At 40.9% G+C, this 71122-nt stretch overlaps 4 protein-coding genes across 8 annotated transcripts in view; 3 read left to right on the top strand and 1 right to left on the bottom strand.

Moving 5' to 3' along the window:
* The window catches only part of cdc14ab (cell division cycle 14Ab), a 28844-nt gene extending 10888 nt beyond the window's left edge, over positions 1 to 17956 (top strand). The window contains exons 9-16 of one of the 4 annotated variants that reach the window (XM_005948419.3): positions 3147 to 3377; positions 3976 to 4114; positions 6889 to 7069; positions 7664 to 7764; positions 9239 to 9286; positions 9386 to 9502; positions 10170 to 10524; positions 15191 to 17956. In XM_005948419.3, coding sequence (XP_005948481.1) covers positions 3147 to 3377; positions 3976 to 4114; positions 6889 to 7069; positions 7664 to 7764; positions 9239 to 9286; positions 9386 to 9502; positions 10170 to 10524; positions 15191 to 15220 — 1202 coding nt within the window. In that variant the 3' untranslated portion in view covers positions 15221 to 17956. Of the gene's footprint in view, positions 1 to 3146; positions 3378 to 3975; positions 4115 to 6888; positions 7070 to 7663; positions 7765 to 9238; positions 9287 to 9385; positions 9503 to 10169; positions 11294 to 15190 lie in introns of those variants that run through there. The other 3 variants (XM_005948421.3, XM_042214667.1, XM_042214668.1) reach the window with 3 other exon arrangements.
* Positions 17957 to 19328: 1372 nt separating this feature from the next.
* On the top strand, positions 19329 to 32003 carry vcam1b (vascular cell adhesion molecule 1b). The gene is made up of 10 exons (XM_005948418.2): positions 19329 to 19580; positions 22095 to 22397; positions 23341 to 23646; positions 23728 to 23985; positions 24072 to 24338; positions 24995 to 25273; positions 28057 to 28359; positions 28446 to 28718; positions 30141 to 30401; positions 30528 to 32003. The coding sequence occupies exons 1-10, from the start codon at positions 19535 to 19537 to the stop codon at positions 30686 to 30688; spliced, it is 2457 nt and encodes an 818-aa protein (XP_005948480.1). The 5' UTR covers positions 19329 to 19534; the 3' UTR covers positions 30689 to 32003.
* Positions 32004 to 44193: 12190 nt separating this feature from the next.
* Positions 44194 to 57537, top strand: slc30a7 (solute carrier family 30 member 7). 2 transcript variants are annotated; one of them, XM_005948416.3, is made up of 11 exons: positions 44194 to 44361; positions 44639 to 44740; positions 47834 to 47947; positions 48033 to 48120; positions 49418 to 49547; positions 50312 to 50530; positions 51018 to 51068; positions 52370 to 52505; positions 56182 to 56272; positions 56715 to 56864; positions 57045 to 57537. In XM_005948416.3, the coding sequence occupies exons 1-11, from the start codon at positions 44282 to 44284 to the stop codon at positions 57090 to 57092; spliced, it is 1209 nt and encodes a 402-aa protein (XP_005948478.1). In that variant the 5' UTR covers positions 44194 to 44281; the 3' UTR covers positions 57093 to 57537. The 2 variants fall into 2 exon arrangements, with proteins under 2 accessions (XP_005948478.1, XP_005948479.1); XM_005948417.2 differs by having other exon boundaries at positions 44203 to 44361; positions 47839 to 47947.
* Positions 57538 to 57632: 95 nt separating this feature from the next.
* Positions 57633 to 69735, bottom strand: dph5 (diphthamide biosynthesis 5). Its single transcript, XM_005948415.3, has 7 exons — positions 69442 to 69735; positions 67395 to 67519; positions 66708 to 66816; positions 61992 to 62112; positions 59958 to 59997; positions 58703 to 58806; positions 57633 to 58411 (listed from the first exon to the last, which is right to left on the bottom strand). Exons 1-7 carry the CDS (start codon positions 69574 to 69576, stop codon positions 58179 to 58181), a joined length of 867 nt encoding a protein of 288 aa, XP_005948477.1. The 5' UTR covers positions 69577 to 69735; the 3' UTR covers positions 57633 to 58178.
* Positions 69736 to 71122: the final 1387 nt, after the last annotated feature.

Raw genomic sequence — 71122 nt, 5'->3', positions numbered from 1 at the left:
CGACAGAAAAGCCGATCAGCTGATCATTAAGCAGTTTCATGATTGAAGTAGCAGCAGGAGAGGGAGGGAGAGAGAGACACTCGCTCCATATATCGGTTGTTAAGCTTAATGTGGGAATGCTTTACAAACATTCAGAGATGAACTTAAGCATTTGCTTTACTTCTCTCGGGGATAACTTCCTCGGAGATGAAATGCTGGTTTGGTAGCGAGACTACAAATACACACAGCCGCTCTATCACGTGATGCATACTGCTCCGACGTGCTATGGTTATGAGCCGAGTTACGCCGTGTTTTTTGAGGTGCTTTTTTTGATATTTAATGGATCGGATTCCATTTTTTTATTTCTCTCCGATATCCGATCCAGTAATTTACGTCAGTATCGGACCGATACGTAATATCGGATCGGTCCATCTCTAGTAAAAACCCTACAATCATCTTCATGCATCCATTAGTAAATTAAAAAAACAGTAGTCTTCTATATAGTTGTGTTGTGATTTGCCACAGACTGCATGCAAACTGCATGAATGTATACTTATGTACTTTAAATCTTAATTTACCATTGACCTCATGTGGGCCAGTCAGCAACAACCAAGGGACTAGATGTGGCCAATGGGCCATACAATGCTCAGTTTGCCCTATTGGCTGGCTCAGCAATGCTCCTGTCAGGAGGAACTAGGGAATCCTATATAATAGGGTGACATGGTGTCAGATGACATTCAAAAAATCTCATCTTTGCTACTCACAGATGTCCACAGTTGAGTGCACAATGCAGTCACTGGGAACTTTGTTATGCTGCAGTTATATACTAGTTCACAAGAAGTAGCAACACTGTCCTGTAGCTAGTGCTTGTATTGAGTGTGTTGAGTAGCAGATGCTACTTCCACAATGCCGGATTTACACAGCTTACTATCCCCGTCTCTGGGTGCCAGGAGACTAGTGTTAAATGGTTGTAGCATAGGTCTGAAGTATGGCGGGGTCACATACTCCTCTCCTGCAAAAGCATCAGTGAAGTGTTGAAGGGGTTTCTGAACTGGCTTCTCTGTATCCTGGCATGTAGGTACAACAGGCCTGGTTTTCATGTTGACAGAGTGGGCTTTAGATGGGGTCTTTCCTATTCCAGGACCCTCTCTCAAGCATTAGCAGTCTTCATTCCCAGTGAGTGGCTGTCATGGTGATGAGCTGGTGGTGAACTGGTAGACATGGCATAGAAATGGCCTAGGCGGTATTGGCGTTGTCGTGTTGTGTCATGTTATGTAACACACAAAATAATAACCAAAAAAAAAAGTAAATCTTTCATTTTTATGTAAAAAGACAAATTAACATCCACCTGCGTTTAGTAGAGATGTATAAGTTTACTGTGTTGCATAATGTGTAAACTACAAATGCCTTTAGCTTGTAAATATTGGTGAAATCACCAGCAAATGAGGGAAATTGATGTTTCGTTGTTGTTGTTGTTGTTTTTTTTAATAGATCTTTTCAGTCTCTAATAATTATATATGTAAACTACATCCCTGTCTCTACTCAGCTGGGGCTCTCATTCACTCTTACAATCTTCAGTCTAACACACATGCACACACTCCAGTAGGGTTAACAGTTTATGTTACGGCGTTTCACTTTTACAAGTTGTAAGCTGTGTACATCTAAACACTTCAAATAGATAAACTGTTGTTCATTAACTCTTTAAATCTTTACAACTTTTACTTTTTCATATTTTTTTTCTCATTTCAGACCAGTTGATTTAGTTTTGCACTCACCAATAGCCAGATGAAATCTGTAATTTTCTGTAAACTTCTAGCCTGCTTGTGCCACTGTGGGATCTTCCCACGTTATCAACTGCCCTGTGCTGTTCCCTGTTTGAAGCCCGGGGACAGATTTGGTCAAAAGGCTGTCTTAAAGAGAGATTGCTGATTGTTAATTGCTTTCATTCAATTCAGTTCAATTAAACTTTATTTATACAGCGCCATATCACAACAACAGTTGCCTCGTGGTGCTTTATATTGTAAGGTAGACCCTACAATAATACATACTTAGTCTTAGTCTTGGTTAAGCGTGTAGCGGAGATCCATGCTCTCCCTCAGCCCTTCCCACTATGGTTTTCCATTTGGTACCTAGTTCATGAATCTATCTGAAAATGTGAAATTATACACTGTATGCCACTGGTTGGCTAGTCACTCAGTGATCATAAGAATGACTCCTTCATGAAAATCAAAACTGCAAATTTTGAAACTCAGCAGCAAGGGAAATGGCCAAACCGAACAGCGTGGTCCCAGAGCCTGAAAACAAAAAAAGCAGGCGTACAATCGCCTCGACATCCGCCCTTGTTGTTGTTTTTGTGTCACATACAAATGATGCCACAACTTTTAAATGCATCGCTATAACGGTCCACACGTTGAGGTGGTATTCAATTTTAATGCAAAACAACAGAAACAGTAGAGTTGAGTCAAGTTGAAGGATGTCATTTACAAAAACATTTAGGAATATTTATGTTTAGTGCTAATAAAGTAAGAAAAAAGTTGGTAAATGATTATTTTCCTGGGATGAGTTGGGCTATTAATTCATATTTGGGGAGGAACTGAATTACATATCTATTCAAAACTGCCCGACACAGAAGTTGATCAGTTGAAATTTCCTGCAAGGGGAATATTCATTAAAATCTTGGGTAGATTGTTTGTCACCCAGTGATATTAAAGTGCTTATGCAAACAGGCCACCACAGCAGATTGGGGATCTGGCGTAAAAGTCTGCTGAGCTTTTTCATGCAACCCCAAGGAGTATTGTCTTTAATGGTCTCATGTTAGTGCAATAGTTTATGCACTCACCTATTTGGATCCGGGCTAGGTTGTACCTTTCTAGGTAAAGGAAGCAATAGAGCAGTGAACTTTTTTTTTTTTTTTTTCTCTTTGTTGCAATACAGACTGTTTTTTCGTCACCTCTGTTCTCCTTAGGAAATGAGAAAAGAGGCAAATACACCAGGATCAAATAAGCAGAAACAATATATAGTGTGTTCCGAGTCAAATGACAATGATGTGGCATCACAGCTTAACCAGGTGTGATTACATTGACCAAAGTCAGGCCAATCTAGTCTCCCAATGAAACAAAAGCATTAAAGGATGTAAGTGACATCTGTTGTCATTCTGCCTACTGCAGGTTACCCTCTGCATGCTCCTGAGGCTTACTTCCCATACTTCAGAAAACACAATGTGACTACTATCATCCGTCTTAACAAGAAGATCTACGACGCCAAACGCTTCACTGATGCAGGCTTCAGCCACTACGACCTTTTCTTCCCAGATGGCACCACACCCAACGACATCATCGCACGGCGCTTTCTGCACATCTGTGAGAATACAGATGGTGCTGTGGCCGTCCACTGCAAGGGTATGTCCTGTCCTCTATCTGGTTCTGATGGTGTAGATGTTAATTAATATTATTAATAATTCAGTGTCCAACCTAAACCCCCCCTGGTCAGTGGCTCACAGTTTTACTGGCTCATGGCTTTTTATTAACTTGTTTAAAACAACAACGACAACAAAAAACCTTTAACACAGTATTTTATATTATTTCACTTTCAATCTGAAAAAGTATTATGAATACCTTGAAATAAATATGATGTAATACACCCCATGCCCCCCTTTAGACTTACCCCTGTTTGCTGCAGGTAAGGCTATATGTAATATAGGATGGCTGGCATCAGCCTTGAGCAGGCAGGATGAATCGTTGCAGCCCTAATATTTACATTTTGGAGCAAGTGAGGGGATTTTTCCAAATCCCTAGACCCTTCAGGCAGGCTTTAGAAGTTTAGGGGAAGTGACCAGTCTATTGTCATTTAGCATGTGGTACTTATCTGCAGTTGGTGCAGTGAGTTAGTGGTGTTCATCCACAGAGTTTGTGATAGAAACAAACAAGAAGGCTGTTTGAAGTCTACTTTAATACTTCTCTGCTGACTCACTGGTTCACTTCTTTGTCTTTCTGTCAGCTGGTCTGGGCAGGACGGGAACTCTAATCGGCTGTTACCTGATGAAACATTACCGCTTCACAGCAGGTGAGGCCATCGCATGGATACGGATCTGCAGACCGGGCTCTGTGATTGGACCCCAGCAGAACTTCTTAGAGGAGTAGGTCTCTCATTATTTGTTTGATTGTATCTCTGCCTTTCATTTTTGTGAGTGTTTTCATCTTTCAGAAAGAACAACAAACAAATTCTTAAGATGTAAAGATAAACAGTATTCAGTTGTATGATGCATCAAACTAACTTGCTTCCAAAATTTACTCATATTTTGTCCACAAACATCTATAGTTTTGGTAAGTTTACATATACTCAATATGGGCATTAATGCTACTGAAATTCTGGGCTTTTAATTGTTTTTTTTTTTGTAGCTGCTCTTTTTGCAGGGTGGAATGATTATATAGTCATACATTGTATTTAAAACAAACAAACAAAAAAGATTGGGGGCACAGGTTTTAACCATCTAGCTGTTGAGTTCGGCTGAAGCTGAATAATTTTGAGGTAGTTGTTGTTCTTCTTCCTCTTCATTATATCCTCTTTATGCAGTGCACCAGTACCACTGGCAGGAAAACAGCCCCAGAGCATGATGCATGAGCAGCACCATGCTTGACAGTTGGTACAGTGTTCTTACGTTTGAAACACTCACCTTTACTCCTCCAAACATATCTCCTGTCATTTTGGCTAAACAGCTCAGGCATTTTCTCATCTGACCATAAAACATTTCTCTAGAAGGCATTTGGCTTGTCCATGTGCGCAGCTGCAAATTGCAGTCAAGCTTAAATGTGTTCATTTTGAAGTAAGTGCCCCGGTCGGCGCCCTCCAAGTCCATCCTGAAGCAATACTCACTTCACTGTGGATAGGGACACTGTGTTTAACTTGGTGTTCCACCAGTTTCCTGTCATCTGAGGGTGAGAGCTTGGCTCGTTGTCCAGACCTTGGCAAAGTGTCGGCCAATCCAAATAAGTTTTACTTTTGTACAATTCTTGGAAGTAATGCTCTTGGGAAGTATGGTTCTTTAGAAAGTGGTCCTGAAAAATATCTTCCCAACTTGTGTAAATCTACAATTCTCCTTCTCAGGTGATCCTGTCCTTGTGATATTTCTTGGTAGTAGCAGGACCTGGTGATCTTGTTCATGTTTCACAAAGATGAAATTAGAATTGAATATCACTCCCAGGTTACTGACAGCTGATTTTGCATAAACTGATAAAGGAAACATGAAGGACTTGATGCTTGGATGCAGTTTATCTAAATGATTTTTTTTTTAATTGCACACATCCATTCCCTAATATAAGATAAGACAGTTTCAGCAGTGTCACCACTTACAATGTCATTTTACCATAACAAGCACAGCCTCAGTGCTGTGAACCTGAATGTTTTTTTTCAGTTGCATGATGCAACTATAAAAGGTAACTTTGAGATTGGTCAGTAATTGTTGTGGTCAGAGGGATCAAGACCATATTTTTTGATGATGGTTGTACAGAGGCTGTCTTTAAGTATTCTGCGACACTGCCAGTGGAGAGAGAACTGTTAATTATTGAAAGTAACCAAAGGCCTGTGACATCTAAAACTTCCTAAAGAAATTTTGGAGGAGCCTCTATGTATTATTTTGATTCTGTGTGCATTAAAGAAAATCCAAAATAAATTCAAACTTGTGCACCAAAATTATAATACAGTAGTAATACAGTCGTAAAAGATGTCTGTATTATTCCACCATCCAAAAATACCTTGCCATCCATGCATGTGATTTGTGAAAGTAAAGCTCTGACCACCACTATATCTACTACAGAAGTGCAGTGTAAAAAAAAAGAAATAAACAAAAAAACTGAACTATCGTTTGGTGTAATGCCAGTTTGTACCACAAGATGGTGCAACAAGTTAATGTCACATTCATTCTGCCCTGTCTACATGAATGATCATGGGTTACGGGTATTCTAGTAAATGTGAGAAGCACATGAAAGTAAATGGAAGGTGTGATACTCATGACCACCAGCACTTACTCCCAGAAAGAAACCAAAAGAAGTGAAACAGAAAATATTGTGATAGTAATATCATTGTTTTTTCAAGAAACCTTCTGATAGGGCAGTCGACTTTTAAATGTAGTTTTTAGAAGATTTAACTGGTGACTTCTATATATTCAGTTTTATGTTTTTGGTGACTGTTGAAAATCAAGTTAATTTTATAGTGCCTCAAAATAGCCTCATCTTGTATTCATCCTGCATCTGAAACAGTGCAGAAACTACTTTAATGTGTGACCATCCAGTTTTGCTCTTAAAACCTGTAATCAGATTACCAAGTTACTGCAGGCTAGTATAGAGCAGCTCGGTTTGTTTTGTCATTAGGCCAGTTTCTGTGAACACATGTTTGAACGTGGTGAAGATTTCAATCAGCACATAGTGGTTTGAGTCTGAGCTTTGCAGCTACTCAACAAACAGCTGAAATTTTTAACTGCTTAAGTTTTTTAATTGGTGATCTATCACTTCAAAAACAATGTTTTATCCAGTGTGACAAATTAATGTTTTGTTGGGATATAGTAGTTTGCAGTTCAGGGTCCTGTTGTCTGTAAGTTAGTTAAAACAAAGCTCAGTTTGTCCTAGTTATATTGATCCTGTTTATTTGGTTCTTCAATCCAATAAGCCTTCAAACCCACAAGAGATTTGAGATTAAACAAATAGGTTTAAGGTTTTGTTGCTATATTAATCAGTCAAACAACAGCTTCAAAGAGCAAAAAGATCCAGGGTCTGGCTGACAACAACTTGATCCGACAAAAACATTAATCCAAATAAGTTTTTTATTTGCATGAGACAAAATTTAAGCAACTGTGAAGCAGGATCTTTAAAGAAAACCAGTTGTAGCATTAACAGTGATGTGTGTTTGCATTAACAGGAAGCAGGCAGCGCTGTGGTCACTCGGAGACAATCAGCATTCCCAAAAAGCCAAGCAGGAGGAGAGGGCTATGCCTCATCTCATCACCAGTATGGAGGAGCTCACATTAAACCCTACACACATCAACACAAACCCTAACGGCAACTTGTCCAGATCGCAGAGCTCCGACCAACTACATGAGGTAGGACACACACACAGAACAGGCACATTGAAGAAGCTTTGTGTATGTGACCTGAAATTGTCCTTACCCTCAAACTTCAGCATTCATAATCATAATCAAAACACATTATGTGATCTTTATCAAAAAAAAGTCTTGTTTCTTCTTTGTGTTTCTTATCACATTACAATATTTCAAAGAAGTGAATTTTCTGTGAGGTAATTCAACAAACTCCCAAAATATTGCACAATTAAACATTGAAAGCTGACCCGCTTTTATTTAAGTGTATTGAGCTTTAAAGATTGAACTGGTTTTTAGTTTTTGCATGACTATTTAGTCTTAGGCTTTTCTTGGTGATAGGATTAAGTTGGAAACAGGAGCTTTGTCTTTGACTAATGATCGGTCAGGATCAGCAATTTGTTGATGGTTCACTTTTAATCGCAGGTATTAGGTACTCATTGATATTCTTTACTTGCCGTTAGTTTTTCTTTTCCATCATTATGATTATTCTGTCATTATTATTGTTAATAGCATCATTTATTTATTTATTGTGAGTTTATTCTTATTGTGAAGTGCAACATGTCAGCTGTCATACGGTATTTTTGTTTTATGTTTCAGGGTGACCAAACAGACGGTGGGCTGGGCCTGACTCAGGGAGACAAACTGAGAGCCTTAAAGAGCCGACGCTTCCCCCGTCCAGCCACTACTAGTGCCCTGAGGTACTAAAAGCTAACCAAATCAGTACCACCCATTACAGCTGAAACTTTTCAGTGGGGAAAAATGTGATCTCTTCAAACTCAGCTGACTGCACATTTCCCCAACTTATAAGCGGTACATTTGCATAATGGTTGAAACTAGCAACACTGACTAACTAATGGGCTGTGAGGTCAGTCTGATGACATGATTTTAAGTCACGAGGAAGGAGGAGAAAGAGAGAGGACTGCTCACTTGTTGTTATTTATGAGAAATATTTTTAGTTCAGTGCCAAGCAATTTTTCAGGATTGGGAGTCCTTCCTGCAATCAGAACACACACTTAGGGCCGTCCGAAAAAAGCCTGCCGTGCAGCGATGATATTTTTGTGAGAGGGTCCCCAAAAGTTGATTCTGTTCATCTAGACGTAGCGTTTTCAGTGGGAGAAACGTTTCGTCACTCATCCAAGTGACTCAGCTGACTGAGGGTTTCCCCAAGCTTATAAACAGTACATTTGCATAATGACTGAGACTAGCACCACTGAGGGAACAATGGGCTGGGAGGTCAGTTCCTTGATCATATGCAAATTCTCAGTAGCATGGGAAGAAGAGCCTTCAGTTGCTCTGCTCCCAGGCAGATTATAACCTTGAAATCTGTTCAAGTGTGCTTATTGAATGTGTACTTATTGTTTATTTTGTCTTGTTTTTAAGTGTTCTTCGTGCTGTCTTTCTTCTGTTATATGTTTTTTACTCTTATCGTGAAGTGTCCTTGGGTGTCTTGTAAGGTGCTTTTAAATAAAATGTATTATTATAATTATGTGTAGATGCAACCCTGGTTCAGCCTTTGAGTTAGGTGTGTTAATTTACGCTTAAACGATTCATAGTTCATCTTTTTCTAGAGCTTGTGACAACTACAACCACTTTGGGTGATATGAAGCAGGAGTGGCCAAAATAATCATTACATACACGAAGTGGGAGGAACCTGAGTTAAACTTTCTCAGCTTTCACACAAGCAATTGAAGTGACTACCAGTGAGATATCAGGGGGTGGTAAATTTATTAAAGGGTTAACTAGTTAACCAAAGTCTGGAATTTCCACTGGCAATCAAGCGTCACCTTCAAGGCTGCGTGCAAATTGCTTTATATGTGGACAGAACATCAGAGCTCCTGGGATTCTAATGCAGTTCCTGAGATATTAAATTGGTTTCACTTAAAGGAATAAGCTACAAGAGACTGTTGCACTGCAGTAACTCTTTTCGGGTGGCCCTAAGTGTGCGTGTTCTGATTGCAGGAAGCGCTCCGAATCCCAAAAAACTGCTTGGCACTGAACTAAAAGTATTTCTTATAAACCAGGACAAGTGAACCCTCCTCTCTTTCTCCTCCTTCTTCTTCCCCTGCTCCCCCTGCTGAAAGGTGGCAGGCTGATTTTTCAGGCACTGGCATGTAGTCTGTCTTGTCTTAAGTTTTGTTCGGAGCCTGCATTGACAAAGATGTCATTTTTCAGAGTGGAGGAGATAAATGTGCACAGTAGATCAGCCTCACAGCCACTCAGGTACAATTCCTCACAGCCAAACATATTACAGATTTCCTCAGTGCACACGAAAACATAGGAATCGTGACTTTTGATCACCGTCTCTGTGTCTGTGTCCAGACTGTCGATGGGCGCCACTTCCCCACTCAAGTCCACCAATTACCCGACATCCTCCAATTCTGCTGCAGCCAAGAGGATCGGGAAGAGTCCATCATCAACAATGTCAAACATCAGGAGGTCAGTGATCCCAAAGACCTCCTTTATCCTTCTCACCTACATCACATCACCTCCTTTATAACCTACTGCTTTTCATCTGAACTCACTACTCGCCTCCTTTCTTGCTCTGTAGTACTAACACACTACCTGTAGTACCTGTCAGAAGTACTAGTGGCTGTAGCTGAAGTGGTAGAGCAGGTCACTTACTAATTGGAGAGTTAGTGGTTCAGTCCCATCTGCTCCAGTCTGCATGCAAGATACTAACCCATGCAACACCAGATTTCTTTAAGGCACTTGATCAACAACTCTTAGGGTTGTCTGATGCAGTGAAGTATGAATGTGTGTGAATGTTAGATAGAAAGTGTGTGTGAATGGGTGATTGAGGGAAGTTGCGAAAAGAGTGCCCTGAGTAGAAATGCGCTATACAAGAACAAGTCCATTTACCATTTAGTAAAAGTACTTGGCTGATTTTCAACTTGTGTTTTAACAATGGCTGATTGAACCTGATCTGTTTCAGGTTTAAACTGGATTTAAATGGATTTAAGCAAAAGTAACAGGAATCCGGTTTAAACCAGTGTAGTCACCTTTACACTGACTTGAATTCAGATGGAGTAGACGTGTTGCATTATATTAGCTGTATTGTTTGTTGTAATAATTTGTTTGTGTGTTGTTTGCCTGCTGACTTTAGCTCAAATCTGAGCTCTCGATTGGCCAGCTCTCTCAGTGATCTGTACGCTGCTGACACCGAGAAGGACAGGAAGACTCTGTACTCCTCTCTTCCTCCCCCGTCCTCGTCTTCTTTCTCTCTAAGCTCCCCGTCATCATCTTTTACTCCACCATCTGTCTCTCGCTATGGTAATGGACCTCGCAGCATACAGCATGAAGTCAACAACAACATCAGTCTATACAGCAGCCCTGCAGTGCCCCCTACAGGAAAAGGTCTGGTTCAACCAGGGCCTCAGGACTTCAGGCCCTACAGGGGCCCTGGGCCCTACAGCGCAACAAAGGGCCCCTCAGGACGCTACCTGAGCCGCTCCATACCTGTAAGTCCTCTGACACAGCAGCAGCTTGGCCCCTCCCTCTGTGTTGCTTGGCTCTCTGTTTTCATGTCACTAACACGCTGGATGCAACAGCAGATTTCTTTAAGCCACTTGAGCAGCAACTCTCAGGGCTGCAAAATGAACAGACTTTGATTGGTGAACTTCAGCCATGACATAACCAGGTTAATGACCTGCTACACAAAATAGTTTTGGTCTTTACTGTTTTTACCCTGCATACCCGCTAAACAGGGTGACTGATTTTTTTATTTTTTTTTTTTTTTTATTTTTTTTGATGAGTCGCTCAGTTCAATCTTGTAAGGCCCTGGTTTATTTGATTGACAGGTGTACAAATTACCTGTAGTCACAGAATAGCTCCTTTCCATAGTTTTTGTGGATTATTTAGTACTGACTACTCAGTATATCTGTGCATAGTGTATGCATGCTGGCTCAAGAAAGGGCCAAACAACTAAATCTGAGGATGAGTGACATCACAGGGATACATACTTTTACATACAGTCTGCAGGTTTACAACAGCAAAATATGAAAACAGAGTTCAATCTTGTATCTGTGACTTCTGTTTTCTCTTTTTTCTCCCCCCAAGTGTGTTAATAATGCACAGTAGTTGCTCTGGAACATTTTGACTCTCAGCCAGTAAAAACACAGCTTGTTTAATAGCTGATGTTTCCAGTGTGTTTCTGATCCATGACCTCTGCTGTTTTCCGTTTCCTTCTCTGGTGTTTCTGATCTGATCTGTGTTCTGACTGGACAGTAACGACAAGAACAAGGGATGAAATGATAAGGTGTCACCACTTCAAAATAGAACCCCATAAAAAGCAACACGGTATAGGATGAGCTGCTGAGACACAGAAGCCTCAAAGCCTGTAAATAACTCAGTAGTCTGTTAACAGATAAGTAATTGACAACCATTCTAATAAATATGTTTATATGCCTTATTGTGTTTTATGTTCTCCTAAAGATTTAATATTTTGTACATATTATTGACAAAGATTTACAATTATTAATACAATATGCAATATTTGCAGGTTGAAAAACACCTTGTCATTAGAACTCTTTTTTTGTTTGTTTGTAATTTTGGGGGTTTATAAGTGGGATGTTAATGATCCTCTCGTTACTTTTAATATCATGATGAACCTGGTGAATCTCTGTTTTCAAAGATGTTGTTTAGTTAATGGAGGTATGAATCAGTGTATTTCTGTGGCGTTTCGCTCCTTATGTTTCTCTCAGTCATGTTAACGTCACTCACACTAACACAAAGCTGCTGCTGAGCTGAGGAACCTGCTCAGATCTCAGTCCCTAAAAGGAGTTAACTTATTGTAACTAAAGTTTGAATATAACACATTTGAGAGGGGGTTGTAGGTGTTACTTGGATATGTACGTGTGTGAACATGTAGTCTTCAGCGCTTGATGACAAATCCAAATTCAATGATCTAATTTTTTTCAGAGGTTTAACAACTGGATACAGCAGGTAAAATGATCATTGAATCATTGAACATGCCACCAGTTTTCTAAGTAGATATATTTCTAAAGGTGTTCTTGAGATGAAACTCTCACCTGATGTCAGTAACAACACATTCACTCCACACATGCAAAGAAATCCAACTACATATGTCTATGTCCGAGTCTGTGGAGCTTGGAAAGAGAAGTGACTGGACTTTAAGTTACTTGAAGACGTTTCACCTCTCATCCAAGTAGCTTCTTCAGTTCTAAAACCAAATGGTAGCGAGTCTCAGGTATTTAAAACCTAGTGGGTGTGTCTCTTAAGAGGGTCATTGACCCACTATTGATCATGTCCGTCATCACATGAGCCAAGGTGTCAAAAAGGATGTGGGTTATTATTAGCAGAGGTTTCGGGGGAAACCATTGTGATAGCTCGTCCTATCGTGTAAACTATTGACACCTGATGCAAGATGTGAGTGGGTGTTAAGGCACCTGGGAAAGGATCTCAAAACTACATTGTTGGTGGCAGACAGTTGGGGTCCTAAACTACCAGCTCTGTTCTAGGATGGTCGTTCACAGTGGGCATAAATGGCCCCTTTCACTCCTCTTTCAAACCGTCTGTCTTCTCTGTCCAAAATATGAACATTGGCATCCTTGAAAGAGTGACCTTTAACCTTTAGATGCAAGTGTACAGCTGAGTCTTGTCCTGTCGAAGTGGCTCTTCTATGTTGTGCCATGACTTTGTGAAGTGGCTTAGTTTGTGTTTGGGAGTTTTGTCCTTGGGATGAACCAGTTTTTGTCTGAGGATGCGGCTGGGTCTGAAGTACATTGGGAGGTCATACTTATGCAAAATTCTCTTGGGTTTCTCTGATAAACCTGCTACATAAGGGATGACCATGTTGTTCTGTTTGTCATTTGACCTTTGTTTTCTGTGCATCTTTCCTGATTTGATGAAAGCCCAGTCGGGATAACCATGTGTTCTAAGAGCTTTCTTTAAAGGGGTGTGTTCCTTTTCTTTCCCTTCTGCTTTAGAGGGAATGTTTTCTGCTCGGTGCTGCAGGGTCCTGATTACTCCCAAGTTTGTGATGAGTGGTGTGAGTCAAAAAGTAGATGCTGGTCTGTGTTTGTTGACTTACAGGGAAACCCACACACACAGAACTGAAGAAGCTTCTCAGATGAGAGGTGAAACTTCTTCAAGAAACTGTAGATATCCATACATTATGTGTAATAATAAGAAAGGATAAAGTATTGAACTAATTAAGAAAGGGAGGTGCAAACAGGCATGGAAAGTCATGACAGCAGCTGAAATCTGTCAGTAATTAGAAAGCAATCCTACCACTTAGTGCAAACTAATATCAGCTGGTTCAGTGCCAACTGATGGCCTATGAAAAGGTGTCTCATACAAAAGAGTCATACAAGAAACATCTCAAGAGGGGTAAAACATACTGATGGCATTGGCTACATTAGAATTTTTACACTGCTCCAGTGAGTTCCACTGAGCACTGCTGAAATAGAAAGAACATCATTACACAATAAACTGACCACGACCGGGTGGCCTCTGCAAGATTTCAGACAGAGGGGGGGAAAGAAATTCTGTTGTCAAAGAGCCCTAATATATTCTGGTGAGATGAGACCAAAACTGAACTCTTTGAATGCCATAACACACACCATGTTTGGAGGCCAAAAGCCGCTGCATATCACCCCAAAGACAACAGTGAAGTTTGAAGGTGGGGACATCATGGTGTGGGGCTTTTAAGTATATGGCAGTGGCAGTTTTCATATAATTTGAAGGAAGAATGAGTGGAAAAATGTACCAAGACATTTTTGATAAAAATCTGCTGCCAGGATGATGAAGATGAAACGATGGTGGACATTTCAGCAAGACAGCGATCCCAAGCGCACAGGCAACAAAACTCTGAGCTGGTTTCAGAGAAGAAAATGAAGCTGCTAGAACGGCGCAGCCAGTCAGCTGACATGAATCTGATTTCTAGAATAGAAATGTGACCTCATGAGTTGTGATCACAAACTCCTAAGGCTCCGCACATAAAACACAAGACCTTTTCCCTCCTGTAAAGTGTTTGTTACCTCAGAGCCTGAGTGAACAAGTCATTTAAAACTGGATCCAGGAATTTTAGGGGAAAATGCCAAGTCAGCAGTTTACAAGCTAATTTCCCTAACATGTCAGCATGTTAGGGAAATTAAGAACAGTTGAACCAGCAAAAATGAATGTTTTGGAGCAGTGGGAGGTCACAGTGCTGACCTCCTACTTATTGAGTCCTACGAAGGCTTACTAATCAAGACATTGCCAAATATTGATGAACTGAAACAGTTGTAGGAAGTAGCAGGAAATGGCCCAGAATTCCTCCTCATGACTGTGCAAGCACTATAATCAGCTACAGGAAGCATCTGATGGAGATTCTAACGGGGTTGTACGAGTTAGTAAATTTAAGGGTTCACTTCGTTTTTTGCAGCATGCACTGTGCGTACAGCTTGGTTTCTGAACGGTTCATAAAATTGCTGCTTAGTCAAGGTATTTGTGAGTGCTTTAGCATACATGTAGGCATACATGGACCATGCAATGCTACTGTGACAGAGACTATATATGTTAGCCACAGCACAGAGGAATGTTGTCGTCATGTATTTCTGATGAAAAACGTTGTCAATTGTGTAAAATGAGCTTTCGGAATAATGAAAAACTGAGCAGCAGTGTCTGCTGTAAAAATGTGGGCCTGTCTGCAGAGGCACAGTGCAAATGGTCTGCAGGGAGCAACACACAAAGACACTGTAGATACAACTCTGTTTAGACACCTGTGTGCTTATTTTAGTTTTACACAATCAGAAAATTCCTGTGTCATTCCCAGCTACATTTATGTTGGTGCTGGTGACATGAACCAGCTCCACAGAGTACTGTAGAGCTTTTCATGTTTTCAGCTATGACTTTAGAAAGAACTCTGAATTTTCTTGTACAGACTTTTAAGGTGGCCATGATGTTTATGATCAATATAGATTGTAAATATCATGATGAACAACCGTGCATAGGACAAAAGTTTTAGATAAGCCCTGGTTGTTATAGTTGATTTCATGGATGTCAGTTCATCTGGAATTTCCTTTTCCCACATCGTCCTCCCACAGCTCTGTTAAAGCCCCCCACAGGAAATGCAGGGATCACATTTGCCCTAAAGTTAATCACACTGTTTGTTTTCTCTTTCAGTCTCTTCAGTCCGAGTACATCCAGTACTAAAAATACCCGACTGACCTGAAGACATTTTTTTTCTTTTATTTTTTCTCTCCACAACCCGGCTCCTAAATTGGATGTTCAGAGGGAACCTTCAGATGTTTTCTCTGCCAGGACTGAATCTCCTGTGAGGTGATGGCTGCTTGCTCGTCAGACTGTGTAAATGAGCTGTCTGTAAATAAATAGTCCGCACACATGAAGATATATTTACATGGAAAAGATATATTTTATATTTGTGACAGAAAGTTGTATTTTTGTTTTAATGATCAGTGTAACTTTTTGGTAAAGTGAGGGATCAGCTGATGACAATTTGCTCTGTCATCATGGTTACAGTATTTCCGTCCGGCTTCTGATAGGTTAACCAGCATATTGTTTGGTTGATGTGACGATCAGCCCTCTTTTTTTGTGTTTTTGTGTCTAATTTAATCTAAAGGAATACCATTATTAATAGCAGAAGAATAAGGGACCCAAAAACAGAATGTCATTAACTAAGCTCAGGGTGTTAAAGTGAGAATGGGTGTGAATGTGTGTGTTGTCTTAAAGAACCAGTTTAGTTTTTTAGCGTCGTGATTGTAAAATGAAACCTCACCTCTCTGAATGAATTTGTCAGACTGAATTAAAAGTTTGGTAACAAGGAACCGTTTCCACTTCAGTACAGTTTAGAACAACAAGAAGTTAATTCAAGGCCAGATTTCTGATATTTTGGCTGCCATCTTTTATATACAGTCTAACCAGTAGAGCTGGAAGGGAAACAATTTGAAGGAGATGAACAGTAAATGGAAAATGATTAGCAGGCAGTGAAGCATGTGGTTGTATAGTAATGAGTTTAAGCTGTGGGATCAGGGTTAGTTTTAGCCATGTGGACAGCAGACCTCAGCAGGCTCTTTACACTAGAAGCACTTGTTGCTGTGAGTAGCATCAGGAAGCACTTTGTGTTTAGCTAACGGTGTCAGTCTGAAAAGGGATTCGTGTGTTTATGTGGCCGTAGAGTCCTCTTTTTAGGAATGACTGTGATCTTCTGTGTTGTTTTATGTGGAAAATAAGTGTTCTGTATTATTCTAAAGGTTATCGCCACAGGAACTTTCTCTAGGAAACAGGAAGTTAAACTTACTTTCTCTGCTGGTACGTCCTCCGAGAATGAGCCTCTAGATTAGAACACCTTTTACCTCCGGAAGCCCCCGTGACTTTTTAAAGGTTTATGAAACATAGAACCTTTTCTAGCACCTCAGGATTTTATTTTAATTTAAACCTGCAAAAACCCAAAAGTTGGACTCCTGTGTAAAATGTAAATAAATACAATACAAGGATTTGCAAATGTGGTAAACATTCTTTATTCTCATTATAACACAGAAAACATGTCTGAGAACATGAGCTGAGAAAATGTGCCATTTAAGAAAAATATGAGCAGTGTCAGAAAGAGTGGGACACTTTCACATTTCCCACAGTGCAGCATTCCCTCTGCTTCCAACAGCACTCCTCTCTCCTCTGGGAGAGGAATGTTGTGTCTTTCTTGTCTGACAGAGGGTTGTAGCTGCGCAGCACTGCAAATCATTGCATTGAGTCTTTATTTACATTTCCAGAGTCCTAACAGTGTCTTTGTAATTTGGATTGTGCATAGATTCACAACTTAAGCCACAGACAGGAGTGAGAAGGTGTCATTGCACCATGTTATTTCTATCTGTGTGCAGAGGACTGAACGTGAGACCACATCAGCTGACTAATGTGCTTCACCTTACTGCTGCTTTTAGCCTGCTGTAAAATACAGGTCACGCTGTGCTGGATAAAACAATGCCCTGTGTAACTTTCCTGAAGCTCTAAACGCTTGATGACGACATCAGCACAGTGTTGTCTTCCTTTGCACTCATGGTGTGTGTAAGAAATGAGTTTATATGTCATTTGCGGCAGATTCCTGGGTCTTTAACATTATCGTGGGCAAATAAAATCAAATCTCCAGCTACCAACCCAGAGAGATCACTCGTTCTGAAATCTTTATTCGATGGTGATGTCCCTCAGTCACATGATGGTTTAACTAAACTGACGTGAAGTGCCTTAAATATCTCATGGATGAAAGTCACATACAGTTCTGAACAAATTTATGAGACCACCGGTTTTACACGAGAACAAATATTTCAGAAGTTTTTCACAAACTTGTTTAAAACTGAAAATTACTGAATTCCCTGAAGTTTTTATACCCAAACTTGATCCAGGACAGTGGACTGTGAATCGAACGTAACGTCCAACCACTGAAACGAAACCAATTTTTCTGTTTGCAAATGCATATAAATAAGTGTAATTTGGCATCTGGATCAAAAGGTAATTTTATTAATCTCATTTCTAAGAGAGACGTGGGAATAATTATGTGCTTTGTCTTCTGCTTTTTTTTTTTTTGTAAATCAGAAAACGTGAAAAGTCATGGATAACAACAATAATGATATTTTACAACATTAAAAATAAGATTTTCTTTATAGAGCTTGGTCAGAGTTAGGTCGACTGTGACAAAACGTGCACTAGATGGTGGTCTGATACATTTGTTAAGCACTGCAAATATAAGCAATGCACAGAAGGTTTTTATTTTTGCACAACTTGTTGCTGTTATGAAGAAGTGGAAATGGATGTCTGATGTGTATTTAATGTCTTACTCAAGTGTTTTACTGAGGGAACGTTTAAAAAACATTGTAGTTTTTTTGTCTTTTAGCAGAATTTCTGTCTGAGCAATAACAGGAAATAAAACAATTCCTCCGACTCTGAGTTTGTTCTTGATCTGTTGATGCTACCAGAGTGTGGTTTGGAAAAGTCTGGAACAGGACAAGTCCAGGTCAGACCCAAAATCGAACCAGTCTTAAAGCTTCGTTTAACCCTTAAGTTTTGTGGCTCTCTCCCAGTGGAGGTGCATGTCAGATGTTAAGACTCTGAGGTGCCACCTCCTGAGTGCAAAGATGTTTTTCAAGTTCAGGGACAAAAACGTCCTGCAGTGCTCGCACGTGTGCTCCCCCTCTTCTGCACTCCGTCCAAGCAGCGCTTTCACCTGAGCCGTGCCACTGTGTCTGCAGCTCACCGTGTCCTGTTGTGTGCTGCATTTGAGAATAAACTTTTCTGGACATGACCAACCTGATTCTCTACAACATTAGTCCAAGTGTAAAACACACATGTATACAAACAAAAGCCAAATCCAGCATAGAAGAAGCTGTCCCAAGTCCAAGACTAGCGTGGGATGAACGACCAAAGAAAGGAAAAGTGCAACACAAATAACAGAAGTGATGATTCAGTAAATCAGAGGTCAGATATCTCAGAGCCTGGGGTGGGGGGCTGTCCAGACCTCTGACTTCATCAGGAAAAGGACTGATTAGTCTGAATCCTCATCAAACTAATCAATACTAAATCACAGAGGCTGTAAATCACTCAGGCTGTTATCAGTCAGTCTCCAGATCATTCAATCAGTCAGGCAGAGGCCCCACAGTGACAGCTTCACTGTATTCAGCTCATTTACTCCTTAATGTGATTCAGCATGTCTGCTGCTGCTTCATCAGCTCACTGACAGCAAAAGGAAATATTTGACTTTAAATGTATCTAAGTGAGAAGGCAGCATTGAAGTGAATTCATGTTCACGTTTTGTTAAAAGGTGTTAATTCCCAGCTTTTAGTCAGCCCAATAATACCAGAAAACATACGGCATGTTTTCTTCTTTTTGGGATTCAGCCCTAGGAATTTCCCTCACAAAGTTCCTGCTGGGAGTCCAAGAAAAATGCTGATTTGTCCTTCTTACTATAACCACTGCCTGTGACGCTTCTGTCTTGTGGGTGATTTAATGTCACTGAAAAAGATCGTTGAAAAAACATCAGATTCGCATAAATAGAGAAACCAAAAGTGAGAGGAAAATAACCCAGGTGTGAAACGAGGAATATCACATGTAGAGAATAATTAAATTTAACAGGAGCATGACAGGGAAAAAGCTGGAAACGTGTAGTGCACAGACACGAGGAGAAAGAAAAGGCGACAGGATGTTGAAAAGAGAACGTGAGGAAAGGCCGAGGAGCAGTGAACACAGCACAAAGCGACGGTGAAGTTTTCCCGCTCACCGCGTGTCCCGCAGAGGGCGCTGTTGCCCGCGCGTGCACACACAGGCGCTTGGAGCTGGATGACGGGAGGGGGCGTTTGCTTCATCAGCCCTGTTTAGGGCTTCAGAGACCCTCTGTGATTCATCATCGCCGGATTTTCTGCTTCAGATCCCGAAACTCCGAGAAACGAGACGCTGCTCTGTTTGTTCACGAACCCATCCATCCGCCCATCATCCATCAGCGTGTTTGTGGGCTCAGCAGAGAAGATGGATCTTCTGTGTGTCCGCAGGCTCTTTGTTCAGCTCATCTCAGGTAAATGTCCTTCCTTCTGATAAATCTGGCTGTTATATGATGTCTTTTAAACGTAGAGAGATTTTTTGGGGTGGGGGGTTATTGTAATCTCTGGATTTTCATTTGAGATTTCGTTCGTCGTTTTCTCGTTTTTTCATCAGCTTTTGTGCATGTGGTTAGTATAGCGCAAATAAAGAATAAAAAGTAGAAACATGCGTAATATATGAGGAAAATTCGAAAACTCACATTAAAAGCCACATTCAACTTCATGAAAATATGAAATGTTTCATTTCCTTTGCAATTTACAGTAAACTCTTATGTTTTGGTGTAACTCAATCAAAACAAACAAACCTACTAATAAAACAAAAACCAAAAAACCCCAACATTTGGAAACCGGAGTGACAACACAAAAATGCCAGAAACTCCAATTCCTCTAATGGCCACTCGTGGATGGTTCTAAAAGTGGGTCAGTCTCAGGTTAAAACGCGCAGCTTCACAGAATTAAAAAGTGTCTTTCCAGTATGGTACAAATTAAGCTGTTCCCCTTCATAACAACTGCACTGATAGTGGGGGCAGGCCGTGGCTGCTTAGACTGACACCTGGCCACCTCAGTTCTTTTATTTCTAGGTACTGAATTTGGGCTCTTCTTTTTATTGACTATTTTGTCATTTTTTTTATCTCACAATCCATTAAATATTCCAAAATGTACCACAGAAACGATGGAGAGGTCCAGCACAGTTTACAAGGCGAGGCTGCAATCAAAGCAACCACACCCGTAATTTAAGTCTCGCCAGTATCCAAATGAATGAGTTCTAAAAACATGAGCTATCATAAAGTTTTTATGAAGGTGGAAGCTCAACAGAAACCAAAACTGTTTATTTGTACCAAACTGTAAATGTGCTTTTAATGTTGTAAACGTGGACATTTGAACATGGAAGCACAGATGAACTATAGTTTTTGTCTCTTCTACACTGGCTAAATTGTTTAGTCCCACAGGTTATTGCTTGGTAGACACACAAGAACATCAGGTGCTGATACATTTCCATCCACGTGGATAACCTTCCTTTTCTCTTAAAATTCTTGACAAAGTAGTTGTTGAACAGATAACTGAACGTCTGCAGAGGAATGGTTTATTTGAAGTGTTTCAGAGCTCATCACAGAAACAGCTTTAGTGAAGGTTACAAATGATCTTCTGATGGCCTCTCACAGTGGACTCACCTCTGTGCTTGTCCTGCTAGACCTCAGTGCAGCGTTCGATACTGTTGACCATAATATTTTATTACAGCGATTAGAGCAGGCTGTAGGTGTAGTCATTTACATGAACAAATTGTAGTCTTCTGTAAATGAAGAGTCCTCTTCACACACTGAGGTTAATTACGGAGTTCCACAGGGTTCTGTGCCAGGACCAGTTTTGTTATACATGCTTCCTTTAGGCAGTATCATTAGAGAGCATAGCAATAACATTTTCACTGCTATGCAGATGACACTCAACTTTATCTGTCATTTTTGACCAGGACATGTCCTTCAATGCACATATTAATCAAATATGTAGGACTGCTTTCTTCCATTTGCACAATATCTCTAAAATTAGAAACATCCTGTCTGTGAGTGACGCTGAAAAACTAGTTTGTGAATTTATTACTTTTAGCTGGAACTACTGTAATTCCTTATTATCGGAATGTTTTAAAACTCCCTGAAGAGCTTTCAGTTGATCCAAAATGCTGCAGCAAGAGTCCTGACAGGGACTAGAAAGAGAGAGCATATTTCTCCTGTATTGGCTTCCCTTCATTGGCTTCCTGTTAAATCCAGAATCAAATTTAATGTCCTGCTCCTCACGTACAAGGTCTTAAATAATCAGGCCTCATCTTATCTTAATGACCTTATAGTACCATATCACCACATTAGAGCACTTTGTTCTCACACTGCAGGCTTACTTGTGGTTCCCAGAGTAAATTAAAAGTAGAATGGGAGGCAGAGCCTTCAGCTTTCAGGCCCCCCTTCTGTGGAACCAGCTCCCAGTTTTGATTCGGGAGACAGGCCCTCACTCTACTTTTAAGATTAGTCTTAAGAATTCTGGTGATTCTGAATCCTCCCTTAGTTATGATGCAATGGGTCTAGGCTTGCTGGGGGCTTCCCATGATATTTCTTCTTCGGTCACCTTTTTTCACTCACAGTGTGTTTATACACCATTTTACATTTAATCATTAGTTATTAAAAGTCTCTGGCTCTCTTACAATGTCTTTTGTCCTCTCTTCCTCCCCACAGGTCGTCTAATTATTGAGTCCCCCCCCCTCCCCCCCTTTTTGTATTATTGCAGCATCTTTACTTTACAATATAAAGCACCTTGAGGCAACTGTTATTGTGATTTAGCGCTATATATTCATCAGTCTCATTCATACATCATCTGTATTTGAGGCAAAGTTTACCTGAGGTTCAACTCAAGGTTTACAAACTAACTTTTCACTAAACCTGTTTTCTGGAACCTGGCCCAGCGATGTTGTTGCTTTGTATAATTTTTGTTGTTTCCGTCCACAGCTGTGCTCCTGATGTCATCGAAGTACATTTTGGCTCTACGGGTGGACATAACTCCTGAAACCGCTCTGTTCGGTCTGGGTGAGCGTCAGCAGCTGGTCTGCTTGTTTCAGGGCTGTACCACAACGCCAAGTGTTTCCTGGTCCATTCTGGGGGACCGGCCTCTGAGCGGGTCCATCAGCACCAACCAAACTTGTTCTGTGTTGACCTTTGAGCGTGTAAAGATGGAGCATGATGAAGCGATACTGTGTACGGTCAGCTGCAATGGAGACAGGAAACAAGCGAAACGCTCGGTGCAGGTTTACTGTGAGTTACCACTGAAATGCAGCATACATTTGAAACGTTATGTTATATATTTTATTATTGCTCTATTTAAAACAACACGAGTTTAGTGCACTTTTGTAATTTTGCCTCTGTACACAAAGTAGATTTTAAATCTAAGATCAAGATGAGATCGAAGTGCAGAGTGTGATTAGGAATCACAGGAATGTGGATGAAAACCTTTTGCTGAGAAACAGAGATCTAAGACCCTTGCATCACCAAATACTGTTTCCTCCTCTAATATCCTACACCTTCATTTTTCATAACCATGTTTACTTTATTTTAAAACACTTGCTGTCACTTTAGGATAATTTTTCAAAGTGCAGGGTAATCCATTAGATTACTTCCGACCCTCCCAAGGCTCACATCACAGAGGAAGAAGAAGAAGTTTGACCTTGTGATACGTAGTTAGATTTGTGAAAGGGTCCATTCTAATCCAAACCGCGATCCTTTCCACACTATACCGAGCCGTTTTGGTTACCAAAATCAAGCGAAAAGGTGAACAAATCTTGGCTTTTAAGTCCTGTAAAAGACTTTAGGGGCTTTCATTCTCTCCCAGCAATATGCTTTTCTAGTGCATCACTTTAATTCTACCACAGCAAACAAAAATCCACTGTAGCAAGTACAATGTAATCCACCTCACTCTGAATCATTATGGACACCAGAATCGGCCTAATCAGTCACCAGCTGGCTGTCTGTGTCGGGGCCCCTGTCTGTCAAAGTGGCGTTACCTTCATGCCTCACCAGCATCCACGCAGAGAAGTTAGCATTGAAAAAACTGTGTGCTTATGAATTATCCAGACACAAAACCCACATTGGAACCAAACCTAAGGTGCTACAAGTAGAATTGCACCGTTTTTATTTACTATTAGACTGTTGTTGTTGTTATAAGAATTAATGCCTGCCCTCTGTGCCTCTGCTGTTCTAGCCTTCCCGTCGGACCCTGTCATCACAGGCCAGGATAATGTCAAACTGGGGGTAAAGTCCACCCTGACCTGCAAGGCATTTAACATATATCCTGATGAGGAGGTGAACATCACTTGGCACAGTGGGAACACTATCCTGCAGACCACAGTGCAAGATGGTGAATCCGGGGCAGTCCAGTCTGACTACAACTTCACAGCTGAAAACGCGGATCAGGGAAGAAATATCACCTGTAGGGTCACACTGAAGCTGAAGGACCTGCCAGATAACAAGAAGACCAGAGAAAGCGCAGTGCCAATAAATGTCTTATGTGAGTCTGGGTTTGGTTCTGAGTCCTCACGTCTGAGTCTTGTTGTCCGTGTCCTCATAAACCCGACTTCTCTGTCTCCAGATGCTCCTGTCGTGAAGAAGTTGGAGTCTAAGGAAGTTATGGCCGGCTCTCCGCTCACTCTCACCTGTTTGGCAGAGGGAAATCCTGAGCCGACCATCACCTGGAGTTTCAGAACAGCAGATGGCCGAACTCTGCAACGCAGTCAAGGCGGTCAGCTCAACTTCACAGCGGTGGAAGTGTCTGAGGCTGGACGGTACGAGTGTGATGCGCGAAACACGGAAGGAACCCACAGTAGCACCGTGGACGTCACGGTTCACAGTGAGTGATGGTCCTGTTTCACTCTTAGTATGTGCACTTCCTTTAGTTTCAATGAGTCAGTTGTGTCCCTTGTGTCTCCCTAACAGGTCCACCCACTAACACCTCCCTCTCTGTAATTCCGGGTGAGGAGGTGGTGGAGGGTCAGCAGGTAACTTTTGTCTGTAGCTCAGAGGGTGCTCCGCTCCCCAGACTGGTGCTGAGCAGGAATGGGACAGAGCTTCAAAGCGTTGACAGAGCATCCACGATAATCTTCAACCTGTCTTCCGCCCTGCTCGAACACTCTGACGTCTACCAGTGTGATGCCTCTAATCTGTACGGATCCCAGCTGGCCTCCAGCTCCATCACTGTCAGAGGTAGTCTTTCCTCCAGTTTGTATCTTACAAGGTGATCTCAGAAAAACTCTCAAATTTTAATATGAAATGAAATTAATGAAAGTACCTCATGTGAAGGTACTCCTAAATGACCATCATGTGTTGTGATGGACGTCTCTAATCCCATTTCCTGATCCTTCAACCTGCTGTGAATATTCTTCCTCAGATGTCACACCAGATTATTGCAGACATAAAGCATCATAGATGTCACAATATCTATCTTGCAATACAATTGATTAGTCATCAATTTCATTTGTAATTTTTCGGGTGCAGGTCAAGTGTCTCGTTCCTCCAACATGAGGGTGTAGTAGTAGGAACAGTAATGAGAAGTGTTACATTTCTTATCAAAACATTTCTTGAGTTTGATCTCATAGCCCTGCAGCCACAGAGAAAGGAACCTCTGTAGTAAAGTGGAGGCTTAGCTATAATTATTGATTAAGCTACAATGGACCAGACCCAGTTTAACCACTTTGCAGATTAGTTTGGATCCATGTTTAAAGTGAGAGAAAAACTATTCAAGTTAATGGTGTAAGGGTAAAAAAAAAGCCTCTCCTGTAAAAGAGCCTTCACAGACAAGATTAGAATAACTGCTTTCAGTGTGAACATGCAGGATCAGTAAGATGTCTGTGTTCCTCCAGCTCACCCTCTACAGGTCGAGGCGAGTCCTCGGGTCTCTGCAGCGAGAGGTTCAGCTCTGAGTCTGAGCTGCAAGGCCTCCGGCTGTCTGCACACCCCCATCCTCCTCACCTGGTTGAGGAAAGACCAGAACCAGACTGTCCTCCAGACAACCTGGCCGCAGGACGGACTCTCTGTGCTCCATCTGCAGGACCTGGATCTCCAGGATCGGGGTGAATACAGCTGTCAGGCTCAGTGCGAGACCGTCAACAGGAGCAGAAACATTCAAGTCCATGTCTATTGTGAGTCTGACACACCTGATAGCAGTTATAGCCCCGCACTGCCACTTTATTTGGTTTCAAATCACACCTATTAAACCTATTAAGTAGATTTTCATGTTCATTTGAAGAATCCTCTCAAACCATTTAGAGATTGCAGTAGGTGTCGAGTGGAGAGTGGACCCAAATGAAGACACCAGAGACTAAGCTTAAACTAAAAGCGAGACTTTATTGATGGCTGAAAAACTGAGCAACAAACAAATGAGACACAACAACTAACCTAACAAAACCTCAACTGGGAAAAGCAACTAAAACCTGAATTCATGACTCTGAAAACAGGATGAACTGGGAACCTAAGGCATGAAACATGAACAGGGACGTGAAAACGTCGACCAGGAAAACTTAAACATGAAATACCTGACTTGACGCTTGCCACACAGACAACCCGACGAGGAACAATACACACAATATGTACACGGAGGGTAACGAGGGACCTAATCTGACATAACGAGACAAAGGGGAAGCAAAGCTAGATAAACTGAACAGAGGACAAGGACTATCAAAAAGAAACAGGAACACTGACAGACTCATGACACGCAAGCTTGACATGGTGACTGGGAAGACGAGACAAACTAACCACAGGAGGAGAGCAGACGCTGAGGGGAGGAAGATCTAGATGCTAAGCAGAAGCCAGAGGATCTAATAAGAACACTAAAGTACAGGCAAACTAAACATAAACCCCTCAGAGAATCTAATGTAATTTAGAATATGCTATTGCACAGTCCAAAAACATAAACACCGGGTCACTGACAGTAGGAATTGTACTGCAAAATATATGATAAAGACTCTTTAATAATTGTTAATTATTAGATTAACAATGAGAGGAAAAGAGGAAGTTAGAGGAATTTAAAGATAAGTGAAAAGGATTTGTTGTTGTTTTTGGGTGTTTTTTTTTTTTTACACTGTTTAGTGTCTGACTTGTGTCCTCATATTTTAAGAGTTTTATGTACTAAAAACTTGAAGCGAAACCTTTACAAGTAAAGCAGAACAGCACAAGCAGGAAAGAACTTCTAAAACACAAGATAATGCGATGTTTGTCAGTTTTATTCCCAGCAGTCTCACACAACAGGAGTCAGACATTCAATAATCTCAGAGGTGCAATCAAAAGATGAACTGCTCATAACAGACATGAGGCTTAGTAATGTTTGCACAGATGTCCTGACGCCGAGCTGCTCATCAGTGTGGGGGTAGAGCTGCACACCACTGCTTTCACTGGTTTGGCGATAAAGAGCAGACCATGCCCTGACAAACATCGCCGTTTTCATGACTGATCAGTTAACCTAGATCAGGCTTTCTAGATTTTTCTCCAAAGTCGGTGTGTTTTTATAAAAAAAATAACTGTGTTTCACCGGATCACATCAGAGCTAAAAAGCAGCTCCAAGAGAAACTGCAGTGACTAACAATTACTAACACGCTCGTGATCTGAGAGCCACAAACAGAGGCTCATTTTAAAAGGTTTGTTGACCGTCAGATCTGAGCTGAAGAAGATGAACTCCAACGCTGTCAGGAAATGACAACATGGGGGAAAGAAGCCAAACACTCGCCCATGCACTCATCTTTACCCCCCTACCACTTCAACAAAGACTGAAAACATGCAAAATCCTCCCACACAGAAAGGAGGCGAGGACTCAGTGTTTCTGACAGTTACATCCACACTTGGAATATCTGTTAGAGTGCATGACCTCGTTACGGCACTGGACAAGAAGCAGGAAAATGACCATAACTTAACCATCCTCATCAAGTTGCTGAAAGTCTTCCAAGTCACTTAAGGTTGCTCAGCTCTCCATTCACGGACTTTTACATTCTAGTTGTTAAACTTGCTTTTCAATGACAAAGATTTTAGAGATGCAGTTGTTTGTTGCATGCCTCGTGTGTTCCAAATATTTTCATACTTTGTTACTAGGTTTTTAAAGTCAGAGTTCTTACTTTGATCTCGAAAATCTGGAAAAGACATTTCCATAGTTGCAGTTCGTTCGTCTTCCATAGTTTAGAGTCCAGTGGTTGTTGTATTTTCAGAGTTTACAGTGTTCCCTGCTTTTGCAGGTGTTGAAAACGATTCAGTGGAACCAAAATTGTTTTTGAGAATCATAAAAGGACTCATTTAGGTTTCAGAAGTTCATTTAAAGAGGTTTTTGAGGTCTTTCAGGGGAATCTAGTATTCTTTAAAGAGTTTTTAAAGCTTTGAGATTTCAGTGATCCCATTTCAAAGGTTTTAAATGGGATCTGTGAGTTTATAGGATATTAAGGAAGTTTGGTGCTTTGTTAGGCCTGAAGAGCTCTTGATGAGGTGAATGAGGAGGTTTTAGATGAACATATTTTATTGGTTGAAATTGTATTAGATTAGCAGTCCAATTTTCTTTAACAGTTTCTTTAAAAAGCCGTGCATATATTGAAGGAAAGGGTCTCGCTAGGATTCAGGGTCCTTGAATCTGCTGGAATCAGTACTGACATTTTGCAGGTCTTTCTCGTGGTCTTAGAGTTCTGTGGTGGGGGGCTGTTTTGAATCTAAAAATTTCAGATCATGAATCCCAACTATGATTCACCGCTTTAAATTCCAAAATATCAGAAAAGCCTAAAAAACTTTACTTTTGATGTCTGTTGACTTTGATGAAAAATGTTTCTTATGTATAATTAGCCATCAATTGATGTTTAAATCTTTGGAAGCCGATTCTTATTGGCGCAATTTCTATATTTTCACACTCCCGAATCATCATTAGCTACTTACTTCTCTCTCTCTCTCGCTCCAGCGTTTCCATTTGATCCCGTACTGGAGAATCCTGGCCCTGTCCTGCTGGGGGAAGAAGCAGTCTTCCGCTGTGATGTCATTAATGTCTTCTGGGCTAATCAGCTGAGGATTCAGTGGCTTTTGGGAAACAAAACAGTGGCGGAAAAGTCGTTCAGTTTCTCCAGTGTTTTACAGAACGTCTCTTTTAGTCTCCATCACCGGGTTGACGAGGATCATCAGGTGCTGACCTGCAGCGCAGACCTACTGCAAGAAGGCGGAGACTTGTGGAGGTCCAAGAGGACCAGCATCCATCTGCAGGTCCACTGTAAGTGTTTGTTTTTATGTTTTTTCTGCAGCTCTCATTTTTTTCAGATCCAGCTTTATTAAACTCCTGATCTAATTCTTTTTCAGATCCTCCGAGGAATACATCACTGTTAATTAGGCCAGACGAGGAGCTGGTGGAGGGTCGTCACGTGACCTTTAGCTGTCTCTCAGATGGAGCTCCGGCCCCAGCACTGGTGCTGAGCAGAAACGGGATGGAGCTTCAAAGAATCAAACCAGCCACCTCATCACCACTGACCTTCACCTTCTCCCCCATCCTCTTGGAACACTCTGACCTTTACCGGTGTGAAGCATCCAACAAGTATGGATCTGAAGTGGCTTCTCACTCCATCACTGTCAAAGGTCAGATCATTAATAATAATTATAACGGGCTTCTTTTTGTTTTTGTTTTTTTCTCTGACAGTTGTAATCAGAAGCCAGAGACAGAAATAAACTTCCGGCATTACAGTGGAGTCATTAGTTCAGAACTTTAGCTGCCAGGCTCAGTGCCGCCATGCATTCAAGGATGAAAACTCAGTATAAGTTAAAGCGTTTTGCTGCTGTGGTTTTCCTAACAGGGCCATCAAGTGAAAGAGGTTGAAATACATTGAATAATGCAAAAGTGAATCTTATGAATGTTTGGTAAAGATCATTTCTTTACCAAACATTCAAAACTTCTCTGTCTGCTCTTGCGTCAGAGCTGATCCAGGTTGTGACAGGCATAAAATTAGATTCATGTCCGTGGGCCTTCTAAACCCAACTGGTTAAAAATAACCATATTTATAGAAAAGGCCCCATGAGCTGTAAGTGAAACAGTGAGGAGTAGATGACCTACTAAATGATGAAACGCAAAGAAGCAAAACGTGAAAGAATGTTTAGTATCAAACTGGCACTGTTTGTTTTTCCTGTGGCAGGGCTCTCCGCTATCAGGTGATGATGTGTTGGTTAGAGGTGTGACAGAAGGTCAGCAGGTTCGGCTGAGCTGCTTTCACACGCTTTTCACGTTCACTGTATGACCCTCTTTCCACTGAGATTCAGGTTACACGTCCTTATGTTAAAAGAGGACGGGGTTAGTTTAAACAGATATGAGGCAATTGTTGTTGTGATTTGATGCTAAATAAATAAAATTGAATTGGTCAAACTATGACTGAAGTGTTTCTGGAAAATCAACAGAGAATGAACTTGCAGCGACGTCTACAGAATGCACTGTAAAATCAGCAAAATACACTGTAAACCAGATGAATAAACTATAAGAACCAGCAACTCAGTGTAGCCCAAGTGTACTGTGGTTTATGCTCAAAGCATGATTTTACTACATTAAAGATAGTACTGTACCTATAGCTATAGATGCTGAGTTGCATGGGGATTTGAGGTAGATAGTATTCTTAGAGTTTATAGGATAAAGTGCATTATGAGTATATGGATATCAGTTGCTTGTGGTCTAAAGTGCTTTGATTGGACAGTAAGACTGGGAAAGTACTATGCAAATGTACCTTGCTATAGCTGGATGTGCATCTTACCAAGGATGTTGCTACAGTTAGTTACAAACCACAAAATCAAAAAGTACAATCAGTACAGCGATGTTATTAGTAATTTGTAAACTGTAATATATATTGTATGAACACAATATATTAGTTAGAACAAAGCTAAACTCCCCAAAATGACAAGTTTCTCAGTTGGGTCTTTTCACATTTCCTGCAAAAGTAGTTGTACAACAACAACAACAACAACAACAACAACAACAACAAAAAGGAAGATCTAATTTTAATCTGTTTTCTTATCCAGCTCCTCCGAGGAACACCACAGTCCACATCCTGCCGTCTACAGTGGTCCAGGAGGGGCAAAATGTCACTGTCTGCTGCCAAACCATCAGTTTCCCACCGTCAGCTGTGATTCTCAAGAAAATGACCAATGGCACAGAGCTATATTCTACTAATGGAACTTTCCTACTGGTCAATCTCACAGCCAAAGACTCGGGGTTATACCAGGTCAACGTGACCAATGACCTTGGGTACCAAGTCAAAATCTTCAGCATCAGTGTCAGAGGTCAGTAAAATTAGTTTGGATTTTATTATTCCCTTTAAGTTAAAATGCTCAAGTTTGATTTGAACATATGTTACCCACAGCAATTCTGTAAACAGTTTCACAAAACTGCCCTATTTTCTTGTGCAGAGAGAAGTACCAAGCTTCCACCCAGTTTCAGCGTCATCATCATCCCAGCTGTCTGCATCGCCACTGTTCTAGCAGCTTCCGCTCTGTTCCTCGACTACGTGAGGAGATCCAGGAAGAAAGGCTTTTATCAACTGCCCCAGTCTGCTCCACCTTCAGCCTGAGGCCAACCCTGGCCTAAAAGGCCCCTGGTTCATGCAGCTACCAAGTGTGTAGCGTCAACACATCTGAATCTATGGCTGTCAGATTTTTTTTTAAAATGTGACTACCATGTGCATGTGGCTGGTGCAGGACAATATCTCAGTATGACCGATGACTTTTATTTCAACACGTGCTTTGTGCTTTTAAACACACGGCTTTGATATTCATAGGTGTGACCATGTTGTCCCAGCAATAAGCGGCTAACAAATGACATAATGATTTTCAGTATCCAGGAACATGTGGCTATATTGTCTTTCCGTGTGGTTAACACGTTCCATCACATGGCTACACGTCACATGTAACTGCCAACTCTGCAGATGCGTTTTACAGGCTACTGCTTTGTGACATGTGGTTATGTAACATGTGAATTAGACATGCTGATGTGTGGCCACCACTTCTAATAAGGCGTTGTGTGTTAACCATCTCCAATTATGTGGTTACCCCATCTTGACCTATAGCTAGCATTTCCTAAAATGTGACTACTACCTCTTAACGTTTAACTACCACTTCTCACAATCCCAACATGGTATAAGCCTCCCAATACAACCTCATATCCCAACAGGAATTGCCATACAGTTATCTTCCATTTGCCAAAAGCAGGCGTGTATCACAGCATGTGATAATATCAAACCCTATCCTATCCTGTCGTATCCTGTCACATCTTATCCTTGGTTATTGTGACATGGGAATTCTACCTCCTGATATACAGTTTAAATATTTCAACATGTGGCTTGCTATCTGTTCACACATGAAGCTAATTTTGTCCAACATGTGACAAAACTACCCAGAAACCTCTCCCAAGTTCATGGCTGCCAAATTTTAAAATGTGGCTGTTCTCCCAGCAAGTTACCAACATCCATGGCACTAATCAACATGTGACTACAAGAGTCCAGCTTGAAAAATAAACACTACCTATGGCTCAATAATCTTATATGCAATAATGTTCACTGTCAGCTTTCAGCAGCATTTTATTCTCTTATCAGGGTCAGCTGAGTTAGTGACTTTTCAGTGGCTGTGAACATTCCTCTCAGTGAGAGCTACTCAGCTTAGAGATTTGTGGAAAGCAAAGATGTTGCTCAACTTGTTAACGGAGACTTTCTGGCTGACACCATATGGCTGAACTCTTCCAGAAAGTCTTCAGTCTCCTCCGAACTCTCGCCGTGGTACTGCTGCACACTTGGTGTGATGTGGAATTATCTGCAGAGTTATTAGAGATGATATGTAAATATGTGTACAGTTTCTTTTTGCTTGCTTTCAATAAAGATATTTATGTCTTTATTTAATATCACAGGCTTTTTGAAATTTCAGTGTGCAGGATTTCCCCGGGAATTCCCTGTAAGTGGCGAGCTTTCGCTTTTATTTCTGTTAGATTCGGTGTTTACTGGAATCCTTGGCATTGACTCAGCTATTACCATGGTGACGGCTGAGCTGCATTTCAGTCATTTCAGCTCGCCAGCCTTTAAACCCAAAATTAAATAAACACTGTCTGTTTTTCTCTTTCCTTACTGCTCATTCACAAGAAAGATCTGGCCAAGAAAGAAATTCTCACCAAACTCCCCACACACAAACTACAAAGCAACTAAAGACAGATATAAAACCACAACAACAACAAAGAAAACGACCAAAAAAGGCAGACTGAGCTGAAGACACAGAAAACTACTGCCAAAAATAAATACTGCATAAATATAAAAACAGAAGCTTTATAATACATTCTTCTAGTGTGTGAGTGTTTCTCCTATATGCAACCTTAGCCTTGTTTCTCATAATCCATCTTTGGACTCAAGTCCTAAAGGTGTCATAAAAGCCCAGAGACTTAGTGCCCAGTGAAAATCTACTGATTGCTGTTGAAAAGGTCTAAACCAAGAAAACCACAAAACCACATTAAAAGCCCTGTTTTTATCAGGAAGCAGCAGGATGTGCCCAATCATGGAAGGGTCCAACAAACTGGAAGGATAAATTAAAAGAGGTCTGTTGGCTTTTGTTTTCAGTGTGAAGCTAACTGGGTCCCCGTTGTCATAGAAACAGGAAGGTTTCAGAAGCGAGGTGTGAAGAGGGGAGTCAGTATGGATCAGACCAAGTATCTGGACCAGTTTCGAGTCAGACTCCGTAACAGTCTGTGCTTCTCTAGTTCTATTTACCATTTTAAGGAGCCGTCAACATCATTGCATAGATCTCTATGATAAACGGACCTTTGGAAGGCTGACCTATTACAGTTTCCATACTGTGAGGGCTTTGAGAAGACATTGAAGGCATGAAAAAACCCCCACTTCGGTGGATGATGAGAGTCAGACCTTAAATACTGATCCGTATGCAGACTCTCTGATAATAATGCCATCTCTTTAGCTTTCAACATGCTGCTCTCAAACAAACAGAGGTGAATTAACAACACGGACTAATATGCAACTGCAGAAACAAGCCAGGTGGTGAAAACTGAAGCTTAAGAAATAAGAAAACAGAGAAAACAGCTACAGCTAACAGAAGTGCAGCAGAAGTGCACTTTGCTCAGTAAAGGTACACCACACATACAAAATAAATAAGATACTATAAAACATAAAAATATATCTATTCAAAATACTATCTAAAATACAATTTTCACTTAATAGCAAATATCTTCACCACCACTGCAACAAAACTTATGACATTGGTTACGTGTACTGGCATTCGGACAGTTAGTAGACTTAGGTTTTGATTCATTTAGACTAACATAATCATCCTGCTGCAAGACAGAATAAATCAATATGTTTATCAATAATTAAATCATGTACAACCCGAGATTTGTAACAGAAGGATAGCAGTAAGAGTGAAAAGGAAAGTTTACAAGAATACCCACTGTGAGCTTAACTAGAACTCTGAGGGTGAATAATAGCCCAGAGTTCAGAAGTTGGAAATGATCTATACTGAAACTGAACAACTAAAAACAATTGTTTAAAAATACTGCTTAAGACGCTCCAGGTCAGGAATACAAAGGAGCTCCATTTTCGTTTTGCTCTGACAGGAAATACCAACGAAACAGGAGATTAAAATGACAAGACACAGCAGAACTCTTGTCCTCACTTATTACACAACACCACTTGGAGGTGAGAGGTCTTGGAGGCCCATCAGGACACACAATATGAAAAACACCAGATGGAGTAAAGAGAAACGCATTAATCAACAGAGTCCCTAAAATGTTTCAGCTGAATGTGCATAAACTACAGTCGCACACTCCATGAGTGTGCCTGCATAGATGCCACAGTCATCTGGACAGATAAATGTATGTTATTTTTCAGTTTTGTATTCCAAATGCATTTGGAATGAAATAATCCGTTCTACTTTAAACGGCCAAGGCTTTATTTGAACAGGTCTCCATCTGCATAGAAACGACTGCGTAAGAGATGCAGGCCATAAATCTTTTTTCTTTATCCTTTAACCTCGGTTTCTCTACTAGAGGTCTGGGAGCTTGAGGGTCCTGCATATTATCTTTGCAGTTTCAAGGACTGTGCTCTTCTGGACAGAAATCTCAGATGTTGCTGGAGCCACCTGTCTATCCTCTTCATGTAACCCTTTCTGCTGGGGTTACTTGTGTAGTAGAATTCCAACAGTGCCCTGTTCTCATCTCTCATCTCTTGCCCACTTTTGCCTCCTTGTTCCACTAGCCTACTTCTCATCAGTGTGTCCTGGTTCCTCAACACCTGACATGGACCTTGTTAATCTAGGCTAAGGACTATGCCATCAGACTTGGAGGTGATGATTCTTATTCCCTCCACTTTGCATTCTTCTACGCTTTGTTGATAATCCAGGATCCCATCACCTGCAAAAAACAGATGCATTGTTCGCCCTCTATCTGACGTTTGACTAACAGATGAACTCTTTTTTTTCCCCAGCGCCTTGGCACACTTAGCAGTCTGATCCCCCTGTAATTGGAGCACACTGTCCCTTCCCCTTTACCTGGTGGGACAAAATGGCCCCAGCCAGGGAAAAATTAGGAGATTCCCCCCAAAGAGCCTTCTAAACCAGCAGGAAGGCTGTCTGGTGCGGCTCTGTCCACTGGGCCAGATCTGGGGCACCCTTACAGGTGAAAAGTTTGGCATATACCGCCGGTAATAGCCAGCCACCACATATACTCCACCCAGGTGTCACTATGGATGATAACGCCATCCAAGTAGGTGGCAGCATATGCAGCATGTGGACACAGTACCAGGTCCATGAGGAACTGGAAAGTGGCTTGGGCTCCAAACAAGCCAAATAGAAGTATGACAAATTGGTACAAATCGTATGCAGTGGAGAAAGTCGTTTTCTCTGTAGACTCTAGGGACAAGGCAATCTGCTAGTAGCCCCTGGTTAAATCCAGTGTCATGAAAAAACAAGCCGTGCCTGGGGCATGGGATAGGTGTCAAACTGTGACCCTCATTCACCTTGTGGTAGTCAACACAGAACCGTATAGACCACATCTATCTTTACCACGAGAACTATGGGGCTACACCACGCACTGCACTCTTATATTACTCACATTTTCAGCATCCCAGCCAGTTCCTTCCACACAATTTGTCTTTTATTTTCAAGCAATTTATAGGGGCATGAATGCAACGTCACCCAAGGCTCTATTAGAGTGGTACAACCGGGCAAGGGGGAGAACACATCTGCAATGCAAATGCAGGAACACTGAAGGATTATGTTATTTGTTATTTTCACAGTAGAGGACGTGCAAAATGATGCTGCTGCAGCGTTGGCGTTTTCTTTTCTATCCAAATGAGGGCAGTGAGTCTAATGGTTACCATGGAAACTGATCAGCAGTCCTCTCACAGCACATACTGATTTCATAACCAGCTGACTAATGTTTTATGTTTTACATTTACATGACAATTCTATCAACATAAGTGGTTTGACATGTGGTGAGCATCTTGATCTCATCTCATCTCTCAAATTTAAGAAGATAAGGTGAGAGAGACACGTTAGAGAGATTAGAGATGCTATCCGACACCAGGTTGGGCTTTGACCTGAAAGACTCTGCACTGGCCTGGAGTGTCTGAACTTCAGCTGTATATCAGCACCATCTGCTGCTCATAGCTGAGGCAGGGCAAGGCTTTTATTTTTAAATATCATGCTATTTTTAATTATTTCCCATAGAAATCCCATACAGCTTGTGTTGCCGAAACTTTAATATTGAGCTTCATTCAGTGGTTTTAGTAAGGTGCAACTTATGGCTTAAGTTGGTTGTATAAAAAATACTCCCCTAGTATAGAAGGTATATCACACTTATAACTTACTGTAAATAAAAGAGTCAAAACAAATAAAAGGAAATATTACTACTCTACTTAAGTACTCAAAGCGCTTTATACAACATGCCTAATTCACCCATTCACACAAGCGCATTTTTCTACACCTAAGTATCCAACATTCACACTCCAGTGAATGCATCGGAGACCAGCTTACGCTTCTGTACCTTGTCAAAGGATCCTTAGGCATGCAGACTGTCATAGCAGGGATTTTACCACAAACCTTCTGATTAGTAGATGACCTCTAACTCCTGAGCTACAGCCACTACAAATCTACATCTTCACTTGATTTTTGCAACGCCCCCCCACCCCCAACAAAAAACAAAAAACCCCCAAATCATTTGGTTGTAGTTTCTTGTAAAGATCCATCTTAATCAATGTACTCTTGAAGCCTCTATTATAATAAATGTCTCAAGCCTGAAAAGGGTTGGAGCTGGGCCTCTAGTCAAAGTAGGTCAAACTGGTGTTGAAAGGCCTTTAATCTTTGGTCTTGCCATGCTGTTTCTTTTTCTCCAGTGGAGCCTTAAGCCTTCCATTGTCCTAGGCCTGAAGAATATTGTCTGATATTGTGAACTCTGTCTTTTTTTTTACTATTATTGCCTGCTGCTCCTGAACTAGCTCCATACTCCTCATCTGCATTAACTGCTTGTTCCTACGTGTTTGAATGGACTGAGAGAGCAGTGAACGGTGGGCAGGCATATCGCAGGTGAGTATATCTTAGGTAATTGGTTGCTGTCTTGTGATAATGGGTTGAAGTGGGTTTGTACTCAGACCTGTCCACAGCAAAGCAACAATGACAAGAAAGAAGTGTCAAGCATTGTTTCACTGAATGAATCACTGAAGACAGATAAGAGAGCAAGGTTAAACAGGGCACAAAACAAAAACCTTCCTCTAATCTCAGAATTTAGTGAAACAGCTAACAGATCATCTGCAGTTCCAGTGGTTTATTTAAAGAGTTTCAATCAGGTTTCAGAGCTCATCTCAGCACACAAACAGAATTAATGAAAGTTGAAAACAATGTTCTTTGGCCTCTAACAATGGACTTATCTCTGTGCTTATCCTGCTAGACATCAGGGCTGCGTTCAATACTGTTGATTGAGCGATTAGAGCATGCTGTAGGGATTAAAGGTACTGTGCTGCAGTGGTTTGAATTATACCTATTTAATTTTTATTGCTATGCACATGATACCCACCTTTATCTGTCCATGAAGCTAGATAAAAGACAAAGACCTGGATGGCCTCTAATCTCCTGCTTCTAAATTCAGATAAAACTGAGGTCATTGTACTCACCAATAAAAATCAGAGAAACATGGTGTCTAACTGCATACTTACTGGATGGCATTACTGATGTCCAGTAACGCTGTGAGGAATAACTTTTGACCAGGATATTGCCTTCAATGTACATATTAAACAAATATGTAGGACTGCTTTCCTCCAATTGCACAATATCAGTGATGCTGAACAACTAGTTCATGCATTTATTACCTCTGTCCTGGACGACTGTAATTCATTATTATCAGGATGTCTTAAAAACTGCCTGAAAATTCTTCAGTTGATCCAAATTGCTGCAGTGAGAGTACTCACTGGGACCACAAAGAGAGAGCATATTTCTCCTGTATTGGCGTATCTTTGTTGGCTCCCTGTTAAATCCAGGATCAAATTTAAAATCCTTCTCCTCACATACAAGGTCTTGAATAATCAGGCCCCATCTTATCTTAAAGAGCACATAAACCCAATTAGAGCACTTCACCCACAGACTGTTGGCTTACTTACGGATCCTGGAGTATTTAAAAGTAGAGTGGGAGTAACAAACCTTCAGCTTATAGGGCCTTCTGGAAGCAGCTCCCAGTTTGAGTTGTGTCTATGCACGTCTCTAAATTGAAGTTTTGCTAAGCTGGTCTTTTAGCCTTCCCGATCATGTACCCATGTTTGTCTGTTTTTCTCTCCAGTCCTTGTGTCAAGCCAATGAGTCTTAGTCTCAGTATTTGTACTTCCTGTTTCCTTTTGATCTTGTGTTTTTGGGTCCACATCTCTGCCTGCCACCCACCTACACCTGTGGATATTACAACTGCTTTACGGAAAATTTATTTTAGACCCCTGCTCTAAAATAATGCGTAGTGTCATTTTGTAGCATCGTAGCTCGTGACGTGTATACTTTTGGATGGTTATAATGTGGCTTTTAATCAAAATCTCTATAATGGGTGAATATGATGGGATTTTTACCTCAGAAATCTCAAAGATTTCTACACAAATGTCTTTTGTCACAGGCTTAACTTAAGCCTCCTTTGCCCTTTATATGTTTCATGCTTATGTTCATGTCTTATGTTGTCAAGTTCGTATTGCCATGTCTGTGCCTCATGTTTCCTGTTTTATTCTGAAGGTCTGTGTCCTATGTCAGTGTAGTTGGCTTTGCTTCCTTTGTCTCATGTCAGATTAGTGTCAGCTGTTTCTCCATGTATTTCCACTTCCCCTAACCACCCTTGTGTGTATTTAGTCTGCAGGGGTGTCCAAATTCATAGACGGCATCCTCCTGAGGACCTGTCCTTCGAGGTCTATGTGGGCCGGGTCCTTAGAAGGTCGGGTAGGCCAGAAGTAAATGGCTGTGAAATTGGACGGTCTAGCATTTAGATTTGCGTCACCGCTGTCTCGATGGAGTTTAATAAACTCAGCTGTCTCCTCCTTGCTATCTAAAATATAACAGGTCACTGGTGTAAATTCTAAACCATCTCACACTTCTGTTTGTTAGGAGACCTGAGTCGTTGTCCCAGAGTTTTGAGTTTTCTTTACTATTGTACTTTGATTCTGCCATTATTTATTGTTTCTTCTGGTTTCTTTGTTGATGTTCTGGTTTCTGTCTGTGTTTCTTAGTTGCTCTGTCTCCCCTGTCTGAGGTGTCCCCTTGTCAAGTCCATGTCTCTATGTTATGTTTCCTGTTTTACTTTGAAAGTCCATGTCTCATGTTAACGTATCTGGTTTTGCTTCCCCTTATTGCTCCCTCTGTGTAGTTAAGCCTTGTGTTTCTGTGTCAGTGTCGCAATCTACCCTCATTCATGCTGTGTGTTATGCCTGCCTGCCTGAGTTATTTTTGTATTTTGAAATTTGTTACTTTGAGTTCAGCATTAAAACTGTTTTTTGAGTCCACATTTTGTCTCCAGAGTCTGCACTGTGGGTCCTCCATACCTGCACACGGCCTAAACATGACACTGTTTAATCAGTTTTCTGTTTGACATTTATTCAGCTGTGTGAAAACCAAGGAGGAACCCACCCGAGGGATTAATAAAGTTTTATTTTATGTAATCTAATCTAATCTAATCTAATCTAATGACTTTAATCGCAGCCAAACTGATTTACTCTCGAACAAATAAAACACTTATTTAAGTGACTTATAAATCACGTTTAACCTGAGTAGCGAAAGACCGCGGTGATCTGAAAATGATGTGCCGTTCTCATCGGCTCTAGTGACCCTCGAGCTCCTGGCTAGCTATCGAGTGGGTAACAGACGTCTGCGAAAATGTCGAAGCACTTTTGCAAACATGTGATGTCTTGATAAACTGAAATATGTTAAAAGTTTCTTTTGTGACTCAGAAAGAGTAATAAGAGTAATATTAAAACTTAGTAGCGACTGCCATTGTTGGAAACTGGAATTGGCTGAGGCACGCTATGAATTCTGGGATATGGTGGGCCAGGAAGGACACACCCGACCCAGCCTTCAAATTCAGGGCAAAGGAGGACGCATTTGTTGGCTGCATTCGGAGGAGTCTATGAATTTAGACAGCCTTCGTCGCGTTAATGTGACGTAATCGGTCTACAAATGCGTCCTCAGGAGGATGCAGCCCATGAATTTGGACACCCCCTGTGTGTTTCTGTTCATTCATTGTCAGGTCATCTGTTGTCTTTTGTGCCACGTTTCCATGTTCTATTCTCCAGGTTTCAGGTATCCTTGTATCCACGTCGAGTTTTATGTTTTGGTTTTATATATTTATCTCTTGTTTCCCCAGTTTAAGTTATCGTTTAGCTTCATCTCTGCCTTTTGTTTTGTCCAGTTTTTACCAGCCTTAATAAACGGCTCGCTTTCTGTTAAAATTCAAGTTTTGTCCACGTTCCTTGGTGTCTGTGTTTTGGGTCCTCTTTGCAAATTCATACAGTGTGCTGCCGCATACTGGGACATTATTCTGGTATCTTCTGAAAATAATCAGCAATAAAGCTAAAGTGATTTCACTCCCTGAGTCCAGTATATCTCTGCTCCAGTCCTGGGCACCCAGAACCAGTGCCCAAGTCTTCCACACTGCTGGAGTCCAAGACTCTCCACCATCAATGCTGGCCTCATGCTGGCCTTGGCGGCCACTTCAAGCCAATCTGTGTTATTGGTCATTTGTGAATCTGTTCCGCTGCTGCCCTCACTGCTGGCCCCCTGCAAAGCCACCAGAGGTGAAATGTCGTCTCTGGCATTGTCCTCCAGGGGACTTCCTTTGTTGCCAGCCTCTGGCCATGACACCGGAGCTGGCCACTCAGTCAGCCCCCAGGCCCTGCTGTCTCTACTGCTGGTCACCGGGGAGACCCCAGAATTCTTTTGTCACAGCTGTTTGCCTTTTGAGAAGCCCTGAGCACTTTATAGGTGTCTGTCCCTGCACCTCTCCAATGGCGTACTAGCCTCATGAACCCGTTTTTATCTCCCTGGACAGCCTGGGACAATTTGTGTGACTTTTTTTTCTGCTTAGTTTGATTTTACTTATGTGTTTGGTTCAGGCCCTCCTTTCAAACCCATTTGTCTGCCCGCTGCAGGTTAGGTTTTGTCTTTGTTTAAGGACGTCTAGAAGCTGTATAGGATAAGGGGGGCTCTGTCATGGTTCCTTGGTCATCAACTCAGTGGTTTGTGTTTTGTGGGTTCATGGTCCTGGGTTTTATCTCAGCATTTTGTGTTTAGAGTCTTGTTGTGTAAAATTTTGACCTTGGAGTCCTCCTTGTATTCTTGCCTCCCTATGTTGCCATGTCTGTCTTTGTCGCTTGTCCGAAGTGTCCTGAGTGAAGTTGGTCTCGTCTCTGTGTCTGTTATTGTTTGTCTCCTCACTTGTGTCCTTATATCCATCTGGTCCCTCAATGCCCTGAAGGTTGTCCCCCCCCCCCAGACAGTCATGTCTCCATGTTTGCTTCCCATTTTGTCTATGTCAAGTTCATGTATTATAGTCTCCATCACTATTTCCTGTTTTATTGTGATAGTCTCTTGTTCTGTGTGCATCATGGTTAGTTTTGAGTCCCCTTGAGTCATTAAACGTATTCATCTCAGCTGTTTCCTCCCAGGTGTCTCCACTTCACCCTGTTTGTCCCTCCTTCTCTGACTTCATCAACTGGAGTAAACCAACAGTTTTGCCTCTAAACACATCCACTACAGCCAGATAACATTAGATATTTAGGCATACATTTTTCCACCAGGCTTTCAGTATAGTTGAATCACATTCCTTTTACTAAAATGGTGGAGGTTGATCTAACATATTTGTATCACTCATGGAGAGAGTTGCTGCAATTAAAATGATGATTCTGCCTAAAATCATTTCTCACAAATTCCTAATAAACACTCAAACATCTCATTATTGTTATGGAAAAACAAACCATTATGAATAATTTTAAAAACACTGATCTGCCTTTTACTGGAACTAAGCATTATAACTTTAAAAACCTTACCATGAACACCTCCCTGACACCGTGGTGGGATTTGTTTGTTGTTTTCTTCACTTATGCCATGTAAACTAATACCCATTTGGAACAATCCAGATATCTCTAAACAGGACAAAGGAGTTCCCAAATGGGTTACACGCTCAAACATAAGAATCCACTGTACAGGAAACTCTGAGAATGATATGTGAAGACTCATCCAAATAGTTTTGTTGCTCTATCTCAACCTCACCCAAACTATGCATTTAGGCAACGTAAGTGAATTATCTATGGAAGCAAACAATCACATGTGGTTCTACAGTCTTATGCATCACTAAGAAAACTATCCTCATAAATTGATATAAAAAATGTATTACTTAATATCAGTGGTGTATGGTGGCTTTTAAAGGAATTATTAACAACTTATTCACACTCCATCTTCTCTACATCATACATGTTAGGCAAGGTAGGTAGCAAGATGAGACTCATCTGTTACGATCATAAGTCACTAAGGTTATCTTTCTTGATCATGCTCGTTGTGTCCGTACAAAGTGCAGATTGTACTAACTGAGCAGTGAAAGCAGACCAGCAGCAACTTGCCTCTCATTCTGGTCTCTCTTTAGTTTACAGTCAGGCCAGAGGTTAACCTACAATGTGCATGCACAAACCAACAGAAGATAGCTGCTGGCCCTTTAGCTTGGCCAGCTCCAGTCAGTGTCAACTATAGTTGGACACAACCTCAGAGACAGAGACGACTACGCTTTTCAGTGAAATGAGATATGCACAATAGTGGGAACAATAGCTAACTGCAAGCACAAGATGGCAGTAATGTAAAGGCTGGATTCAAATATTCATTGAAAGGCTAGGAGCTTTATGACAGTGCAGTGCTGCCCTCTCTTCCCTTTAGCTGTTAGTGATCTGTCTGCAGCCTCACTTCTTCTCCTGTTGTGGGGTGTGTGTGGCCTCAGGCCTTTAGTATTCTGGGTTGCTGCGCATTGCTCATATTCTTCTTTTCCTTTTTCTTTATTTTCTTTATTTTTAAGCGCTGTATGTTTTTCTGTTTTTTGTTTCCTTACAGGTGCAGGTTAAAGACCGATTGGGTTTTTCCACTTGTGATCTGTCCTCTTATTCTTATCTTTTCATGTATTGTCTCTCTTTTCACTCTTCTTCCTGCCCGTCAACTCTGGCTTCGTCATATTACATAGTAGGAAATAGTAGGAAATGAATACATAAAAGAAAAGAAAATCACAAACAATAGGATCCTATAAACTTATCTTGGAAAAGCAAATATGTTTGACACAACAGTGTATTCAGATGATGAATCTGATTGCAAGAGCTGCCAGACATGACAGTTATTTAAAAAGAAAATATAAACTCCATACGTGATGTCTGCCTTGTCTAATAATCAACACACACGTGTATACACAGACTGAACATCTGTGATTTTGAATACAGACATGTGAAAACACAAATATTTTTGATTGATTTATTTAATTCCTATTCATGCCTCACTGAATTCTAAAGGAAAATCATCACAGCTTCAAGTATGTGAGGTGCCATTCACAGTTTAAAATACTGTGAGTTTACACATACTGGTGTGTAACAGGAAGGACTAGTTGGTTGTAAAGATATTACCTTCCAGGTAATTTCTTGATTCTTGATTTGAATTTTCATTCATCCTAAAGATGGATGAAAAAAGTTGTGTTTTAATTTTTCAATAAGTTAATTTTAGATAAACAGCAGTAACATCTCTGTTTTAGCGTAAAAATCACCAGGGATTTGAGGCCATAGATTTTTGGAAGGAAGAAAATTTAAATTCTCATCTATAAAATGTTACAAAGGTAATTATTTTACTGCTTCAGTATTGGTCAGTAGTGTGGATTTGTGGAGATGGGAGTGGTACAGCTAACCCTGAGCCAAAGGTTTGATCTGTTAGATAAGTAATTTAGTATACATATGTACAAAAGTCTGCCTGCACCAAATACATGCTAAAACAACTCAAACACATTCTTTTCTGTTAGAAATGAAACTAAATAATAATAGGAAAGTTAAGCAATTTCTTTCGTATGGACTTCGCTATGAGTTTAATTTCCACTTTTCTTTTTTGAAATCCAGACTTCCAGTACGCGTGCACCTGGACCAAAATAAGAAAGGGGGAAGCGGGGTCAGACCCTGGCTGTATGCTATTCTTTGTTGCCAAACCCTTAGAATCACTTTTCTCCACTTTATAGCGCCCCTGCTCACTACTCACCTGCTCACACATTAACTGCTTTATACTATCCATTGTCTCCCACTCGTTTTAGCCAAACTATATATCACCAAATTTGTTTATTTTTAGCAACAGGCAACAAAGCAATAACAGAAATCCCATTGTGATTGTTGTGATCTCTCCAAAACTGCAGTGTAGTTGATTTATTATTATTATTATTATTATTATTATTATTATTACTATTCATAATGATAATAATTATAATAGTACTCTTCATCTTCATCTTCATCATCATCATCATTTCAATATTACTTATGGCAGGCGAGCACAAACTGTGACAGCAATGACGCCTTATTGTGAAATCTCACAAACCGGAAATTGACAGTTAGCATTCCGTAGCTAAACTATCAAGTGAGTGTGTGTGTGTGTCTCCAGTTGTGAAAATGTTACCATTATCTATTAAAGACGACGAGTATAAGCCGACCAAGTATAACCTGCTGCTGAAACTCTCCGGATGGTTCAGGTAATCTTCGCACTGCTAATAGCGGCTAAAAGGGAGCCATCTAATGATAAGCTGCTAGCCTATTGCTGGCCGGCTAGCCTAAATGAATCTGTGCCACTGTTAGCTTCCTCTGCATTAAATGTTTTTTATAAGATTGTCAGCCTTCAGGGTTTGTGCTTGAACGACAGTTATACGTATATATAGTTTCTAGGAGTTGATGACAGGGATTTGTCTGCGGTCTGTGGCTCATGCTATGATCTGTGCTGCTGGTTTTCATACTGTTGTGTGCTTTTTGTAGGTCTATCCTCGCCGATAAAACTTCCAGAAATCTGTTCTTCTTCCTATGTCTCAACCTGTCCTTCGCCTTTGTGGAGTTAACGTATGGTATCTGGAGTAACAGGTAGGCTAACATAGCGTTAGCATCAGGCAGTGTACGTAATCTGCTGTTTTCAGGATGTGCCACGTATGTGTTCGTGTTAGCATGGAGGAAGCCAGAGTGTGTTAGTGTCGGACGTCTTTAACCTGAAAGCAGAAGTTGCCATTAGCCAGCAGATACACAAACCACACTACACAAACTTTCCAAATCTTCCCAATATTTCTAAAAGTGCATCCTGAAAAATACCCCCAAAATGAATAGCAAATTATTATTATTATTATTATTATTATTATTATTATTATTATTATCATCGTTGTTGTTGTTATTACTGTTAACAGAAGAAGACAAGGGGAATAAATATTTGTCTGTCTATACCTAAGAATGATTCGTTTTGACTTTTTCAGGATTTACAGAGAGAAAATACTGTGACCTGATGGAAAATGAACAATATTAAGTAGTAATAGAGTGAAAAAGTAAGGGATTAAATCATCAGTCAGCCTTTCCAAACTCAAAATATTCCAGCGCTGAAGCACAGCTGCATGGGAAAGGCTCAGATGGTTTGGACATGTGCAGGGAACAGAGCTCCCCGTTCTTGCAAAGAATATTTCCGCATGTCTTAAATTTTTTTTTTTAAGTGGAGCTATTCTGCTCATTTCCAGCTCCATTTTATTGATTCTTGAATTTAACAAAAGCCACATTTCAAAATAGTCCTGTTTGACTTACATTGGGACTTCATCCATTGTCTGAAAAAAGCTGCTTCATTCCTCCTGCTGCTCTCCCTTTAAACTTTTGATTGGCAAAAAGAAGTTTTGAGCAGCATGTGGGTGGATCTGTGCTCACAGCCAAACCTGTGTGCCAGAAATGACCATATTAGGGGGTATCCACTGATATATAGGGTCATATAAAGCCAAGAGGAGAAAAAAAAACTGTGAAACTGTTAAGAGCTTAGCTTTTGGCTCAGAGGGTTAAAAAACATTTTACATACAAACATAGACTGAGATCAAAATTGGAAACTTCAGCCAAATTTAATATGAGCATCCATCACTGGAACAGTATACACTACCAGTCAAAGTTTGGACACGCCTTTATGGTCAAATAGCTGCTAAGAAACCACTACTAAGGAAAAGCAACAAGGAGAAGAGATCTCAGCCTCTCTGTGAACTCCTTCAAGACTGTTGGAAAACCATTTCAGGTGACAACCTCATGAAACTCATCGAGGGAATGCCAAGAGTGTGCAAAGCCGTAATCAAAGAAAACTGTGGCTATTTTGAATCTAAAATGTAAGATAAGAGATGGATAAGATAAGATAGAACTTTATTAATCCCTCGGGTGGGTTCCTCTGGGAAATTCGATTTCCAAAAAAGCACAGCACGACAGAAGTTACAGAGTTACAGAATATTATATATATCCACACACACACAATATATAAATACAGAGACAATATAAATAAAATATACGAAGGGGATAAATAGAATAAATAGGAATAAAAAATAAAAATACAAGTGAATTGCACATTTCAAGTATTGAGGTCTATTGCACTGTTGACTATTTACAAAAGTATTGCACAAAAGGTATTGCACAGTGAGGTGAAGAGGCACTACAGCTTAGTTGTTCCCCCCTCCTTTGTCCTCCTGTTTCCCCTCCCTCTCCCCTCCAGAGAGGAGTTAAACAGTTTGATGGCGTGTGGGACAAAGGAGTTTTTAAGTCTGTTAGTTCTTGTCTTGGGGAGAAGCAACCTGTCACTGAACAGACTCTTCTGATTGTTTATGGCCGTGTGCAGAGGATGCCGGCATTGTTCATAATGTCCAGCAGTTTCTTTAATGTCCTTTTCTCTGCCACTGTCACCAGAGTGTCCAGCTTCATGCCGACCACAGAGCTAGCCCTCCTGATCAGTTTCTCCAGCCTGGATGAGTCCTTCTTTGCTGTGCTGCTCCCCCAGCACACCACAGCATAGAAAAGTACTCCAGCAACCACCGACTGGTAAAACATCCTCAGGAGCTTCCTGCAGATGTTAAAAGACCTCAGCCTCCTGAGGAAGTACAGTCGGCTTTGGGCTTTTTTATACAGGTGCTCTGTGTTGCATGACCAGTCCAGTTTATTGTCCACCCACAGCCCGAGGTACTTGTACTTGTTGACCACCTCCACCTCCTCCCCCTCTATCTGAACCGGCAGTGGACCTTCTCTGGACCTCCCGAAGTCCACAACCAGTTCCTTAGTCTTTGAGGTGTTGAGTTGCAGGTGGTTTGTGTGACTCCATGCGACAAAGTTCCTCACCAGACTTCTGTACTCCTCTTCCTGATCATCCCAGATACACCCCATGATGGCTGTGTCATCTGCAAACTTCTGAATGTGGCATAATTCAGAGTTGTAGCAGAAGTCAGAGGTGTACAGGGTGAAGAGAAGAGGGGACAGCACAGTTCCCTGTGGTGCTCCTGTGCTGCTGACCACTGTGTCAGACGTGATGTCCTTCAGCCTGACGTACTGTGGTCTGTCGGTGAGGTAGTCGGAGATCCAAGCCACCAGGCAGGGGTCCACCTCCATCCTGTTCAGTTTTTCCTGAAGCATACAGGGCCGGATGGTATTAAAGGCACTGGAAAAGTCAAGAAACAGGATCCTGACCGTGCCTTTTCCCCCATCCAGGTGTGAGTGGGCTCTGTGTAGGAGGTACAGGATGGCATCCTCCACTCCGACACCCGCCTTGTATGCAAACTGTAGTGGGTCCTGGGCATGTTGTACCTGTGGTCGGAGGAGGTTGAGGAAGAGCCGCTCTAGAGTCTTCATAAGATGTGAATGTAAAACTCTAAACATGTAAAACATGTTTAGAGTTATTTCACATTTTCTTTGTTTGCTACATAATTCCAAATGTGTTCATTCATAGTTTTGATGTCTTCAGTGAGAATCTACAATTTAAAAGTCATGAAAATAAACAAAAACAATTAAATGAGAAGGTTTGTCCAAACTTTTGACTGGTAGTGTATGTGTGACAGAAAAAAAGAGGAAAAGGGTGATGGGTGTCGTAACCATTTAAAAACATCGTTTTATCTGCGGCAGCATTAAAATCTTTTCAGATGCTCCTGTTCCTTAATGAATCTCTTTACATGTTTGTCATGTGTTCAGTTTAGGTCTGATCTCAGATTCTTTCCACATGTTTTTTGACTGCACTGCCCTGCTGGCAGGTCTGGCAGCCTCCGTCATCTCCAGGTGGAGATCCAACGATAGCTTCTCCTACGGGTAAGAACATCCACTCTGAGCTCTGTTCTGGTCTCTCACTGACAGTCAGTGTGTTTAATCCGTCTGTGTCCTGTCTGTGTCTCAGCTATGTGAGAGCAGAGGTTCTGGCAGGCTTTGTCAATGGGCTCTTCCTCATCTTCACTGCTTTCTTCATTTTCTCGGAAGGAGTTGAGGTAACACATTTGCCACTTTACCTAAGTTTAACCATCACATCTACAAGGTGTGTCTGCTTATTATGCAGTGCCTGTTATAGCATTACAAGTAGGCCAACATAATGGATTAAAAGAACTGGTTCTTGTGGTTCTTCTTTTGTTTTTCTGTACTCGAGCACTCAAAATGCTTTATACAACATGCCTCACTCACCCATTGACACAAATGCTTTTTTCTACACCTAAGTGCTTTGTATCTAACATTCACACCACATTGAATGCATCAGAGAGCAACTTGGGATCAGTATACTGATATGAAAATCATAAAGCTTTAACATCAGCATCAATAGTTTCACGCAGATGGAAGCCTACAGGGAGAAAGCCTTGGATTTGATGAGATTGTTTGATTGGTTGCTGTGAGAACCAGTCGAACAATCTTTCTTTGACTCTGAGTCAAATCTTTTCTGGATTAGGTTTATTCACTGTAAACGAGGTTAAATAATGGCTTAAATGACATTGACCAGCTATGGCTGCAACATCTGCACACCCTGATTCATTACTGTCAGAGACGTACTACTTCAGTCTAGGAATAATTCTTATGTGCAGTTTATTAGCACCCATGTAAGGAAAAAAGAATTTCCTGTCACTGTCCATAAAAACTGATCAAATCAATGAAATAACAAAATTTCACTACACGGTTTTTCATATTACACACATAATGGCAGGAATGATGATGGAGCTTAGTTAACCTGAAGTAAAGTCGCATCCGTCAGTCTTCAGCAGAAGAAATCCTTTTATCAGATGAGCCAAATAATATATTCAGTACCAGTACTCAAGAACAGTTATCCCCTACCCATTTCTACTAAAAGGACCATAGTCCAAAGACATGCAATTAGTTGGGTTAGTTTAATTGGTGATTCTAAATTGCCAGGGTGTACCCTTCGTCTCACTCTGTGGCAGCTGAGATGAGGCTTCATCCCCCTGTGATGCTGAATTGGATAAGTGGAAGAGAATAGATGGATTTATTATAACAACAACAAATCAGACAGCACAGTCAGACTTGCCTTTTGTTGAGTATATAATAAGAGTATATACAGTAGATCACCCAGTTGATTAAACAAGGTAAGAACAATGAGTCCCTTGTGTAGGTTTTTGCATCTGATCATGTGTGCTGTATCAGTTCTCCTAATACTGCAAAAGTTGGGGTAGAAACAAATCATTTTTACTCTTGTAGTTACATAACCTTAAGCTTTAACAGGGCATGCTGAAATTTAGTGAAAATACGCCTGCCAGCATGTGACCATCTGTCTCTGTTTGTCAGAGAGCTCTAGAGCCTCCAGATGTTCACCATGAGCGGCTGCTTCCTGTCTCTGTAGCCGGTCTGCTGGTGAACCTGGTCGGGATCTTTGCGTTCCAGCATGGAGGACATGGGCACTCACATGGAGAGGGAGGTAATACACCTGAAGGATTTAGCCTAGAGTGTCTCTGCCGCTCTTGAAGTGCTTTGAGTCGATTCTGCAGTTTGGATCCAGTGAAAATGATGTTGTTTTCAGCATTCATGCCTGTGCGGGCTGCACTGATGCCAGTGTGTAGTTACATTTCTAGAGCGCAGATACGACATGGGGTGTCAGAAAGGTTTGCGGTTACGCTGTACCTTCACCAGCCATTTTCCACAGAAAGTTTTAGTCATACCTCAGCCAAATTAGAATATGGCATCTTTAGTGTCAACTACCCAGCATTATATCCTACGTTTTTCATGGATTCCTGGGCTTTACACCTAAAAACCTCATTGTAATGGAGTTGGGAATAAATAAATGACATTATTGGAGTGGAACCCTCATAGCTTCTTTTGTTCAATCAAGTAGAGCCTGTACAGATCAGGCATCTGAGTGCAACCATACAACATGTAACCACACGTCTCATTTTTACATTATTGTTGCAACTCTCTAAAATGTGTTCTGCAGACCCAAACACTAAAGCAGGTCTCTAAAACTTTGATATTGTAAACCTGGTAGATGTTCGAAGCTTTTTATAGGGACTCTGCAACTCTGTAGACCCTCTGTAAATCAAGTGAACTAAACTCAGGCTCAGTTAAACGTTGCTGCATGCCACTAGAACATTGATGCATCTGTGCAGAACCTCACAGGTCGACTGCAGCCTTGTACAACTTCACTGCAGATCTTTGCTTGTCTGACGTCTCCTTCTCCATCCTCAGACCACGGACACAGTCACTCTCTGTTTAATGGTAGCACAAGTCACGGTCACAGTCATGGAGGACATCACCACCACGACAAACATGCAGATTCCCACAGTCATGGAGGACATCACAACCACGACAAACATGCAGATTGCCACAGTCATGGAGGACATCACCACCACGACAAACACGCAGATTGGCACAGTCATGGAGGACACGAGGAACCACACTATAATGGTGAGAGTCTGACAAAGGAAAATGCTGCATGAGAATGCCACAAACACAATTTAGACTCTTCTAGCCCTTTTCCCTTAGTACCTACTTAGATTGGCTTGGCTCAGTTCGACTCAGCTAATTTTCTATTACAATTGAGGACCACCTCGTGAGGGTCATTATAGCAATGTGGCCGCACGTCCCGTGATGTCATTTTTATACAACATGAACATGATTGTTGGTTTGATCTCTGGCTGCCTCGGCCTGCATGCCAAAGGTGCTCCCAGTGTCGTCATCAGTGTGTGAATGTTACAAAGCTTTCTATCTAGCACAGGCATGGTATGTGAATTTGTGAATACGGTATATTGTAAAAAAATGTTTGAATGCTCATGTAGATTTAATAAACTGCCATCAGAATCTCACGGTTTTTCATTTAGTAGTAAAACAAACCTGCGTGGTACAGACTTCCTCCAACCTCACTTGTTGCGTTTATTTATTTTTTGCTTTTTAGACGAACTGCAACACCTGCCGGGAAAAGGCTCCAGCAAACAGATCCTGCAGGGTGAGACATGAACACACACACAGTGCTACACTAAACTATTGGGGTGGAGGGGCGTTCCCAACGTGCTCGCAAAGCGCTGTGTCTTCTGAGCATGCAGTACATAGCATGCTCATCATCTTAGCATTTGGTACCCTGAACATTTGTTCTCTGATCCCAGAGAAAATTATGTGGTCACATGTGCTCCAAGACAGTAAGAACACTAATACATATAATAGCAATAGTACCAATATTAAATAATACAATATATTATAGAATATCTCTAATAAATTAAAATGGCTCTAACTATCACAGTATGTTACACAAAGTTGAAATTATGGTGCCCCCTTTCATACCGACTTTATTTTCTCTGTAGAGGATGTGATAGGAAGTGTGTGCTATTGCAGTGTTTATTTGTACTTTAGATGTAGGAATTGTACAGCAGGAGGATCACAAGCAGGAATGATTTCCTGTGTCGTTTAGTGGTGCATTTTGGGTAATCTCAGTCTCTTACTGAACGTGCTCCTGTGACTGGCCAGCATGTCATAAAGTGGGTGGGAGATATTGTCCAGCATTGTCCTTATCTTGGACAACATCCACCTCGCCGACACCATCTTAAGAGAGCCCACCTCCACCCCACAACACTACTGGTCTTGTGGATCGGTTTGTTGAGTCCGTTGGCATCTGCAAGTGTCAGCCTGCTGCCCCAGCATGCAACCGAATAGAGGATGGCACTGGTCACAGCACAATTCTGGAAACTGCTTAGCATTGTCCGACAGATGTTAAGACCTCAGCCGCCTCAGAAAAGACTGCTCTGGCCCTTCTTGTGGAAATAAATAGTGATCAGGACTTAAACCAGAGTGCTTTCAAACTTTTGCACTGCTCCTTTTACTTAAGTAAAGAGCTAAAGTACCTCCTCCTCCTGAGCAGTCACATTTGTGAAAGTAATTCTGTCAGATTTAACAGTGGTGCACAGTAACTACAGTTATTACTAGCTAGCTCTGAAGGAGTATAATTATAAATTTCCTCCAGTGTAAGTCTTTGAGAACTTCACGCTACATGTTAGATTCCATCACTGTACATGAAGCAGTTTGTTCTATTTTTTATTTAGCTTAAATTTCATAACTATACTTACAGTTGGATTTGTAGTATTTTAGAAGAATTAAATTTATGCCAACCATTTAGAATTATTAGTTTCTGCACTTATTTTTTTAACCTATTTTAGTATCTTTTTCATTGTCTTACATAAACTAGTCTGAACTTGTTGTATTCTGATGACTATGTATCAAAACTGTATCGATGTGTGTTGTATCTTTGTGTTCCAGGAGTCCTGTTGCATATTATTGCAGACACTTTGGGCAGTGTCGGTGTGATCATCTCCGCTCTGCTGATGCAGAAATATGATCTAATGATTGCCGATCCCATCTGCTCCATGCTGATCGCCATCCTCATTGGAGTCAGGTGATACTTCCTTATCACTTCTTACTGTTTAATGTCTGATTTAGCCTTGGCCAGGGAATTTCTGTAGAGCTACGATGTAACCTACAGAAATGGCTGCCGTCGTTGCTGCCATTTCTGCGTGTGCTAGTGCATTTTGGTTAAGTATGTGCTGGTGTTTTACACATGCTGCCAGCTGATAGAAACAAATAAAATGCTGGACTTTTTTCAACTTCTATGTGCATGCCCCTCACGTCATTGTGGTCAGCGATTTGCTGACATATGTGAGTCCTTATATTGATGCTATTATTATTATTTCTTATACTGAAGTGATGATTTTTTTCTGTTACTGAGAATACAAAAACTGTGGCCTAGACTTAAAGCTACAGCAGAAATTGCCAGTAATTCGTAAAGTGATTTGATCAGCCAGTATTGGTCTGGACAGTAATACTGTGCCTTTTTTTTTACTCTGGTATTTTATATTCAGTTTCATTTACATAGTGTCACAACAGTTGCCTCAAAGTGCTTTATATTGCAAGGTAAAGACCCTACAGTAGTAGAGGGAAAACCAGAACAATCAGATGACAGTGAGAAGGATAAGCTCCCTTTTAACAGGAAAGACCTCTGGCAGAAATGGACTCGGGGAGAGGCAGCGACCTGCTGCGACCACTTGGGGACAGTAACAGGGCAAAATATGCACAGTAGAAGACACCCGAATACATGTGTGTACATGCCCATGATCGGATGATTTAGTGCACAGTGCAGTGAAATAAACATTTTAATTCTAGTTAATTATTTTATCACGGAGTTTTCTCTCAGTGCTGCTGTTGATTTCTAAGATGATGGCTGCACATTTGAGCTGTGAAACTTACTGTCCCAGTATCATCCCAGTAGTATCCCAGCCTGATAAATTAGATGTGAAAATTCCCTCAGTTTGATGCTTATCAAAGTGAAATTAATTTTGAACAATTTAATTTGATTAACTTGATGTGTGTCCTGTGTTTCAGCAGATTAGAATCGCATATAACAACATTTATACATTTTCAAATTCACCAAATGAATAAACAGACCTTCCTTTAACAGTGCGGCACACAGTTTGAGCTTCACCCAACGGTTTTAGAAAGGAACAGCTTAAGAAGCTGCACATATAAAACATATTCCCCTAGCAGAGAATCTATAATAAGCTTAAAACCTGCAGTAAATAAAAGAAACGGTGAAAATGTGGCACTCCCAGCTGATTTTTAAACTGAAACTCTGAACACAACCTGCTCCTGACAATTTCAGTTTAGATTCTTTGCTGCAGACTCAGAGCTGTTTTGAGATTAAATATCAAACAAAAGCTTTATTCTACGTGCAAATTTGATGTGGGGTCAGGAAGCACAGTGTAGGTGTTCCGTTTTAAGATCAGTACATGGACTGTAAAGTTTACTTGTCAAGAAATTCATGAAGTCATTGCTAGTCAACGTCAAGGGACTGGCTGACTCAACAGAGCTCTGACTTTTTGTCAGCCTGACTTCAGTGCTGAGGAGAAACCTAGGGTCGTTCTTATTTTCTTCAATCAATCAAGCTGTTCTAGCTTTACGGAGGGCTTTTTATAAAGCGGCAAACTATTCCTCCAGGCTAAATGATAATCTTCTAAATTTGTGATATGCCATTTTCTCTCCAGCTTTTGAGTTATCTACTTTAAGGTGCGCTTTTGAGGGTTATACCAGGGAGTCAAATACTAGTCAAGCTGTCTTTTTCACAGGAGCTACAGCATCCAGAGTCATACGTAGTGAAGGGGTGAAATTATTAACGAGATAATCGACCTCTGTTGGAGTAGTGTTAGTGCAGCTGCTCTGCTCTGTGTTGGTACAAGGAATTGAAGAAGATCACTGTGGATGATTATATCCTTAAACTTAGTTACAGCACTTTCAGAAAGACATCTACTGTGACTAAAACTACTCCGCACTGCTGTGTAATTATTTTTTGTAAATTTAAATGTTATCATGAAGTGATAAGACAAGAGGGTTTTCAGGAAACACTGTCAAATGTTCAGTTTCTATGAACATTTAACAGCAAGTAATATTCCCTTCCATGAGTTTTATATAGGGCTTTTGAGCCTTTAAAAAGGACTTTTCTAGTCTTGCTGACCACTCGGAGTGCTTTAAACTAAAGTTATTAACCATTGCATTCTCTATATCATAAGCACTTGACCTCATATCCATGACCAATTTAAAATCACAAATTAAGCTAACATTACTCATAGGAAAGCCTAAGCAAAGATTCAAGCCAGGAACCTTCTTCCTGTGAAACAGCAACGCTAACCACTGTTCCACCTTACCACCCAGTAATCTATATTACTTAATTTCCATCAGTTAAAGGCAAATACTTGGTCTTTAAAACTTTTAGGCGGTAACTGTATCCACCCGAAGATCTAAGGTAGCTGATGGGTCAGTAGGTGATTACTTCACATTTTCCTATCTGGAACATGAACTGTTCTTGGGTCGGATCTGGTCTGTGGCATAACAGTGATGTACGCCAAAAAGAAGTGAACCACTCTCTAATAATGAAAACCCAGATTCAGGCCTGAAGTCACTGCAGGACTGTGAGAACCTTTTTTTTTGTTGTTTCTCTTTTAATGATCCCTTGAGTATTTTACATTCTTTAGTACTGCTCATGATGTGTAACTTTGTCTTATCAGAAACATATGTTAGAGAAGCTCATTTCCTTCAGATGATAGCAGACATTCCTTAACATCTTATAGATCCTCCTCATTGACTACTAGAGCTTATGGATTATCAATCCGGTTTCAGCTCTAAAGTCGAATTCCAGAGAAAAACAAGCTGGAAACAACATCTGCCTGGAAGAAAGAAAATCAATCAAAAACTGACAGACTCTTTGGAAAATGGTTTCCACTAATGTAAAGAATGTCCAATTAGTATTTAATGGAAGCCAACATGCCAAACCACTGGTATTGTCCTTTATACAGTCCTGGAGTCTGTTCTCAAATCGCTGGTCTTCTGAATGTGAATGCAGTGGTCAGATTTCCCAGAAATCCAAGATAAATGGAGTTCATGTGTGCTGATGTGGTTTGATATGCTGGAAGTGAGCACAGCTGCCAATTTAAAGAGTCAGCAGAGTGGTGCTGTGGTTAGCTGAGAGGCCTTCACATAACTGCAGGTATCAGGTTTCTGCAGCTGGAAAGTCAAACTCATCATGGAGCTGAACTTCAGTTGTAAATCTACAGATTCTGCAAATGAGTTAAACTCGGACCCATCTTAAGAATCTCTACAATTTTGAACTGTGGTTCATGGTACATGCACCACAACTTGGACTTGGACTATGATTTCAAAATTAGTTGACTAGTGGCATGGATGTTTGCACGAGTGTATTCTTGCACAGCAGTGGAACAGTATTGCAAGTTTTTTTTTTGTCCTCCCTTGTTTTCCTGTTATGTTACATCTTTGACTTTTGTCTCCTGATCCTGGTTCTGCTGGAGTTTTCCTTGTGTTAAAGGGGAGTTCTTCCTTGATTCTGTCACTGCTTACTCATAGTGGATCGTCTGACTGCTGGAATGTTTTTCTCCAAAATTGTGGGGTCTTACAATGCAGAGTGCCGTGAGGTGGCTGTTGTTAGGAACTGGCACAATGTAACTAAAAAAAAACAAGACTCTCTACTTTCTGTCTAAACTTTCTCTCTTCTATCATTTGATCCTCAGTGTTGTACCGTTACTGAAGGAGTCTATTGGGATTCTGATGCAGAGAACTCCATTTTCACTAGACCATGCCCTACCAGAGTGCTACCAGAGGGTGAGTAGTGACCATACTCAATATTCTAAGAAGAGGTAGGAACTGAGCAAACATCAGTATTTAGCATAAAGTTAGATTTTGATGTACTTTGTCAGTTACTTGACAAATTAATAATTTAAAAGTGTATGCAGCTGCATTTCCTGGAAGTCTGATTTTGCACAGATCGTCTTAGGATGCAGTTAGTGGAATAAGAACCAGTTCTTTACTTGTTGCAGGTTCTGGCAGTTCATGACAATAGAAACCAAAGGTGCCACTGAATAGATTCTGTAAATATGTATTTTAGCGTATAAACTGTACATTTCTTGATACTATCATTAGTAAGTAATCATTTGTTTTAGTAGTAGTAGTAACAATTGTAGCACTAATTTAAGAAGGTAATTGTACCTCAAGCCCTTGAATGGAGTGGACAAGTCTGATGTTTGTTTTGTTGTGTTGTGGCCAGGTGCAGCAACTGCAGGGAGTGTATAATCTGCAGGAGCCTCACTTCTGGACTCTGTGTACTGATGTTTATATCGGAACATTAAAGCTGCTGGTCGCCCCTGACGCTGACACCCGCTGGATCCTTAGCCAGACACACCACATCTTCACGCAGGTACCTAAACACAGCTTCATTCAAGTACACTGTACCTGGTGGCAGTTGAAGTTGTAGATGTAGGGTTGTGTCAGCAGCACCATTCTTACAAACTTTACTTTCAGTAGCAGTATTGATGGTTTGATGGTAGTAGGATGTCAACATAGTATTCAGCCACGATGAATGGTTTTGTCTCCACAGGCAGGAGTTCGGCAGCTGTATGTTCAGATCGACACAGCTGCCATGTAGAAGCTGCTAATATTCCACTACACTTGGGACCAATCGCATTCAGTCTACTTCTGCAGGTGACTTCTGACCCCGACAGTCACCACAGCACAGACTGGAATAGGGGGAGGGCTCTCAGAACTGATGAACTAAAACAGCCCCACCCACTTTCTTAAAAAAAAAAAAATAAAAAAATAATAATCCTGCTCACAGTGGAAATTCTGCCCCTCCCACAAAGAATTATGGGTAAGTGCCTTTGACATGAGACAATCTGAGCCCCTTCCAGCACCTCTGACATGACTGCTCAGACTTGATTGGTTGACAGTGCGTGTGAAGTCACTCTGTATGTGCCAAACCATGTGACCGACCAGTGGATTTAAGCCTTTTTTTTTTCTTTCTTTTAAAAAAAATAAATATTTATTACAGCTGTAATAAATAAATCTGGTTCTCTAAGAATGATTATTCATAATCACATCTGTAGTACTGATTATAGAACTGAGTTAATTAAACAGCTGCAGGAGGACTGGAGCCCTATGGAAAGAAAAGCTCTCACTTCACGTGCAGTAATATTTGTACTTGGTTTTAATATCAGAATTGTAAACAGCGGTGCCTCTGCACGAGTGGAAACATGCAGGTTTAACATGAAATGATCACAAGTTGGAGCTGAGTTCAAACATATTTCCTGCCTCCTTCAAATGTTTTTTTAAATATATTACTTTAATTCATTTTTTCTGCATCTGTGTTTGTGACTTCTTTGTGAGGATTACTTTAAATCCATCACAGTTAGGGAACATTTTTGGCCCCAAAAAGATTCAGAGTTTGGGAATTGGGGAAATGTTTCATGCCACTGAATCCTGACTAATGACTCAGCCTTGTATAGCTGTTTTTATGAAGGGAAATTAAGAAAAGTTAAATCTATGAAACTTGGAACATTGAAAAAGAAATGAGCATGGGAAGGTCACGGAGATGACATGTCTTCAACTTCCCCAAAATTTCCAATTGGGAAGGCTCAAGGTCTGCCTCAGGGTGCAGTTTAATTTAGCATTTGGGGCCTGGGATTATATAGTGTGTCACTAATGGTAGTTGTAGACAAGCAGGTGAACAAGTGTGTCAAGAGGTGTAGGTTGAGCTGTCAATCATGTGCAGGTTTTCCAGTGCGTTTGGTTCTGCATTTACTCGCAGCATGTCCACCTCCAACGGGTGGAGTCGACCGGTGATGACCAGCGAATGGAGTGGAGCACCGAGGTCACATGACACCAGCTGATTTAATGTTCCTACACGGATCTTTTGTTCGTCAGAGCCGAGTCGGGCCACGCCAACGCACACTGTGTCCTCCGTCATGCCTGGAAAAGGGGGGCAAAGACTCATGAGTTTGAGAGCTGCAGCGAACACAGCTGACTGGCTCTTTAAGGAAAGATGGAGTGGTCCAATCAGACACATGATTTTCAAGACTGTTAGCATGCTACTGGTTCTCCTAAGTCATGGTTCAGAATATCCTAAAGATAAAACACAGTACTACAATATTTTTTGTAAACTTGATTATCGTTTTCCTTCTACCTGATGACTGTACCAGATCTTCAATCTGAACAAATATGGGATTGATAGAAAGTACTCGCATGTCAGGTACGACTCACCCAACTCCTCGCCCTCCTCCTTCCTGCTTTGGATGACCTGTATTAGCTGATCTGCAGCCTGGTTGACTGTCATGAAGCGAGGAGGCTCGTAGATCTTCTTCCCTCTAAAATCAGTAACCAAAGATTCACTTTAAATATCCCGAAGATGCTTCACCTCTAATCTGAGGAGCTTTTTCAGTTCTAAGGCCAAGTGGTGGAGAGTCACAGATTTAAGCCAATTGATCAGTTCACAAATAATTAGTCATTCAATTCAATTTTATTTATACAGCGCCAAATCACAGCCGCAGTCGCCTCAAGACGCTTAATATATTAAGGTAGACCCTACAATAATAAGAAAGATCCAACAATCATATGACCCCCCCATGAGCAAGCACTTTGGCAACAGTGGGAAGGAAAAGCTAACAGGAAGAAACTTCCAGTAGAACCGAGCTCAGGGGAGGAAGACGGAACAAACGAGAGCCAGAGATTAATAATAAGTAATGATTCAATGCAGAGAGGTCTATTAACACATGCTGAGCCAGAAAGGTGACTGAAGAAGGAATACTCAATGCATCATGGGAATCCCCCAGCAGCCTACACCTGTTGCAGCATAACTAAGGGAGGATTTAGGGTCACTGATCCAGCCCTAACTATGTTCTTAATCAAAAAGGAACATTTTAAGCCTAATTTTAAAAGTAGAGATAGTGTCTGTCCCCTGAATCCAAGTGGGGTTGAGTTAATTGGTGAATCTAAATGGCAAGTAGTTGTCTCTGTGTTAGCCCTACGGGTTTTTTCCGAGTGTGCAAAGCCGGGTCTGCCATTCAGTGATCCTGGAGCTGCAAACAGGCTATAATCATTACAAGTATCGTTATTACTAAAGGAGGCTGAGGAGTAACTAAACATCTAACATGATGAACAGGAAAGTGCAGGAGGGACGGTGAAGAGGCCATGCTGCTAGCGAGTCGGTAACGAGCTGAGCTAAGATAGCGAATCCCTAAAGACACAGTAAGTGAATACTGTGAATGTAATTAGTGGGTGAATCAGCAGAGAATGGGCTTTTGATAGAGCACGTGAAGAATACACTATGAAATAAGATGTCATCTATAATCTTTTTGATTAAATTGCTACCACGCAAAAACGTCATGTGGACATGGTCTGGGTTTCTGGTTCTGACAAATGCTGACTGAGGGTTAAGTCAGAAAATAACAGACCTCACATGGTGAGATCTCTAACACTCCAGAGGTGGTTGTGGATGTGATCTGGATCTGATTCTTACCTCATCATGTTCTCGATGCTCTGCTCTTTGACTTTAATATCTAACAATAAAAACAAAAGAAGAAGAAAACTGTATTAAACACATCTCGCACTGTTTTTACTTTTAATCTCAGAACTAAACGTGCACTTACATCCCAACAGTCCCAAGAAACCATTTGATTTAAAAAAAAAAAAAAAAATCTACCGTTTGTATTTTTCTAACATCCCTTTAAATTAATATCCAATGTAAAATATCGCACAGAAATGTGTCAGTTTTATTTTAAATAAAAATTCTCACCCGTTAAAAATGGATGCGGCTCAGGGAACAGAGTGGGTTGGGAAGTTGGTAGTTCAATCCCTGGCTCGTCGATTTGCATGTCAAACCCAAGTTGCCACGGATGCACACATTACTGTGAGCGTGTTAATGTTAGATAGAAAGCACTTAGGCAGAAAAAAGTGTTTGTGTGTGTGTTGGGTAAATGAGGCTTGTGGTAAAAAAAAAAATGCTTTGAGTGGTCAAACTAGAAAAGCACCATGCAAGCACAGTACAGAATTTACAAAACATTTCCAAACCATGCTTTTATTTTTACTAGAATCAAGCACAGGAAATTAATTAAGCAGAAGAGAATGGATGGATAAGAATGTAAGTAAGTATTCTGGTAAATGGACTGGTTTTTATAGAGCGTTTTAATACTCTGGTTGAGCACTAAGCGCACTTCAAGTACAACCCTCATTCACCGAGTCATACAAGCACTTTTTCTGTGCCTAAGTGCTTTCTATCTAACATTCTCACTCTAATGAGTGCATCCATGGACAGTAGTAGTACTGCTCTACCTCCTGAGCCACAGCTACCCAGTTACCAATTTACAAATAAACAATTTCTGTCATATTGCAGACTGAAGGTTCTTGAGGTTTCGACAACAAACCACATAACATTACAAAAAAACATTATATAAAAAAAATGCTGTCGACCGCCAGTGCCATCCCTCACACACCCATAGTACAAATTTCTAAAATATGTCACCTTGTTCCCGAGTTATCTCACTCACACAATTTTAAGAAAACCTCACTGATTATTTAAATAAATACACCTATGGTATCAATTTGAAGCTCCTGTGTCGCCCTATTTTTGATTCATCGCATTCACAAACTTGGGTTTCCATGAAACCTGCCCTTCTGGCCAACTAAAAATCTAAAGTAGGGTGAAACATTTCAGCAAAATCTTATTATTTTCTGTCAGCTAAAGAGAAATCTCACCGATCACGTAACAGTATGGCTGTTATTTTCGTAATATTTTATTTAATGCTCTATTTTAAGCTGTGCAGTGTCTGTAAATAATCTCTTTTAATTATGACGCAGCTTTTTTCATCACTGTTGCTGTTTTACTTACTTATGAATAATTCCCTATTATGTTAAAAATGTCCAAAATCATAGTGAATTCTTGAAATAAATAAATGGCTCATCTGGGTGTCCTGCCGTGTTTGTGAAGTCAAAAAACATGGCCGTGCTCTTTTGTAAATGTGTGTGGAGAAGTAATAGATGAGGTACGGACACCAGCATCAATCATCCCAGGGACCCCAAATGCCCCAAACGCCCATAAATTAGGAGTCCAGTGGGAGGTGGATGACCTGCTGGTGAGTGGGTGTGTTTTAAATATTCATTACAGAAAAAAATAAAAGAGCCTCAGATGGCCATCAGCATTATTTCAGATTAATTCACAATGACTGTGTTTTGATTCAGACCTTTTGTTTGCATATTTTCAATAATGTTTTACATTTTTAATACGTTTTTTATGTTAAAATGCCTTCTTTCATCATTATTTTTTACTAAATTGTACTACTTTTCTTGGATATATATATTTTTCTACTTTGTTAATGAAATGATTTCAATTCAGTTTAGAAAATAACATGAAAATTTCAGTGGTATCGGTTTTTGTTTCAAATATATATATAATTGTATTCTATTATCCTGTTTTTTTGTTTTACATTACAATTTTATCTTGGATATTGAGGATTTTATTTTAGGAGATTTGTCTGTGTTTGTGTGCAAGCCTCACCCAGCAGACAGAGTGTGTGCAGTCCAGCTGTTCGGTTTTTACAAATTTTGTCGTAGAAGCTCTCTGGTCTCCACGTCTCTGTCCAAAACACTACAGACACCGTTTCTCCAAAATTATACAACTGAAACACACACAGACAAACACATGTTTCCATCACATCAAAGGGCTTTTCCCCCAACAGCTATTTCCAGGAGAATCACAGTTTCTTGTCCCTCAAAAGGAAGCGAGCCCTCACAATGTGATAATGTAAGCAAGTGTATAGTCAAATATGAGACTGTAAAATGGTTGATTGACATTTTTGTATTTCGCTGGTTAAAAAACATAAACATACTCCTGGAGGTAGCGATATCAATGTCTTGAATGGAAAAACAGAAACAGATTAGACTTTGCAGAAAACATCTAAAAGAGCCAGTGAAGTTCAGAAAAAATGAAACCAAGATGAACTCATACCAGAAGGACGGGAACAGAAAAGCATGGAGGTGGCAGTGTTATTTAATGGGCATGTACAGCTACCAGTGGAACCAGTTAACTGTTTTGGAAGTGGTAGGATGAATTGTGAAGTGTACAGGACTTTCTGTACGATCGGCTTGGATACAACTAAAACTACAAACTGATTGCACAGAACTTCACATAACAAATGGACAATGAACCAAAGTAAACTGCAAAAGTAACAAGAGTTTCTAAAGCCAAAGAAACTGGATGCCTCTGTCAGCGCGCCCCAGGGTGGCTGTGGCTACAATGTAGCTTGCCATCACCAGTGTGTGAATGTGTGTGTGAATGGGTGGATGACTGGTTGTGTAAAGTGCTTTGGGGTCCTTAGGGACTAGAAAAGCGCTATATAAATACAGGCCATTTACCATTTTTACCATTTAAAATTGTGTTAGTTTGTCCAAATACTTTTGAGACTGAAAAATGGGGCACTATGCAGTCATGCGCCGAAGTCTTGGGTTATTTCTTTATAATTAAATTATCCTCAACGCACTTATACTGTGCTAGGACACCGGGAAACAAGTGCAGTTGTTTCTTCAAAGGTGCAAACATAAGTAGAAATATAGTATATACGCTAACGTTTTGTTTCAAGTCTCCAAGCTTGAAAGTCAATATTTGGTATGACCACTTTTATTCTTCAACATAGACTGAACTGTTAGATAACATTTCTTCTAATTTTGTTAAGTAGTCTTCATCAATAGTTCACCATAGTTCTTTGGATGTTGGCCGACTTTTTGTTCAATTCTCAGTCAAGATAATCCTGCACTGCTCAAAAATTGTTGATGATAAATAAATAAAATTTAATTCAGTTATTTATAGCCCTGTGTCAGACTGGCAACCTGTCTAGGGTGTACCCTGCCTCTCGCCCTATGGTAGCTGGGATAGACTCGAACAGCTCCAGGTTCAGGGAGAGGACCCATCTGCCATGACCGGCTGGTCAAAAATGAGTCCATGAGTCCTCACATTGTTACTGGAGGCCAAAGTAATGCCATCCAGAGCAGGTGTCTGGTTAGACATCACGTTTTTGGATTTTTAGGGCCGAGTACAATAACCTCATATTTGTCTGGTTTTAGAAGCAGGAAATTGGAAGCCATCCATGTCCCTATATCTTTAAGATATTAATGCAGTTTAACTAATTACTGTGTGCCACCTGGTTTTATGGACAGATAAAGCATGTTGTGCTGCCTTCTTCTAATACTGCCTTACATGTAAAATGTAAATAGAATTGGTTCTAGCACTTTTGCGCCACGCTGCTAGTAACAAAGTTCCTAAAGATGCAATTAAAAAGTGGTTCTTTGCCAAGTTGTCTCTTATGTGTAGACACAACACTGGCTCTTAAGTGTGGAACTCCAAACTAAGTTTAATGTGAGATACTTCCCATTTATATGACCCCTTTGTTAAATCATGAATTAACTGCAATTAGCTACATTTTTCGGAAAGTTGAGCTCAACTTCACCCATTCGGAAATACTGCCAGACTTGTTGAATCTGGAAATCATTTAAATGTCTAACAAAGTGAAATAGGCTTGATGGTCTCAAAAGGGAAAACATCATACAAAAGGGAACATGAGAATAGGACAAATAAAATCATTGACATCTATCAGTATGGAAAGGATTATAAAGCCATTCATAAGGCTTGCTGACCAAAAAGCACACAAAGGCTTGTGTTTGCCAAATACATCTTGAAGAGCCCCAAGACTTTTGGGAAAATAAGCCTCATCAAGATGGCAGCCCTTCCAAGGATATTACATATGACATCTATACGACAGTGCTTTTTTTGGTTCTGTCAAATCTTTTTTTTCCTTTGTAGATTCAACTAGATTCGAGAAATGAGAGCAAATGATGTGCTTTTGCGACACACTGCTAGTAACAAAGTTCCTAAAGATGCAATTAAAAAGTGGTTCTTTGGTAAGTTGTTTCTTATGTAGACATCACACTGGCTTTTAAGTGCTTTACATTTTTGAATGATTGGGTGGCGTAACAACAAAAAAACCCATTTGAAAATGGTTTAGGTACAAGAACTGGACTGAAAATTATTATTATTATTAATAATAATAATAATAATAATAATAATAAAAAGAAGCAGCTAATGCCCAGAGAAACACTCTGAATGACCTTTAGAAAGACTGGAAAACTTAGTTTACAATCCTCCGTGGTGGGTTACAGAAGCAAAATTGCAATTCTTTTTTTACCTTTCTATAAACGTGCCTGGACCTGACTGAACACACATCAAGATACTAGCCAATGCTTAATAACAGAGGGCGTTGTTAATCAGTTTTACATAGATAGAATACCCAACAGTCAAACGATGTCCTATGAACAGCACTTGGTAGAGGTGGGAAAGAAGAACTCTCTTTTTTCTTCTTCTTTTTTTAAAATCGAGAAGAACTCCAGCAGAACCAATCAGCAGGGGGCACCATCTGCCACTAGCAACTCAAGATGCAAAAAAGAGACAGAGTCCTAATGTGCATGTGCTAATGTGACTGAATGCAAATTAACAAAAAGGAGCTCATGTCTGAAAGGTGTTGAACAGTGAAATTCTGACAAGCTGTTCTTGGATAAATGTTTTTTGCTGATTATTATTAGTTTTATCTATAAATAAAACACCATCAAGAATATTAATGTACTGTTTGTTTTATAGAGAAAAGCCCTGAAGGACTCCAGTTGTGAGTGTGAGTGCATAGCACCTAGAGGAAGGAATAGAGCTCATTTGCATGTGTCCTTTCTCATTAGCATATTAACTACTCCCACTGGAAATGCTGTCTTTACATTAATGCTAATCTTTGCATGTTTGCAGGAGGAGGAGCTGCAGCTGGGTTCTGCTCTATGATTGGCTGCTCTAACAGTTCAGTTATTGATGAGATGGAATTATTGAGAGGTGTTTACTGTGACAAAAAGGTTTGTCATGAGCTGCAGCTGCACTCATGACACAAATACAAACACAGATTGTGCAAAAAAATGGAAGTGGTTTCCAACTCCTTCAGTTGCATAAAAACCAGCTCTCCTGATCTGTCACCGCAGTAAACACTATTCTGGTGACTCAATGGGCTTAATCCCTTTTGGAAATGATGGTCATTAGTAGGCTTAGAAAGGATGACAGATTCTTGACTTTACAGTCAAATCCATGCTTTGCTTGTCAATCATGAACAACTCCTCCAGGGGAAGCACCATGGGGGCTGCCACGATGAGCCCGCACCCTCCACAAGCAGCCAGCTACGCCAGAGCAGATCGAGCTCTGGGCCCAGAGACTTGAGACCCAAGGACATCCCACCCCCCAGCGGGGGCCAGACAGAGCCAGGGGCCCAAGCCATAACACACAGGAAAAGACCAGGAAGGCCCTGCACTACAGGGGAGCTGCCACCAAGGACTATTTAACTGTCTCATTAACCTTGCTGCTAGTGATGACCAGGTCATCTCTCTCATTCCCAGACTCTGCTTCCAATACAGAATACTATGTCCACAGTTGAAGTCAGCTACACCCCACCCCCACTAAACAGAATGTAAGTGGAGCACCACCTTCCCTTTCTGAGTTGGGCTGACAGTTTGCTAGAATCACTTTGAAGCAGACTCAAAGTCTTTTTCGGTTGCTTTACCTGGCCGGGCCCCAGAGGCTAAGGCCTGCTCCCAGGCACTCTCTGGCCAGCTCTGGTTGAGCAGTTTAGACAGAAGGTTTGAGCAACATGGCTAAGAAGGTTTGGACATGCACAGAGGAGCGTATACAGTTCATTTATTTTTTAAACCCGCCTTTTCATTTTCATTATGTCTTCAAGTTAGGGAAAGGTGTTTTGATTGACAACTGTGAAAACATTAGCTGACAACACTCCACCCTTGCATCCAAATATGGTCACTTCTGCCCCCCCCCCAAAAAAAACAAAAAAAAACCAAAAAACGAAAGCAGCCCAAAGCCACTGAGGACTCCCAACACTGAGTGCTTGAGTCTGGAGTCACAGTGACTCTATTCCTTCTATTATCAGCACTGACTCCTATGCAGTGAACAGAGTAGAAACCATCAGGCTACACACATAAACAGCAGCTTTTCTTCCTGCATTTTCAAACCAGTTTCATCTCTGGACTTTAGTCCCCCATGGAATCATTACATTATTGTTGTTGCTTGCCACTAGGTGGAAAAATATAAAGAAGTTTTAAAAAATGCAGAAAAAGAAAGTGGATGTGTTTGAGCCTGTGTTTGGAAGTTCTGCTTCACAGACTCAGTTCAGGAAATAATTACCTGCAAACCACAGCAGCCCACTGCATTCATGACGGAGGCATTGTGAATGACTTTGTATGGTATCCCAGCATTCACTGCTCTCAGCACTAGGTCACTGTGTGTGGTGGCTCTGCAGAAAGACACAGAAAACAAGGGCAGCCTTTTCTTATAAAATACACAAAATCAATTCAGCTGCTATATGCCTGGTGCCTATGTAACAGCAAACTAGCTGACAATGAGTTGACTCATTATTATTACAGTAAACTAACCTATGAAGATAACAGGTTTTCCCCAGTGTTGTGTTGGACACACTGAATGACAGAGTAATGTATAGATGCTGAGGTCACGGACAGATCAAACCTCAGTGTGATGAAAAAAAGCTTCATTATAGTTTTCAGTGGGCCAAAAAAGAACCCGTGTTTTTTTGATGAAAAACCGAGTCTGAAATTCCCACGGACAAGACTATAGAGCTTGTATATTCCATTCAGCAGGCGAGCTGCTCAGCACTCTGTTATTATGTCTGAGAGGAATAATGTGGCTTTGGGCAGAAATCTGCTGAAATGTAAAAACTCTGCTCTGACACAAACTCTGTGGTTTTATCTTCCTCTGCTGCTCCCCACTACAGTGCATGTGCTGACATAGCATACTTCAGATCTGTGGGATCAATTTGAGCTGTTGCTTACACAGTCCAGAAACACTGTGACTCACCCAAATGGGTCGCCCACCACCAGAAATGCCACATCAGTGACATCTGCATCCTCCAGGATTTGATCAGCTCCTTGTTCAACTAGATCTCTGTCTGCCAGGATGAGCTGCTTCCCATAGTACTCCTCCTGAAGCAAAGGAATATACTGTTAGGATATTTTAACAAGAATACTCAGAGCAGACAGGTACTATTCAAGTAGATGTTCATTTTCTATTTAGTTCTCACTCTCCTGAGACCCTGCATTGAATAAGCAAAAGATGGATGGACTGGTGATTACAAAGTACTAATTGAAGCGTTCAGATCACTTTCTACAAGTCTCATTTACCCAATCACACAGGCCCACATTCATACTCAACTTTAGTCTATACCTAAACACTTTCTTTTAGTTATACGCACCCACTCACACTCCGATGATAATTGGAGGGCAACTCGCTCTTTAGTATCATGCCCAAGAATACTTTGACATGTGGACTGGAGCAGCTGGGGATCAATTCAGTAACCTGCTGACTGCACCTTGGGCTGTGCTCTGAAGGACATGTCGTTGTCAAATACAACTCCAAGATTCCTCACAGTGTTACTGGAGGCTAAGGCAATGACATCCAGAGTAAGCATATGGTTACATATTTCGAAGGTTTTAGGGCCGCATACAATAACTTTATCTGAATTCAGAACAGGAAATTAGAGGTCATCCAGGTCTTTATGTCTTGAAGACATTCCTGCAGCTTAACTAACTGGTGTGTGTTATCTGGCTTTAAGGACTGATAAAGTTGGGTGTCATCTGCATAGAGAGACATCAGCCCATACACCGTGCTGCCCTGGCAGCATGAGTGGGTGCTCAGGAACCTGAATGTGAGCTGGGAGCTGACGCTGCACACTCATGGGGGTCAGAAGGTCGTGCTGGAGCAGAGCCGAGCCTACTTCTTAGAGTCCTCCGCGATCGTCCGCTGGAGCGCAGGGTGCTTCCCGTCCTACCATCACATCAGCAGCACGGAGTCAGCCAAGAAGCTGGCCTGGCGCTCTAGGATTTTAAACCTATATATGCAGACTCATCCGTTCATCGGCAAAGACAGACAGATCAGGCATCGGCATCTGGAGGGGTCGGAGTATTGTGGCCTTCATCATGAACAGCCTGCACTTCCACAGGCTGGTGGAGAAGATTCTGCTGGGATCTCCAGTCTGCCCATACTCCGGATCTTTGGACCCGCCCCCCCGTGGACGAATCAGACCCTGAATTTGGTCTCCACGACTACACTCTGCACTTCCTCCAGCATGCAGATCATGTAGGGACACTTTTGGCAGCTCTCCTGCAGCACAATTCAGCAGGGACTTTCTGAGTCAGCAGGACCAACATGTCCCAGCAAAAAAAACACAGTTTTCCAAATAATTTCTTAGATTAGAAAATATTATGTCTATAAATATTAATAACTAGTGGGTCTAAGTTATTATTCTTGAGAATCGGAGTAATTCAAGTATATTTAATAGAACCAATGAAAATGCTAGTCTGTAGAGAACTGCTTATAATACGTACTACATCATTTGTAAAACAGTGAGATACAGATTTGAACAATTTGTTGTGGATGGGATCAAGTAAAGAGATGCAAGATTTAACTGATGAATAATTTCTTCCAGATTGTTAGCATTTACAGGTGAGAATGAGGACATTGAGCTTGTGGTATTAATTTGATCAAAATGTGAGGAAGTCCTAGATAAATGAATATGAGAGACATTAGACATCTCTAATCGTACACCGATCGTCTGAAGAAAGCAAGAAATTACATTTATTTGTTGAAATTAATTCATTGAATTATCCAATTCAGGACCCAGGTCTGAATATGCAGTTAAAAAACCCGACGGGATTCATCCTTTTGATTTACTATAATTACTCATTGTAAATCATATGTCTTCGAGTAACACGTACTGAAACCCAGTTCTTATGTAAAAAGTAAGACATTTCTTCCTATTTCTGAATCAGTCCTACAGCCAAAACAAGCAGCTCCTCTCCTGGGACGAGCTTTCATTTCAGCTCTGGTCAAAATCCTCCGGACTCACCAGCGCCTCTTTGCCCACGGTGAGAATGGATGTGTAGGCCTCCAGGTAAACTCTGGAGCAGCTCTTCACCGCCTGTAAACCCTTCACTGTAATGTCTGTGGCGTCTCCGAGCCCCAGACCGATCAGATACAGCATCCTGCCGGTCCCGCCTTCCGTACAGGGTCAGTGTTACTGCCGCAGCACTTAACGGAGCTAAAACTTCTTAAAAAGAAGCACCCAGGCGTGAAACTTTCCCGTATTCACGTGGGGACTCGCTGCGCTACTTGGAATACGGCTTGTCGTGAACTGTTTACAGTTGCGACAGCTACAGCCGCGATACGGTTAAGTCTTCAGCCGACGGCAAGCCCTGATACATGGCTCGCATATGTTTACAACTTGATCTAGTTTCTTGTTAAGCGGGAGCTTTGAGTAGTTTTACTAGAGCTTGATTTACAAGCGGGTCTGCGTGTGTCCATCATGGCAGCAGTCTTTCTGTTGGAAATAACCGTAAAACGTGTGTATATCTTACTTCTGAATTACAAGCAGCTCAATGAACTTTTGTGTCAGGAGAAGCAGAAATGGCTAAAAGTAGAAAGTATCAGTGTGACAATGGACTTCCTCCTTCAAGGAGACAGAGCAGCAGAGAGGCATGTAAGCATGTAAGACTGCATTATTATGATTATTCCGGTTGGGGGGGGGCTTTTCAGATTTCCACAAATGACAGTTGCTCCATCCATCCAAAGTGGGATGGATGCCGTTGTTTTTGATCCAGAAAATCTCCTAATTATCTGTAAAAACTCACATCGTTTTGTACACAGCAGTACAAAATGATGTGATTGGGGAGGGGACCCGAGAGAAAACAGTCCAACATAGCAGTTTTCTAATCTCCCTGCGCACTCAAAGCACCTCATTCACACCAGCACTTTTTCTATTCAAGTTCTTTTTATACAACACTCACATCCATACTCTGATGAATACATCAGAGAACAACTTGTGGTTAGTATCTTGTCCACAAACATTTTTGCATGCAGACTGGAAGCAGCCAGAGATCAAACCATCGACCTTCCAATTAGTAGATGACCTGCTGTACCTCCTTCTCTACCTCCCAAGCAACTCCTAAGTAGCTTGGGGTGAGTGCAGCTCGAGTGGAGTGCAGGATTTCTCCAGTGGAGAGCTACATTATTACAAACTGGAATCTGTTTGGAACGGCTGGTCTCTAAGTTTTAGTAAAAGAACATTATTTATCATTAGATCACAAGCTGTCCGAATCACGACATTGATGTCCCATGTCGCTTTAAAAAAAAAGAAGTTTTATAGCATACCTATCGTTGTACATGTACAGTGACAATAAAGGGCTATTCTATTCTAAGTTTGAAAAAAAAAGTTGACCAATTTTTCCAAGAAGCCATGTCTCAGTCTAGGAGGATGATATATAGTGAGGACTAATACAGGCAGAAATACAGAGTTATTACTAAACTTTTTTTAAATATATAGAACAGTAATCCCACCACCCCTCCGAGATGTCAAGGAGAGTAACAAAGAGTTGTATAACAGACAAATTAGTCGTATTTCACTAAAATCTGGAGGTTTTCTGCGAACTGCGAGGGATGAACTTTATCCTAAAATAAGTCTGTCACAGTTGAGAGGCAAGAGAAGAGAGACTATGAATAGCAAACAGATTAAAACAGATTACAGAAAATTA

The sequence above is a fragment of the Haplochromis burtoni genome, unplaced genomic scaffold, assembly GCF_018398535.1.
Source record: "Haplochromis burtoni strain Fernald_Lab_line unplaced genomic scaffold, NCSU_Asbu1 Contig_598, whole genome shotgun sequence".
Classification (NCBI taxonomy): domain Eukaryota; kingdom Metazoa; phylum Chordata; class Actinopteri; order Cichliformes; family Cichlidae; genus Haplochromis; species Haplochromis burtoni.
This window is presented reverse-complemented; position numbering and strand designations above follow the sequence as displayed.

What these genes read in the sequence shown, in the direction of transcription:
- slc30a7 (XM_005948416.3), top strand. Translation starts at nt 44,282, where the DNA reads ATGTTACCATTATCTATTAAAGACGACGAGTATAAGCCGACCAAGTAT. An exon ending in CGAGGAACCACACTATAATG is followed by an intron (nt 50,531 to 51,017) that starts GTGAGAGTCTGA and finishes TTTGCTTTTTAG; the next exon opens with ACGAACTGCAACACCTGCCG. An exon ending in TACCAGAGTGCTACCAGAGG is followed by an intron (nt 56,273 to 56,714) that starts GTGAGTAGTGAC and finishes TGTTGTGGCCAG; the next exon opens with GTGCAGCAACTGCAGGGAGT.
- dph5 (XM_005948415.3), bottom strand. Translation starts at nt 69,576, where the DNA reads ATGCTGTATCTGATCGGTCTGGGGCTCGGAGACGCCACAGACATTACA. An exon ending in TGGGCTGCTGTGGTTTGCAG is followed by an intron (nt 62,113 to 66,707) that starts GTAATTATTTCC and finishes TGTGTGTTTCAG; the next exon opens with TTGTATAATTTTGGAGAAAC. An exon ending in GCACACACTCTGTCTGCTGG is followed by an intron (nt 59,998 to 61,991) that starts GTGAGGCTTGCA and finishes TTTTATTGTTAG; the next exon opens with ATATTAAAGTCAAAGAGCAG.
- vcam1b (XM_005948418.2), top strand. Translation starts at nt 19,535, where the DNA reads ATGGATCTTCTGTGTGTCCGCAGGCTCTTTGTTCAGCTCATCTCAG. An exon ending in CATTCAAGTCCATGTCTATT is followed by an intron (nt 25,274 to 28,056) that starts GTGAGTCTGACA and finishes CTCTCGCTCCAG; the next exon opens with CGTTTCCATTTGATCCCGTA. An exon ending in CATCCATCTGCAGGTCCACT is followed by an intron (nt 28,360 to 28,445) that starts GTAAGTGTTTGT and finishes ATTCTTTTTCAG; the next exon opens with ATCCTCCGAGGAATACATCA.